At 42.3% G+C, this 72,089-nt stretch overlaps 1 protein-coding gene across 4 annotated transcripts; it reads left to right on the top strand.

Moving 5' to 3' along the window:
* The first annotated feature begins 34,925 nt into the window (after positions 1-34,925).
* Positions 34,926-52,044, top strand: PEX2 (peroxisomal biogenesis factor 2). Of its 4 annotated transcripts, none has more exons than XM_081117034.1 (4): positions 34,926-35,122; positions 36,272-36,411; positions 48,551-48,649; positions 48,863-52,044. In XM_081117034.1, the coding sequence occupies exon 4, from the start codon at positions 48,880-48,882 to the stop codon at positions 49,795-49,797; it is 918 nt and encodes a 305-aa protein (XP_080973160.1). In that variant the 5' UTR covers positions 34,926-35,122; positions 36,272-36,411; positions 48,551-48,649; positions 48,863-48,879; the 3' UTR covers positions 49,798-52,044. The 4 variants fall into 4 exon arrangements, with proteins under 4 accessions (XP_080973160.1, XP_080973161.1, XP_080973159.1 ...); XM_081117035.1 differs by lacking the exon at positions 34,926-35,122 and adding an exon at positions 38,841-39,118 and having other exon boundaries at positions 36,109-36,411; XM_081117033.1 differs by lacking the exon at positions 34,926-35,122 and having other exon boundaries at positions 36,109-36,411.
* Positions 52,045-72,089: the final 20,045 nt, after the last annotated feature.

Below are 72,089 nucleotides of genomic sequence, written 5' to 3'. Positions count from 1 at the left end.
CATGAGCAAAGCCAGTGAATACTTCAGGTGAGCTCATCCGTATCCCTAAGGTTAAGGAAAATGTTTTCGAGAAAAAAAAAGAATAGAGATTTGGAGAATTAATGTTTAATCTGATCTCTGCATATGCATTTTCAAATATAAACAGATGAAATTTTTCAGAGGCTGATATATAATATGCAAGGCACCCAAGTCTGAAGGAAAGACTTCTGCAGGACGGAGGCCGCCTTCACTTTGTGGTTTGCGGCTCGCAGTCCTCCACAGGTGGGGGACTGGCTTTCTCATCCTAAACTGCAGGTAGCCAGGTTATCCCGAAAAGTTTTTATAGCTAAGCGTTTAATGTTTTGCCTCTTAGATCTCCTACCTTATTTTATTTAAGTGCATCCAGATTACATGTAAAAACTGCCCAGCTTCTAAAACTTATAAGAAACACCTAGTGAAAGGAATGACAGAGAGTTTGGGATGGTTTACCAAAACTTCTGCCCAAAGAAACTGAATCTCATGATTTTAAAATTATGCCAGACAATTCCCAGAAATGAGTAACTAACAGGAAACACAACGAATGTCCTCTTATCTACATAAGGGCTCTCCTGTGGAAGGGGCAGTGGGGAAAAGTGGGGTTGCCTCTGAAATAAGTCTGATTCATTGGTAGAAATCTCAAAGGGTAGATTTTTCACCCAAGACAAGAAAAATGGTTTAATAATTTTAAATATCTAATTATTTATCTGCCGGAAGTCAGTCATGTTCTTTTTCAATTGAGGTATCACTAGAAAATATGATAGCTCCTGGTCAGCTCTGCTTTAGGAGCGGCTTTCTCATCAACAGCGAGGCGGAGGAGACCCCTCTGTGTCCCTTAAAAGCCTGCATCCTGTGGTCTAAGAAAACACCCGCATAAAAGTTGTCGTCTGTCTGGTTTTTCCTTTCCTTCCTTCTTTGAACTGGGGACAGTGAGGAAGGCAGGTGTCTTGGAAAACCCAGAAGCGACTGATCCAGGTATATTTGAAATAGTTCAAAACTGAAGAGCAAACAGCATTGGACGGGGTGTCGGGGAAACTGAAATGTTCATGTAATGCTGATGGGATGGTAAATGATTTTAAACATTCCACAGGATCTTGGGATTGTACCTGAGCATTTCTTGGGCCCAACAATCATTCCCAGGAATTCTCATCTGAACAGATACCACACAAGGTTATCTCAAAGCTATGCGCTGGACCATGTTCATGTTAGTCTAATTTGTGACGGGTATAAACTTTAAACAACTTAATGTTAACTGATAATTAAGTAAATTATACTATATTAAATAAATTGTGATATATAGTAAAGCAGGCAGCCATTAAAATTAATGACGTAAAACTATTTTTATTTACACAGAAAGATGAGAATGTCCATGTGAAACCAGAGCTTTCTGTAATCAAATATATATACCTCAATATGCACACGCCCAGAGACACACATCTGAACTCACAGGGAAATGTGGGTGCTGCGTTTTATGGTTTTCCTGACATGTCTCCATATCGGTAATTGTGTTAAAAGGGCATGTATATTTTGAATAAATAATTATTGAATTAATTTTATGAATTATTGTAAAATTTCATGGCATGGGAAGAAGATTTAGGAAAAGAGTAAAGGAAAGGCTTTTATTGATGTAGTAAAAAATCAGCACACAAGACCAACATACAAAAATCAACCCCGTTCATAATAGCAGACTCACAGGCAGATCAGATAGAGTCCCTGCCCACAGGGAGCTTCAGTGCAGGTGGCTGACATTTTTTAAATGTTGCACAAAATGTTGCAATGCGTTTCTTTTACAAGCAATTCTGTATACTTAAACAAGTGGCCTGTGGGATAGTTTTCTAGACTTAATGTCTTACAGGGTGCGCAAGTTGCAAAATTGCCATCAATACAGCTCACTGCCCTGTGAAACTACTTTACCAGCAACACTCCTGCTCACAGTCCGAGGACGCTCATATTTTTAACAATAGAAAGCTGAGCATATAACCCCATTTAAATCTAATGATTCTTAAATAGTTCAAATTTTGGAATAAAATTTACATCAAAGGGAATGATGTATCTTCTTAATTAAAAGAGAAAAATTTCTTAAAAACCTGAACTACAACTATTGTTCAAATAAGATAGTCCAAGAAATAAAGGTCTTTCTTGTTGAAAGCTAGAAATAATTGTATCTGCTTCTGAATTTTCCAGTGATCATTCCACATGTATAAAATGAGAAGGGTTGAGTCATATTTCTTTTCAAAACTGAATCAAGTTAAAAAAGTAAATCAGATCTTTAAAAGAAAACCGCCCACCAAAAAGGAAATTGCCTTCCCTCACTCGAAAATATAGCAGTATGTTACCTCATTAAAATGCCAATATGTAAGGTATATGTGCTTGGTAAGAAGAAATAAAAGCTCTTCTCAACCCTGAGGTTTGCAGGCTTTGTAAAGTGACGTAGTCTAAGAGTAGAGGAATATTTAGTGCCCTGAAAGGTAAAAGGAAGGCCATCAAAAATAAAACCTCCCTGTTAAGCATGAATCAAATTCCCAATTTAACATACACATTCACAATCAAGCAAGCTTCAGAATGTGCAAGAAAAAAAATCAAAGTCTACTACAGAAAAATCTGTAAACACTTACTGAAACATCGAGTATACGACACATAATATTACTTAAGTCCCCAAAGATTTGGTTTAATATATTTTCCTATATTAGTGCTTGTAAATATAGGGGAAAGCAATGCGTTTTTATATTGCCTTTGGAATTATGCCCAATTACTACACAGCGATTTTTTGGTGTTCTACAAACTATCCTTTAAAAAAGTACCTTGCAATTATTGTTCTTGCAAGATCTTTTTGAAATATGAAAAGAGTTGAAAGAATTTTGTGAAGATCTTCCACAAAATTACCTGATATTATAACAAACCAACAAGCAAACTTCTCTCCCACCACCCATTCCAATTGCTGTCTCCATAAGCATAAGAGGGCGCTAACACAGGGCACAAAAAATAACCTGATGATCCTGCCATTTTCTTACCAAAAAACTGGTGTGAATTGTTCAAAAAGTCCCTGTTGCCACTGCCCATTAAAGTGTTAGTCCCTCTGTGCTTGATGCTAAAAATCCTCTCGTATGTTGCTCCATTTCCTGACCACTTCTGAATATTCTCCTATGTTTCCTTTTAAAATCAAGATTTTTTTTCTCTTCCAGAAAAAGCAGTGAAATTGGTGTAAAGTCTTAAACTTTAATGTTCCTCTCCTTCCATGAACTTCTGTACGAGGTATAAATCTTTATAATGGGTTGGTTTCCTCATCACACAATATGGTCCATACTGGAACTACCTATCTCTCCAAACAGATTGTGAAGACAAATCGATACACTTTACACAAATGAATGATCTTTGAAAACAAAAATATAACTATATATAGAACCATATAGATAGAGAGATAACATTACATATATGTGGTTTATTTGACTAGTACACACATATAGTTCAACAGCCCAGTTGGACTGTGGAACATTTCTTCCAGCTTGTAAAACAAATTGGTCCTTGGGTGAAGCCAAATGACCCAGTGTTTCCCTATATGAGCTCATTACTTACACATCAGAGAATCCGGACACATTGTTCCTTTCACCAATGTCTTTTATAGGCAAACACACATACATGCACACCTATATTCACCAGATACTCCTGGAAAATCGATAAAATTCATGGAGACACTGAAGTTCACCTATCCCTCAAAATGCAGCAAAAAGGGCACTTAAAGGGCATCTGCTTCCACCTATGATGGAATAATTGACACTGGACTAGGCATCTCGTCCATATCTAAAATTTCACATGCAAAAAGTGATATGGTATATCTAAAGGTAAAGGCTAAGTATATGGAATTTATTTAAGAATTTTAACAGGTCCCCGGCCGGGCGTGGCTCAGCGGCTGAGCGTCGACCTAGGATCCAGGCGATCGGGGTTCGATTCCTGGTCAGGGCACATGCCCGGGTTGTGGGCTCGATCAATGACTCTCTCATCATTGATGTTTCTATCTCTCTCTCTCTCCCTCTCCTTTCCTCTCTCTGAAATCAATAAAGATATATTTTTTAAAAAAAAGAATTTTAACAGGAGATATTTGCAAACAACAGCTCTGACAAGGGGTTGATATCCAAAATATATAAAGAACTCATACGACTCAACACCAACAAACAAACAAGCCAATTAAAAAATGGGCAGAGGACCTGAACAGACACTTCTCTAAGAAGACATACAAATGGCCAACAGATATATGAAAATAACTTCACTAGCTATTAGGAAAAAGCAAATTAAAACTACAATCACATACCACCTCACCCCTATTACAATGACTGTTATCAACAAGACAGGGAATAACAAGTGCTGGAGAGGTTGTGGAGAAAAAGAAACCATCATTCAGTGCCAGTGGGAATGTAGACTGGTACAGCCACTACGGAAAACATTATGGAGGGTCCTCAAAAAATTAAGAATAAAGTCACTATATGACCCAGCAATCCTTCTGGGTACCTACCTGAAAATTTTCAAAATATTTATCTACAAAGATATATGCATCCCTATGTTCATTGCAGCACTATTCAAAGTGACCAAGACATGGAACAACCAAAGTGTCCCTCTGTAGAGGGCTGGAGAAAGAAGATGTACATGCACACAATGGACACTGCTCAGCCGTAACAAAAGAGGAAATACTGCCAGTTACAGCAGCACGGATGGACCTGGAGAAAATTACGCCCAAATAAGTCAGTGAGAAAAAGCTATGGACCATATGATTTCACTCACATGTGGGATATAAAACTGAAACTCAGACACAGACAAGAGCGTGATGCTCACCAGAGGGGAGGTAGTAAAGTATAATTGGGGGTTCAAATATACGGTGACGAAAGATGCTTTGACTTTGGGGGAGGGCACACAATGCAATATACAGATCATGCATCATAGACATGTACACTTGAAACCTATATAATCTTATTAACTAATATCCCAATAAATTTAACATAAATAAATTTTTAAAAAAGGAAAATTGTTTGCCACTTTCAAGTAGACAAAGACACTCAAAGCACTAATTATAAAAGGAAAAATTGATACATTGGATTTTTTAAAGATTTAAATCTTTGCTCTTCAAAAATCTTCATTAGTAAAATTTAAAAGCATGACATAGTTTGGGAGAAAATATTCAGAATATATATATCTGACAAAAGACTTATATCCCAAATGTAGGTTATTCCCACAACTCAGAGATAAGACAAACCACCTAGTTTAAAAGAAAAAATTGGGCAAAGGATTTTAACAGTCACCTTATCAAAGATGATGTATGAATGGCCAATAAGCACATGAAAAGATGCTAAATATTTTAACTATAGAGAAAATGCCTATTAAGACCCAAATGAGGTATCAACACATATCCACTAACCTGACAAAAATGAAGATACTAACAATGCAAAGCATTGGTAAGAACAAAGAACAGCCAGAACTCTCGTATATTGCTGTTGGAAATATAAAACGGCACAACTGTTTGGAAAACTGTGTGCTTATTATATGACCCAGAAATTCCACAGAAAATAAACGAATAGAAATATCAACAAATATTTGTACACAAATGTTGTTGGTACTGATTCATAAGAGCCAAAAATTAATGCAACGCAAACGTCCATAAAGAGATGAACGGATGAACAAACTGCGGCGTTCGTGCCGTGGATTACCCCCCAGTCCTTGAAGATGCTGAGACGAGCACCAGCGCCGGTGCATCTGGAAAATAGTATGCTGAACAAAAAAGCAAGACCCAAAAGAGCGCATGCTTCATCATTCCGTTTCTATCGAGTTCCAGGGCAGGAAAACTCATCTATGGTCACAGGGATCGGTGGCCGCCTGGAGTGGAAGCAGGAGCAAGGAATTAACGGCAAAGGTACAGGGAACGTTCTGGAGAGAGAGAAATGTTCAGAGCCCCGGCCGTGATGTTTCTTACCCTGGTGTGTACTTACTATGTATACGTTTGTAAAAAACACTTCAAGCTCTCTGTTTAAATCAGGTGGGTTTTTGGTATTTAAATTATACCTTAATAAAGTTGATTTTAAAAGTCAGCCAAAGAAAGTGGGTGGGGAAAAGCATGGAAGTAGCTCTTTGTAAATTCATAGATTCCAGACTTATTTATTGGTAAACAACTCTGTGAGCTGATTCTTTTCTTGCCCCTGATGACACCTGAAACAAGTCCTTTTGGCTTTTGGTCTTAAATAATGAATAGTCCTCTCATTGTATTCATATTAACAGTTTCCTTTTGGTATTGACAATGTCCAGTCCGGCCCCAGCCCAGTGGCTCAGGGGGTTGGAGCATCATTCCGTACACCAGAAGGTTGCAGGTTCGATTCCCGGTCAGGGCACAGACCTAGGTTTCAGATTCAGTCCCCGGTCTCGGCACGTATGGGAGGCAACTGATCTAGGTTTCTCTCTCACATCTATGTTTCTCTCTCTCTCCCTTCCTCTTTTTCTATCTAAAATCAATAAAAAGATATCCTCAGGTGCGGATTAAAAACATAACATCCAATCCAGTGTAAGAATCAGAATTCTGAACTGCCGACAATTCTGAATTGACTTCTCTCATCTGCCTTCATGCTACCACAGACTGGAAAGCTTGCAGAGGAGAGGTCTTCACTGAGCCAGCTGCTTTACGGAGCCCACTCCCAAATCACAGTATCCAGTCCCTCCAAGACAGGGCCTAAGGAGACAGAAACAAGGGAAGTGACCTCCTACCCTCAGGCTTATGTGGTTGGTTGGAACTGTCATCATGTATCATCAATGTACTTTGAGATTCACATATTTAACACTGACTCATTCTTTGGGAATGTTTAGTGGGATTCTCAGAGATTACCCCCATTAGATTCTCTAGTTGCAGTTTCCATGATGCAGAAAATGACTCTCGGTCTTCCAGCAACTTCAACTTCAACTCTCAGTCCCTGGGGCTTCTGGTGGTCTGTTCTCCACCTGCTGACTTCACCCCCACTGGTGGCCTTTGTAGACAAAAACCTTTTCAAGGGCTGCTCTGAATATCTCTCTCTCATGGGTCTACTGGGTGTGTGTGTTACGTGCTGTTGAGTCAGCTCAGACTCCGATGAATGAGTGACATTCACAATGTCCTGTCCTCAGCAGCCCTGCTCAGCTCCTGTAGACTTATGCCTATGGCTTCCTTATGGAGTCAATCCAGCTCATATTTGGTCTTCCTCTTTTCCTGCTGCCTTTTGTTTTTTCCAGCATTATTGTCTTTTCCAAAGAACCCTGCCTTCTCATGATGTGCCTGAAGCAAAACAGCTTCAATTTTGTAATTTTTGCCTCCAAGATTGTTCAGGCTTAATTTGCTCTATGACTCACTTGTAGAGCTCTCCTCCAACACTGTATTAAAATAAATCAATTGTTTTCCTATCAGACATATTTACTGTCCAACTTCCATATCAGTGCATAGTAATTGGGAAGACAAGGTCATGGATGGTCTTAGCCTTGGTCTCTAATGACACATCTTTGCTCTTGGTGATTTTTTCTATTTCTCCCATTGCTGCACTTTCCAGTCTCAGCCTTGTCTTGATTTCTTGGCTACAGTCTGCATTTGAACTGATGAATGAACCAAGGGAAACAAAATCTTTAACAATTTCCATGTCTTCATTGTCTATGTTAAAGTTGTGAATTTTTCCCTTAGTCAGATTTTGTCTCCTTGATGTCCTTAATGTTCAAAATGCAGTCCTGCTTTGGTACTTTCTTCTTTCACTTTCATCAAAAGTTGATTCAAATTACTGCTACTTTCTGCCTGTAAGATGGGAACATCAGCGTCTCTTAAGTTATCGATAGTTCTTCCAATTTCCACTCCTTCCTCTGAGTAGAGTAATCTGTGTGTAGAATATATCATATAGGAACTTGGGTCTACTTGACTCAGGGAAAAAACTTATACAACTTTCTCCAACTATGAAGGTGCAGTTTGCTCGTAAGGCTTTTTTTATTGCCTTTGTCTTTGCTGCAAAATAAGTGTTCTGCCTATAGTCTCTTGCCTTGAGAATTCTCCTGTAAGGAACCAGACACTAGTTCTCTATACTTCAGGCATGCGAGTAAACACTGAAGCTCTACTCACTGGCTACAGGATATGATACACGGCATTTCATCAACGTTATAAGGAAGTGATGTTATTCAAGGACCTGCTGTACTATGTGGTCAAACTGCAAAAGCCACCACAGAGGAGGCAGGCTGTGGAGGTGAGATGCAATCAGATGGTCCTGAGCTTGGCTGTAGGCATTCCCACTGAGAAGTGAGAGTAGATTTTTAATGTTAGCAGACAGCAATGTGGTGCCATAGACTCTAGAAGAAGTGAATGTCCAGGAAAGAGAGTGTGTTTAATGGTTCTAAAGACATAAGGAAATGAAGAAATAGCCTACTGATGATCCTTCTAAGCAAAATCATTACATAGAGAAAAGTGCTTCCAAATTACTTCAAGTTTGTTCCATTAATTACCTTAATGTTTATATCATGATGCAATTTTTGCTATTCACAAAACTTTGTGAACCTCATCCAAGTCCTGGTCAAACAATCAAAAATGCTGAATTGGTAAAGTGGAAATTAATGATAATTTCCTCAAGTAGAAGCATAGCATAACTTCAGTGGAGTTTTAATTGAATAACAATTTCAATATTTAAACAATTACTAAAACCCACAGAAATGCATCTGTTAACATGATACTTTTCAATTTTTTGGAAAATTTAATATACATCTTAATAAATAGGTGTCAAAATATATCAACTATGGGATTAAATCTGCTATCAAGTACCGTCAACATGAAATTGAATGACGTTTCCTAATTGTTTTTATAATTCCATAAACTGTCAAATATTGCAGAATAGAGGGGAAAAAAGTATTGCTTTTCCCCCTTTCTCTGCCCAGGGACAGTATAATAATATTAAGGAGTTGGACAGTGTAGACAGATGATCTGATTAATTCACAGTTTTGATATGTATGAATGGCCACAGAAAATCCTTGCCATTATATTATTTCTTACAGTTTTCATGATATGCTTTTTTTTTCTGGATTCAATATAAATTCATTTGAGTTACTTGACCTCTTTACTTCAGAGTATTTGTGTATACAAAGACGGTTCTTTGCACGTTGCTCTTACCTAAGAATAAGCACTTTATAATGTTTAGAAGAATGTGGCCTGAAGTAGTAATAAAACCCAAGACTTAAGAGAAAGCTATTTAAAATTAGGTGAACTCTTTTCAACCACCATGAAGTAATATCACCATAAAAATAATTCTAAATATAATAAAATAATGACCACCCACTGACCACTTTGATAGACAAGTTATTTAAGCAATTAATTATTATAAAACAAATTCAGACAATGCTATCTGAGTGTTATATGTGAGGGAGGGAATTAACCATGGAGAGAATTTATTTTAAACATACAAAAAAACTAAACTTTCATGTATATAGGAAAATGTGTATTTATTGAGAATGAGTGAACACTAATATTGAAGACTATGTTCACATCTTAAAAACACTTACTGGAATCAGTGATAAAAATGTATTTTACCTAGTATGATGGTTTTTATTTTATGTGTCACCTTGACTGAGTCATGAGTTGCCCAGATATTAGGTTAAACGTTATGGTGAGTGTGTTTGTGAGGGTGATCCTGGATGAGATTAACATTTTAATCAGCAGACGTAAGCAGATTGCTCTCCCCAACAAGGGTGGACCCCATCCAACCCAGCAAAGGCCTGAACAGAACAGAAGGCTGATCAAGAGAGAAGTTGCTTTCCTGCCTAAAAGTCTCCCGCCTTTAGACTCGGACCTGGACTGGAACTTATAGTGTTCATTACTCCTCCTGGTTCTCAGGGCCCTTGGACTCTATATAGATAGATGATATAGAGAAATGATATATAGATTTAGATATAGATGATATAGATATAGATATAGATATATAGATTATATAGATATATAGATGATATAGATAAAGATAGATATAGATGCAGATATAGATATAGATATAGATTATATAGATATATAGATATATAGATGATATAGATATAGATATATAAATATAGATATATAGATAGAGATAGAAACAGATATAGATATGCCTCTCCCATTGGTTCTGTTTCTCTGGACAACCCAAACTAGCAAACCTAGTAATACAATATTTCCTTCATGTTTTTTCAATAATTCTTTAAAAGAAATTTTAGGGGGAAAAATCTCTTTGATTAGCACATAATTGAAGAAAAAATATTGCAGATGTTGTCTCAATTCCTGAAGTCATTTCATTAAGATGGAAACTAAGTGCAACTGAGAATGACATTGTGCTACTATAGCATAGCTTGGAGTCAGAATTCTGCTGACCTGAATTCCAGTCCATTATTAACTTCCCGAGCTTTGATTACTGCTTCTGTAAATTAATGAGTTTGGACCAAGTGGATGTTTTTCAAGCTTCTCCTAGCAACACAACTCGTTCTTCCAATGAAAATTCATGTGAGAAGGCAATATATTTTACATACCCATAAACAAATAAAACAGAGAGAGTGTCCATCCAATAATCAAGCACCCTAGGAGGCAAATTGAAAGGCACTGAACCAGCTGATGCCACCTCGTCTTACCTTTGGGGAATCCTTACACTGGTAATGTTTTATTAATCATAATAGCAACATTTATGGACATCTGGGCTGCACACTTTATATACGTTATTTCATTTATTCATCCAACACTCGATGGAAGATGAGGTCAAGTTCATTAATTTGCTCAGTGGTCATACACTTAGTAAAAGATAGAGCCAGAATTCAAACCCAAGACAGCTGGACTTCAAACTCCATGCTGATTTTCATCTGTGTTCCCATTTCTTACATATCTGTTAGGCACTGTGCTTAATGACTACTCATAATTATCATATAGGTTGAGTATTACTACCCTCCTTTTGCAGATGTGGAAACTAAGACTTGGATAGGTTAGAAAACCTATTCATGGTCACACTTTCTAAAGTTGTTCATGTCTCCCTTTTCTTTGAAACCAGTAAGCTATTCCCAGGCAATTTTTAATTGTTCAAGCTCACCTACATTCTATCATTGTTGGTAATAAACATTTGCTATCCCCAGAGGTTGGATGTGCATTGTGAAAATTCGGTCATGCATGTGTGTGAGCATGTGTGTGGGTGCATGCATGTGACTGTGTCTCATTACTTTGTAACAGTATTTACACACTGCTCAAGAGTTAATTACTCCGAGTCTGTAAATAAATTAATTCCACTAAGAATACAAAACAATCACCTAATAAATGGAAACGTTTAATATGAATTATCATGTTTTATAATTAGTAGATATTTAACCTCTGCTCCACATTTTCTATAAATATTGCAAGAATAATCCCCATCTTCAATATTCTAAACATTGAATATTAGCATTCTAAACCCACATGCAGTGAATAGCCTGAATAAATATATTTGAACATCTAAGAGTAAACAAGCATGTCAGACTATCAGAGAAATTACTTTTAGAATTTATAAATCAAAGAACACTTTGTTTCAGATTTTTCCTAACTTAGAAGCCTCTTCAGTTTCGCGGGAATAGAACATAAAGGCAAAGTGATTTTTAAAAGATATTGAGCCTCATGTATTAAAAAGAACGTGCTGGATTTCATCCAGAAGCAAACTGGTAATTGTGTTAAAATGTGCATGCTGAAATCTCTCCCTGAGCTGCCTCTTGAAGTTGACCAGGTCGTGCTCGCGTCTGCCAAAATTCCAAAATTGGCACTTGTTCTTAAGTCAGTGTATAGGGATCGGCCAGCTGGAAAATTGCCTGAGGAGTTCCAATAATTTGAAAATCATCAACATAAATTTCTCCCTAAAAAGAATACTTCTTCTGGGGAAACTGAACCACTCTTCTAGAAGGCTGTTGACACATAGATGCTTTAGCGGCAGCACATCCAGGAACCGGCCTGAATTTATGCTTACAGGTCCCAAACTGAGACCCGCTTGGAAAGGCTGGAAATGAGCAGGGCCCCGTTTCCTAGCATACAAAGAGTTTTAGTGGAAAAGAAGCGACAACGATGTTTGATATGGGGTTTAATTTTGGGGTAAGGGTACTCTGTGCAAGAACCTTTCACCAATGGTTCTTAAAATAGCTTTTGATAGAAAATCACAGCAATTTCTGATATAATCGAGAGTAGGACTGAGAAATTCACTGACTCTGCTTGACAAAGTTGCTATTAACTCTGACAAAGACTTTACCAAAAGTGACTTCATGTCACCTGACCAAATTACACTGTATAGGATATCAACCACTAAACCAGTACATGTTTACAAGGCCTACTGAAGGTAGCTAAGATCCTTACCACTCAACTAGTGGAACATCCCATCTCTAAAATCAACTTATATAAGCCATTCATGGAACAAAATTTGGGGGCACCCTTCGATCAGCTTAGTTCCACCTTTAAGAGAATTCTTTTGTTTTTAATTGATTTTAGAGAGAAAAAATAAGAATGGAGGAGGAACACTAATTTGTTGTTCCACTTATTTCTGCATTCATTGATTGATTCTACTTTTTTATTAAATTTATTGGGGTGACACTGGTTAACAAAATTATACAGGTTTCAGGTGCATAATTCTACAACCCATCATTTGTACACTGTATTGTTTGTTTACTACCCAAGTCAAGTCTCTGTCCATCACCATTAATTGATTCTTGCATGTGCCCTAACCAGGGATCAAGCACACAACCTTGACAAGCCCGCACAATGCTCTAACCAACTGAGCACCCGGCCCTGGCCCTATCAGAGAATTCTTAACACAAAGACAGGCATTTTTTTATTATTTTCTCTGTGATCTTTCAACCCCAAGAATTCATATTCCTGAAGAGGCTGATAATCATCAAAATTTTCTAAAACACTTTCATGGAAGACACAGCCAGCCAAAGTGATGACATAGTTGAGGAGACAAAAATCTTCTGATAATTCCCATTCGCATTCACTCACACACTACATTTTAAAGGATACTAGGAAATGGTTTTTACTTAATGCTTCGATAGATATGCATTTGATGAACACAAAGTGCCTTTTTTTTTTAATGAAGGAAACAGTGAGGAATGTCAACAACACACTCGTTTAATAAATTACCTCACCAGTGCGTTAAGAGTTTCTACAAACCCAGAAAAATAATAAAATAGTGCTTTCTGATAGCACCGTATTGTCACACAAATCGGAACAATTATTCTTACAGTAGTTCTCAGTGACTAGGAAGGAATTGTTAGTCCAGATTTATAGATGAGGAAACAGGAATAGTTGGTTAAATGTTCGTGTGGAGGGGTGAGTGACCAAGAACGATGACCATGGCAGTGTTGGAAAGGAAGACAGCAGGGCGGGTGCTGAAGCCATCAGAGAGCTGGGGACAGTGGCAGGAAGGAGAAGCCACACATTGACATCTGCGGCTCATTTTGAGTACTATATTTATACTGAAAGTCTACTCCTTTTGAAAATGTCTAGTTCTTTTAAAAAGCTGACAGATTTAGCTGTCATTCTGCCTGATGTCCAAACATACAACTTGATTTAGATCATGAAAATCCTTTGTATGCGAATTTAGAGTTACATCAGCCATTTGAAAACATTTTGCTTTCAACTTCATGGTGTAAAACTCATCTAAAGATGAACCAAAAAGTCAGTAAAGACGTTCACTCAGTGAGCATCTGTTGAGAGTTCTTTGCATAACGTGCCCCTCTCATCACACTGGGGTCATCCCAAGTGTCGCTTTCTCCAGGACGCTGTGCCTGCCTAGCTAGCAGAATCGGCCCCTGCCCTTCCAGTCCCTGGCTCATCCGCCTGTGTAATGTCACTCACAGCGATCTGAAATTCTCTTATCTGCTTGCTTATATGTTTATTTTCTGTGCCCTGCTGCCATCCACCCCACCCAGAGCTCTGTGAAAGCAGGGAAGGTGTCTTTTTCATCAATGCCACCATCCCCAGGGCCTCGAACAGTATCTGGGTGCTGTGGGCGCTCAATTTATATTTGAGGAAAGAATGAAGATCTCCCAACTTTTCCATAATACTTTATACAAAATGGTAATTTTGCATATGTCATTGCAATGGATTCTCAGAAAAAAATTCTATGAAGTGACCGCACTTAGAATATATGCTTAGGAAACATTCTTCTCTACCCCCAAGCTAATGGTTTAGACAACATAAAATCAGTGTTCACAGACTGTAACAATTGTTGAAAGACACCCACCCGTGTTCTCAAGATGTCTGCAGTACCAGACACTCGCCAGATTGAGCTCCATCTGCTGTATTCATTCGACGTTCCAGATGTAGGAGCCAGCACCCACCCCGCGTAGCTCTCAGTGAAGTTTTGTTTTCTTAACAGTATGAAGCACTGAGAACCGTTAGAAATCCACCCGTTGAGCTCCTCCAGCTAGCCCAGCTGGGCATGATACTAAGGATTAAAAAAAAAATTCATTTCTCTTTGCAAGATAGTATTATTCCACCTACAAGGAGAAAATCTATAGTTGAAAAAGCATTGATTTTTTTTAAGCTCTTAGTTATTATAGTGTTATTTTTTTCTTTAAAACTGATATGGTGCTATACATTATTATTTTAGAATCCGCTTTATTTTTGTTTTTGACTATGTTACCAGACTACTTTCTTTTATCAAAATATGTTTCTTTCTCTTCCAGTGCACAGCTAGATTTTATTTTCTAGTTTCATAAACAGGTGAAACTGTGTCTTTGAGATCTGGCCTGGGGTGATGCATGTTTATGGGCAAGCATATTAAGAAGCAACTCTAACAGGTAAAAGTCAGGAGCCTGGATCGCTGAATGACCACAAAGAGGCACATACAACAAGCCCCTCCCAGCCAACTGTGATGTAAATAACATATAAATTTCTATTATATTAAGCCAGTGAAATCTTAGGGACATAGTTACTCAGCTAATGTTATTTTCCATCATATTATTCATGGTAGAAATTTGAAAAACACAAAAATATATGGCCTATTCCCATATATTTATTATTCTAGGTGAACTTCAGAATTATTCTGTTGGGATTTTAATTGGAATTACAATGAATATGTAAGTTAATTAGAATAATTTATCATAGTTATAATACTGTATGTTGGCATCCAGAATAAGGTATATGTATCCATTTATTCAAATCTCATTTTTAATTTAGGAACTGTATATTTCTTGCTACATTTATTCTGATGTATTTGGTTTATTATTAGTTTTTTATTATTTGCAATTATATTTGGAATAGTTTTCCCAAATTATTTTCTTGCTGATAGTCTTATCAAAACCATTTTACATATTTTGTGACCAGTCATATATTGGATTCTTCTATTCTTTCTAAAAGTACTTTTTTCTATTTACTCTCTTGGATTTTTTGAAATACATAATCATATCATCTTTAAATAATGGTAAAATTGCCTCTTTTTTCCAATGTTTATAATTATAATTTCACTCCTTTGTCTAATTTAATTATACATAACATTTTCAGAAAAAAATTTCAATAATAATGGGACAACCTGTCATACCTGCCTTGTCCCTCACTTCAGTGGGGATGCTTGAACTCTTTCATTATTAAGAATAATGCTAGCAACTGGTTTGAGAAATGCACATATTTTTATTGGAAAAAGCATCATTCTCTTCCTACTTTATAAAGAATGTCTCCTTTTTGACCTGTAGTCAGTTGAACCAGGAGACTTCCTGTTGTTAAACATTCTTGCATTCCTGAAATAAACCCACTTGGCTGTGGCATATTATTCTTTGAATGTAGTGCTGGCTTTTACTTTCTGGATTTTATTTACTGTTTTGCATTAATATTCATAAGTGAGATGATTTATCATTTTCTTTTTTGTGGTATCTTTGTCAGACTTGTGTGTGTGTGTTTTAAAAAGAATTGGAATGCTTTATTTTCTATGCCTGAAACAATTAAATTGAATTGGAATTACCTGTTCTTTGAAGGTTTAAAAACATTTATCCATGAAATTCTTTGGCATTTTTACAGGCGAGGCCCTCATTTAACATAATAAATTCCTTCCATGATCATTGTTTTATTTAGTATATCTGTATCTTTTGAGTCAATTTTGCTTATTTTCAGTTTCTTAGGAGATTTAGAAAGTTATTGAATTTTTAAGTTGGCTGTGTATTGCATAATATTGGTCTGAAAAGTAGAAATTCCAAAATTTTTTCAAGCAGATTTTAAAGGGGTATTCCCAAAAGTATGTTTTATGGATGTTAAACGGATAACATAAAAATAGAACCTATGATTAATATCATTGGGAAATGCTTTAAAAAAAAATACTAAAGATTTATTTTCTGTAAGGCTTCCAGGAGTCCTTAATGCTTGTATGTGCATCTTGACTCTGTAGAGGGGCCAGTGTATATAACCTTTTCCATACTTAACTGTATAACCCCTCTTTTCTTTCAAGAAGCATCTCATGGGACTTGTGTACACACTTCGGCAAAGAAGTCTAAATAAATCTAAAAACAAGGTTATTATTACAGAAATATTCTCAAATTTGATAAGATCAGTTCATTCTGGAAGACAACCCCTTTCAAGAAAACTCATAACAAAACAATAAAAATATATAAAATCGAAAGACTCAGAGAGTTCTATCTGACTCAAACATTTTTCTCAGAGTGCATCACTCTGAGAAACTCCAAGGACCTTAAATAGTATGTAAAAGATGAAACTGCAATGATCTGAATATTTAGAAACATTCAAACAAACTTTAGCTAAAGTAACTAGGGACTTTGCACAATTTTTTCTTAAATTAGCTCAAATACTGCCTAGTTAAGCAGGGGGTATTTTAAATATTATAGATATTGACCACAAAATCTAATTGTTTCTCTCTATAATATGACACTGTTTCCAACTTACAGATGAAAAACATTTATATTCAATCTAAGCAAAGCCTTTGTGTGACCCTTTGGAGACTTGATCTTTAGAAACTAACCTATAATGGCATCTGGAAAAGTTTCAAAAAACTGAAGAAAAAAAGTACTGTGTGATGACACCTTGTAAATTATAGGTAGACATTCAAACAGAGCATGCTCAGAAGCTGATATTTCCTTTTCTGCGATATATCAAGGAAAACAGACAATGGGCCCCAAATTAAGAGCTATGCTCAAGCAGCCGAGACAACAGAATGGATGGGGAAAGCCTTCCTGCACTTGAAATTTTCAGTATAATTAGAAAATTATTGCCTCAGGCTTAGTTAGAAACAAACAAAGAAACTTGAACTTCATTGCTTATAATTGAGGACATTCTGAAGGAGAAAAGGAACCTTAAGTACAGCTCTTCTTCAAGGTAATCTTCCTCATGTGTAATGGCTCCTTCTATCATTTTATTGAAAGAAGTATCTAAATTAAAACAGTGAGTCTATTGGACATCCAGAGAAGCATCGGGTGTGGCAGTGAGGGGCTGGAGCTGGCTTGTACAGCCCTCAAGAGCCAGCTGTGGGCTCCTCCTCCTAACTCTGTGTTCAGTAAGCTTACTTCAGTAGCTTGAAATTGGCTGAGCTGAGAGCATTTACACCATGGAAATTGGCAAACATTCAAATCAGAACTGGTTTTCCCCAAGAAAGGTGTTTATTAAACATTTACCAGCACACAACTGCTAATTATCTGAAACATCAACAATATTGATATAAATAACCATGAATTATTCTATTTGTAAATGTGAATTATATAATAAACCATGAATTCACTCACTCTGAGTTCCCAAAAATTACATGTGCACACAATTCATTTTATTACTTTAACATACTGCAAGTTCTACTACAATTGATATGCATCTTAATTACAATAGATTTCACCATAGACCTGTTTCATTACTTTGAAACATGTCACAATATTTCACATAATTAGCTAGCTGTCTTCGGTGCAAAAACCAAATTTTGCAAACTTTAGGACTTCTGTGAGTGATTTGGGATGTGCTTTCCTAGTTATTCTTTTTCTATATGATCATGAATTTGTATATCTCAATGTTTTTCCCTAAATTTTTCACAGATTTTAGACTTCAGTATTTAGCAAAATTCTATTTATGTATTTGATCTAAATGTTTGACTAGATATTTGCAGGAGAGAAGCCATAGGTAATGTTTGTGTCAAGAAAATTATATGAAGTTTGCCTCTGGCTGGAGTGACTCAGAGGTTGAGCGATGACCTATGATTTAGGAGATTGTGGTTCGACTCCTGGTTGGGGCACATTCCCAGGTTTCAGGCTTGATCCCCAGTGGGGGTTGTGCAGGAGGCAGCCGATCAATGACTCTCTCTCATCATTGATGTTTCTGTCTTTCTCTCTCCCTTTCCTTTCCTCTCTCTGAAATCAATAAAGAGATTTTTTTTTAAAAAGAAAATTACATGAAGTTTATAAAATTAAATGTTAAATTTATTCAAAATATTCACATTTCTGTGCACTGATCTTAATCATAAATTTCAGAAAGTGGAAACTTTTCTCTCTTGGCTCTGGAATATTCTTTTCTTTATGTGAAAATGTTCTTTCATATAAAATGGTAATCGTATTTACAGTATGTGGAAAATTTGATAATCTGGAGCACCTATAAGCACCAAAAGTGCCAGTGGAAATATTGTTATTTTCTGATATATTATCTGTTGAAATTATTTATTTACCCATTTATTTCTACACATACACACACACACAACTTATTTTTTCAATCACATAATCTAAAGTTAATAATGTAAAACCCTAGATAGAGGAAAATAAAGAATTTGAATACACCAACGATGAGGTCTAAGACAGCTAATAACTTTTATTCTCACGTTCGATCCTATACTTCTGAGCAGCCAGAGAAAGAGGCAGGAGGAGGGGATGACGTTTGCATATGCTTTACTTTTGGAAAAATGAAAACTTCAATTTCACCCAATAAATTTTTATTAATTGCCTACTACACGTATGTACTACACCAATGCTGAGCACATGAAGCAGCCACGGAAGGGAAGGCAGATATAAAAACCAAATAAGGGAATTGAGCGTGGTGTGTGCCTGCTGTCATGGACATGGAAGGCCGCGGGGCGCCCGAGGAGTGGGTAACACTTAATCTAGGGGGTGATCGTGAGAGTTTTTATAGAGACTTTCCCAGAAAGACTTTAAAATTCTATGTATCTTTGTATGACAGGGATTTCAAGGAGAAAGAGGCATAAGCAACGGAACAAAAGCCCGTAAGAGCAGGGCACATTCAGGGAATATCCAGTACTTTCCACTCTAGTGGGGTGTAGAGCTCGGGGCGATGGAGAGAGAGTGAAGGTCACAGCCCACGGAGAGTCACAGATGACAGGAGAGCAGAATCGGTTTATTGAGTGTCTGCTCGGAGAGCAAATGCACCTAAACCACAGAGAGCAGAGAAAGGGGGCCAACAGGTAGGAAGAAGAGATTTCTGGATGTGAGCTCTCAATGAGTGAGTTAGGGAACTAAGAGGCAGCGGTGAAAATGAGTTATTATAACATAGCTTCTTACAGGTAGGGGCATTCAAAAGGCTTCCAGACTTAAAGGGTTTCTATGGGGTGGGAAGACCATGATAAAAGAGAAATGACGATAACTGGAAGTGAGGCGCTCAAGGAATGGACAGTCTAAGGCCTGGTGGGAACCCCCAGTTCCTGGTAGGAACAGGGTAAAGGCCCTAACTGACCTATGCGTCTTTTGATTTTTAAAATACTGCAGATTTTTTTACTACTAAAATTCTTTAACTTTTCCTCAGAAACTTTGGAGTGAAATTGGTGCTAGAGGGCAATGTGCCTCATTTCTCTTTTGACTGGTTGCTTGTGGCTGATTGCCACATACTTGGGGGGGGGTTAGAGTGTGAGTGGGGGAGAGTGTGTGTGTGTGAGAATGTGTGTGAGAGTTTGCTACTTGCCAGGCATGTGTTTAGATCCTGTTATTATGACATGTTTTCCAGTGAGGAAACTGGGACTGAGCAAGGGTTAATTAGTCAGAAGCAGAGCTGGGACTAAAACCCATACTATCTGACAAAGCCTCCACTTTTATATTAAACCAGGCCAATGACTTAATCGTTTAAATAAGAGTAACAGCTACCTCATGGAGGTAGAATGGAAATTAACAGCAAAGACAGCCCTTCTCTAAGTAGCCGAGTGGTGCTAATTCAGGGTCAGACATCTGTTTACGATGTGTGTACGCACTTATGTTTATCTGTAGGTATTTATTTGCTAACTCGTTCTAGAAAGAACGTCATGAGTATGTAGTGCATTGAGCTACAATGACTACGTCTGATAGTGCACAGGCACAAAAATAATTACACGCAAACAGACAAACTTTCAAAAACCTTTTAGTACTTGTTTACTTAAAGGACTTATCGCACCTTCTACGTAGGTAGCAATGGTCTAAGCAAGCTACCGTTGCTTCATTAATCAATAATATTCATTGTAATGTAATAAGCATTAGCTTTACTAAAGAATCAAGTGAATATGGACAGTAAGGGCCCCTGAACATTTTTTATGAGAATTTTTTCTGCCGTTTCCCTGGAGTTGTACAGTTGACAATAGGGCTGAAGAGAGACTGTAAAAGTTGGGTTTGCTAGTATCAGTGGATATGTTTGGATCGTGGGGGGGGATTTATGGACAGGAGAGTATACTATGCTGATAAAAATTATTCAGTGTTTGCAATAAGTCTAATATAGCAAACAATAGCCTCACTAATATCTCCAACATTTTACACCATTATAAAAGTGTAAAATCAGGTTATAACTATATCTATTTTCTTTTAATTTTATGAGAGTTTTACATTTTTTTGAGAGAGGGACACAGAGGGAAAACTAACACCATCGATATCCTTACATCTAGGCTGCCTGCAATCTATGCACTTCTCAATGGCATGCCAATAATTTTTCAAGTTAGCGTGAATTATTTTCTGTTTCTTAACATTCATAGAGATATGACTAACGTTTCAGGCTTAAATCAAAAGCTAGTTTTTTATTCCAGCTCATTGGGCAACCTTGGGCAAATCACATCTTCTCTCTGAATCTGAGCCTCCCTCCCTCCCTGTAAAATGATAGAAATGAACCTGACCCCTAGGCCATTGTCTGTTCTAATGTTCCATGAATCTGTGACCTAAGATATGATTAAATTAAAATGATGATTTCATACCATATCCTAGTTTTGCTCAAATATCACCCCTTCTCTAAGCATTTCCCTGATTCTAACCTTGTATTAATTCCTCAACAGAGAAGAGAGTTCAGAAGGAAGCCATAACCAGTGGTATTTTGCAGGGTTTCATTCTTGATTTGGCACTGTTTTCATGGGAATGTGAACTACAGATAAGTTACCTAAATAAAAGTTATTTGTTCCCTATGGAAATAACCCAGGTATGTGTCTTTATGTTTATTACTAAATAGTTTAGGCTAGAATTTATTATCTAGGCTTAAAACCATATTAAAGTCTACACCAATTAGATTTGATTCAGAAAAGTTTATTAAACACTTATCCCAATGAAAAAATAATTTACATATCATCAAAATTGGGTCTCCTTGGGTCTCATGCTTAGCACTTGGCTCTGCACATTAAACACTCCATAAATGTTTGTTAAATTAAACTAAATTAAAGGAGCTGCTTTTACTGCTGCTCACATGCCCTTCTATGATTAATGAATCATCTCTAAGTGAGAAATTAATGAGTGTGCTTTGCTCGTCGGGAAGTAAAAATGTGCTCTGTTTTGGAGAGGGGCAAAATTTCACAGCAGGGGAAGAAGAAAGGCAAGCCCAGGACTTAACAAGAAAGAAGCTTGCAATAGAGCTACTGACCTGTGGATAAACCCGGAGTCACTGCCGCAGTCCCTGCCTGTGAGTTGACACAGCCCGAGCTTTGCAGGAATCAAGGCTTCCCGGATCCTTCCCCTCCCAAATGGAAGGAACGGGGAATGGAGAGTCTGCCCAGCACAGCTCCACAGCAGAGACAACCCCAAAATTCAGGTTCCTCACCGCTGCCTGGCTCTCATCCCTCTGCCCACAGTTTTCTTCTTTCCCAAAATCAAAACACCAGCACTGACAGGGAAGGTTGGACTGTCCAAGTAGGCCATCCTGAATGAAAAGGGGGTAGATCCCCAAGCAGGGAAGGGGACCATTCTGAATCCACGTGTGGCGTTAGGGACCTGCTGCAGAGAGAGAGAGCCAAGCAGTCGGGCGATGGGTGGCAGGCGGGCCCCAGCCTGGGCGGCACTGCTGCGGGTGGGACACAATGCTGCTCGGGAAGCCGCTGCGGCCAGTAAGCAGCCCGGTAAGTAAGCAGGAAAGGAGGCCTTTGCATCCAGGAGTCTGGGACTAGGTAAAATTGGGTAAGGTTCAGGGAAAAGAAGAAATGGAGAAATTAAGTGGGAGAAAGGGAAAGGTCACCGTTTTGATCAAAGGCCTGACCACACCACTTATGGCAACTGGGGCACAAGCCAGGGGCGAGTCCTTCCACAGGGATGGCATGGTGCTGGGTCAGCGCCTTATGTGCCAAAGCGGGTCCATATTTCTCAACTATGAACACAGCTGGTCTTGGGCCTGGACCAGTGGGAAAATGACTGAGATAATGTGCGGGAGAGGAACACTTCACTAGCCATTTCCTTTCTTGTTTTCTTCAATTATGTTATTGGGGGCCATGCGAGGGGGGAAAACACACAACTAAACAGCCACTATTCCTTCTGCAATACATAGCCAGTCCCATCGACTCCTGACCCCTTGGATGTCAGAGAGCATTTCTATTATTTGTTTTGCTATTACCAAAAGCACTGTGCTCTTATGAAATATCATGTGCTGGGAGTAGGTAATAAACACAGAATTAGTGGCCTTGGGAAATAATGAGGACAGTTAATGAAAGGAAGAAATAAGCAAGAGAACCTGGATTTCCAAATCCTGGCAAAGCAGCCCTGGGCCTCTGGGAACACTGGCGTAGCTCCTCTCGTCGGAGGAAGCCGCTGCTCCTTCTCACGGGCCCCAGGGCTGCTGCTGGTGTGCTCACTGGAGACGAGGGGCTGGTTTTCACTCAGAATAACTTGAACCCACACACAAAAGTAAAAGAGCTGGCCAGAGATGTATGTCAGTGTTTCCTTTATCACTTTCTATTCCAAAATCACCGTTTCACTAATATCCTCCTACCCCTTCTTCCCTGGGGGATCCGATCCAATGCAGGCTCGGTCATTTCCCTTAGAACACTGTCCTTACCTGGAACCTGTGACCAACAAACATGATGGCTGCATATTTTGGTCAAGGGATGTATGGGGGTGGAATATAATTTTTAGATTTGACATTAGTTAACACGGGTATTACAATATAATGACATTTAAGTATAATTCTAAAAAAAAAAAACAACAGAGAGAATAATGATTTACTGAAACAAATGCTTCCACCCTCGTCAATTAATTATAGCCTCGCAACTTTCTCCTTTGGTACAAAGTTATGTTCATCCACAGCGACCTTCACATAGTCACGGAATTAGTATTTGAAAGATTAAAAATCCATGTGAACTAGTTTCCTTTAATTATACTGGGATTGACTTACTCTATAGAGTGAGATACAGTCATCATAATAATTTTAAAGGTTACAATCTTCATTCTTGGTTGATTAGGATATGACACTGTCATGAGAACTTGGTTTGGTTAAAATTATGATGATGTTAATTTTATGACTGTAAAAATGATGCAGATATTTTAAATCCACAATTTAAAAAAAAAAGACTACAGGCTTGATATGGGATGAAAGAAAACTTGTTAAATTTTACATCAAAATAACTGCTAAAAAGAAACTATGAACACATTTAATATAGGACACTGTAACAATTAGTGTTCAGTCCTGCCAACAGGTTGCTCTTTCCATTTAGGATTTTAGCTTTTACAACGTAATCATCAGGCTAGTCATAGCTAATCAAGGCAGAGAATAAAGTCAAAATGTTTTACCAGCCTTATAAACATTTGTGCTGCTTGATTTTCCCCTAGTTGAAAGCAATAAGACAGCCCATTAGGTGGCTGGGTAGAGAGTATCCTGGAATTGCACCATATGCCGTTTCAAAGAAACATCTGACTTAGCTAAGAACACGCTTTTGATTTATTAGTTGACTTCTGTGCAGACATATGTGATTTCTTGATTCTTTTATTCGTGTCACACTTTTGATGCAATCAACCCTCATGTTCTCTTCTCCTTTCTTCAATTCCTGGGAGAAAATACAATCAATCACAAGGAAAGGCAGTAGGGGAACGGCCCTTTCTCTAACACAATTTTCCTCTTTTGTCCTGCTATTTTAAAATATATATTTTTGAAAGAGAAGATAAATGAGGTGACTTATTGGTGATCTTCCTCGGTGCACATTTCCAAATTGGGGCTGCCTGGATTTGTCAATGTTGATATTGGAAATTAATAGAAAATGACAAAACTCCTCTTACTTTTATACTAATTTGTTCCTTAAACAATAGTTATAGTTTGTCATATCTTCCAGTAACTAGAATTCTAAAATAAAAGTGGGCTCTGAAAGACCAGACAGGCGATTGGTATATGCTGCAATGAAAACGGTAAGCCCTATACTAGAGGTAAAGAAAAAAAATGCTTTTTATTATGAGTTAATACTTATTGAATACATACTACATGCTGGGGAATACTACACATTTTCCCTGGATTGTCACAGGTAATGTTCCCAACAATACATAATTCAAATAGTGGCCTTAGCCTCGTTGGGCAGTTAAAATAATTGAGTCTCTGGACTTAAGTCACTGCCCAAGGTCACACAGCTAGTAAGTTACAGAGCCATGGCCACCCTATTGTCCTCTCTCATCAACCAGCCTTTCCCGGTGGCTTTGGGGATGGTCTGTCCTGAGTACTCTCGCAGGACACAATCTCAAGGTGGGTTTCCTGGCCTGACAGTGTATCCACTCCCGCATGCCCACGCATCTCAAGCACTTTCTCCCTCCCCTACGGGCTGCCAGGCCGACGGAGGCATCTCACTTGCTGAGAGGTGGCCACTGTTCTTGGTCATCTAGGTGCCACCACAGAAAGTAGCACGTGCGCCCTCCACCCAGGGTCTTTGGCAGGGTGGTGACCCTCCTTTCCTAAGAAAGCACCCCCGAGTTAGTAAATTCTTGCTTGTTCAGACGTACATTCTGGGCCCTTGATCCTGCACCTGTAAAAAGCCAGTCCCTAGCTATTGGCCTGGCAGCCAGGAGAGGCTGCATCTGAACAGGGCCCCAGCTGCTTCCGCAGCGCCTTCCAGCACAGCCGAAGGGCTGGCCCTTCTAGGGAGGGGAAGGGTGGCCACCTCTGCACATCTAGAGGGTCCGGGGAGGTGTAGAGTCCACATCCTCAGGGACATCCGGGGAGCCCCGCCCCACTTCTCCTGATCCCGTTCTCCCTCCTAGGGCTCCGCCCTTCGTGTAACAGACCTGCCGCGGCGGCAACTCTCACAGTCAGTTCTCTCTGTCATGTGACGTTACCTGCCCTCTGAATGTACCAAAACCGGCCACGCTCTCTGGCTCCTCGCTTAGCCAGCAGCCACTTGTTAGTGGCAGGCAGTCATTCATTATCCTTCTGTGGGGCTTCCTTTCAACACCCCAGCAGCCAGTCAGCCGCACTGCCCTTTAGGTGTGGCTGTCCTGTGTTGATCCCTGTGACCACACTAACCCTCCCAGGCCAACCCCTTGTATCTTTAGTACAATGTTTGAGATATTTGGGGTTGCCTGGAAACATGGTTTCTGTCCAGTCCACCTTCCATCTCATCTAATGGCCCAAAGGGGGCCTGCTTCACGGGCATGTGACCTGTGCCGGCTTTGCATTCAAAGGCCTCTGCTGCCCTGGCCAGTGTTGCTTGGTGGTTAGAGCGGCAGCCTGCATCCAGAAGGGGTTTGGTTCCCCGTCAAGGGCACGTACCTGGGTCGCAGGTTTGATCCCCGGCCCTGGTTGGGGCGTGGACAGGAGGCAGCCAATCGATGCGTCTCTCTCACATTGATGTTTCTCTCCCCCTCTCTCTCCCCCACTCTCCCTCCCTTCCACTCTCTCTAAAAATCAAGGGGAAAAATATCCTTGGGTGAGGATTACCCAAACAATAAAACAAAAGGGCCCTGCTATGGTCATCATAAAATTCGCAACAACTTTTGAAATAACTTTTGAACTTGTGAGTGAAGTTTTATAAGTGGAATCCAGTGGGACAACGATCAGAGGAGACACAAGCAAAATGCATGTCACCCGCTCTGTTCCCTACCCGCAGTTCACACTCAGCCCCTGTGACACCCATGAGTGCAGGGGACCCACAAAGGGTGGCAGTTCAGAGAGCCTCAAGGACATAGTCAGGGTGTCGCTTCTACAACTGAGTAAACAAGGACACCAGTAGTCCCAAGAGGCCGTGCTTTCTGTTTGAACCCAAATTGCTTCAAACGCAAGAAGGACACTGGTGCTCTAAGAAACATGGTCAAACAAGGAACCTCATCATATCCTTTCTCACTCATAGTTTCCCCATATTAGTGCGCTGCTTTATGCTGAAAATGATGACTCAGAAGTAACGAAAAAATAGGACAACCCACCTTTCCTTTCCTTTCAGTCCTTCCTTACTCATTAGCAAGCCAGGGGTAGAGGTGTTGGTAAAAGACATGTGTGTCAGGGAGTGGAATAAACACAGCTGAGCTTGCTGTGTGCGGTGTTTCCACTGCTCCTGGAAGAAAAAAAATTGTATATACACATATATAATCACACACACAGACACACACAGATATATTCAGGTACAAACTACAAAAAAAGTATCATGCAATTTTGGTGATTACACATACAAGTTAAATGCTCTCATATTTGCATTTAAAATAGACATTGCACAAAGCAAAGATGAATGGCAAAATTTATGCTAATGATTTAAACTTTTAATGTCTCCTTATTTAGAACAACATTAAATGGCAAATTAAAATCACCAAGATGAGAGAGACTATGGAGAAAAGGTAGCTTTATATTTTCCTACATTTTGAAGAGGCCCCACATGTTCATTTTGGACTGAGCTCTGCCAATTGTGTGGCCAACTCAGGCGGCAAGCTTGTTATGTGACTTCTTCCCATCTCACTTGTTTATTGTTGAGTGATTAAGTGAAAAACAGGTTTGGGTTCCAGGCCTCCAAGCGAGTTGAGCCGAGGTGTAGGAGGAAGCAAATTATGGGAACTAAGAACCCAGAGAGCAAATTCTAACCTGTCACCTTTGTGATCTGGGGCCGTTTCCTTAATTTCTCTGAGCCTCATTTTCTTCATCTGTAAAATGGGATGTAATCGTAACAATGGCTATCACATGGAGTTGTAAATGTTAAGTGAGCTAATATATGTAAAACACTGAGAATAGTGCCTGGCTTATAGTTGTTACTACCTAAATATTAGCCGTTACTATTTGTTTACAGAAGAGAGGGAAACGGCTTAACCTTAATCAGAAATATGAGCCACCTTACTTTGTTATAAATTAGCACTATTTTTTAAAATTATATATGACACCACTTAGAAATATTAACTTTCAATAAACACTATTTAGACATACATGGTTATGGTTTAAGATTTTGATGGGTGAGCAGGACTCCATCATGATCACCCCTCCCCGCCATGAGCATTTTCTGGTCATCCGAAGCCTCTGGTTAACAGGCCGAAAACTCTCTCAGGTAATCAGTCCATAGAGAGCCAGCCTTCATGATTGCTGCACGGTGTCTGAGCTACAATTACTTGGGAATAAAGGGACATTTATAAAATTTTATTTCCTAAATCATATGTGTTGATTTGATAATTCACTCACCACTTAGAAAACAGTAACTCAGAACCAAGCCAGCTAAAGCAGCCTGGCCTCAGTGTATCCTAGGGACTCACTGATGTCCGGACGTTCAGCACACACGGATCATACATCCTACTGATGTAACACAGCTTGGAGGTTCAATACCACCGAGAACAGAGCCTGAACTTAGAACTGGGAATTAACGCTTGTAACTAGGAAGACCTAAATTCTCATTTCTCTAAACAGCTAGGAAATGCTTCCTTGTACCAAATCCCTTTGGAAGCTCGTGATTATAAGAAGGAAATCAATGCCCAGCCTCAATAATTAAAAATACTCCTGCCAAGTTTATCTTTAAAGAGAGCTTTGAATGTTCGGCAAAGAAATATTTCAACCTGCTTCTAGGTGGAATAATCTTGAATTTAACCAAATACCCACAAAATTATTTTATTAGCGAACCAAAGCATATGCTTTCCCTTTTAGGTTAATTCCATTCTCCTGCAAAATGTCCTGGGCATTTCAGTTCCTTCACTGCTGTTCCTGTTTCTTTCATTGGGCTCTGCTCCTCTCCTAGCACACCAGCTACTAAAGGGCGAGCACTTTCTCAGAAGGGTTCAAATCCTTCCAAAGTGACAACATAGTGTCATGGATGTGGTAAAAATCTCTTTGCATCTATTGTCATCGGATTAGTAGGCTTTTCTAACAAGCATAATTTTTAAATGATAGCATTTGAAAGGAGTAATTATATAAATTGTAGTTCTAATACTGTCTTTCTGTAATAATGGCTGAAAGGAACACTTTGAAGTTATAAAATCTCAGAGTTGAATATAATAAAACAAAGCACTTAGAGATGGTATAACAATAGCAAATCTAACCTTTCTCAGGGCTGCTCTTCTGCCCAGAAGTTCTAGAATCAAAGTGGATTAAACCTGTGCCCTCTAAGTCTGGACAATATCCAAGCCCAGCTCAGCAGCATTCCCCCTGGACATTTCTCCGCCTTGGTGTCTGGGTCTAATCCAAACTACCTGTAGGCATGTGGCAACCTACTCTTAGAATTGCGTAGCTTGAGAACCAGAGCAGTTCTCCACGTTTATCTACCCATCCACTTCATTTTACACGAGGTGCTGGGGTCCTCAGGAGTCTATCATTCACCCAAAGGGCACGCAGCTCATTGCATATGGCGGACACAAGCGATCAGGTCTCCTTGACGCTGAGCCCAGCTCCTGTAACTGCACAGCACCACCTTTATCCAACTGCCAGGGGGTTTCTACGGCCCAGAGATCATCAGGAGCAATGTGTAGCTGTTCGAGCCTTCTCAAATGAGTCACAGGAGGGACAACGCACTGGTTCAGGAACCCAAGAAGAAGAGGGACCTCTGGATGCTTTCCAGACTCTTTAGCAATCATGTGAAGGCCTCATGTACTTACAGAAGCCTTTACCCGACTGCCCACCCTCCGCGGGATTCAAGAACGTTGCTGCAGACCAGCCAGCACCTCTGGTGCACTGAGCGACAGCTCCCGCCTGGATCACCTTCTCATGGTCCACAGGCTTCCTCCCGAAGAGAGTTCCTCCAGGAGTCACGGCAGCCTGCAGGGCTGGGGCCCGTGGGCTGGGCCTGAAGCAAGGCATTGCATGCTGAGCTTGCTAAGGTGTTTAACGGAGTTGGGTTCAATTGTTGCCATGCATTTTTTCTCTTTTCTGAACTGACTTCCTGTTATGTCAGTAACATATACAACAAATACTTAAATACATGCAGAAAAGGGAGCTATTTTTTACAGAAATGACTTCAAGCTTTTCCTCCACAGCTGTTAAGGAATCTGTCTGCCTGAGAGGTGCAGGGAGGATCCTGTCCTAAATCATGAGATCGAAACAAGAAGAGGAGTCAGATTGGGGCTGGACTAAGAATTTAGGGTTTAGCTTCTCTCACAGATACAACTATATTATTACAGAAAACCTTCTGATGTAGAAGAGAGGGCTTCATAAAATACATGGAGACAGCACAGAGGCCCACGTTTAAGCAGAACTGGGTTAAAACCGGTTGCACAAAATTGGCCTTCAATCCACTAAAACAAACAGGTATCTTAGAGGAACGTCCAACAGATGAGAGATTAAGAGACTGGGGCTCATGAGAGTTAAGGGACCTTCCAAAGGTCACACCACCATCGGAGATGAATCAAAGTCAGGCCTCTGTATATATTTCGTATTTGCAACCGCCTGCTTGATACGGTTGTGAAACAGAGGTTCGGTTCCTAAGTTTAAGCATCGAAAGGTAAACTGCTTAACTCTGTGGACTGGAGATTCTGAGACACATCCAGGACCCGGAGGGACCACAGGAAAAGCAGTTTCGTCCTATTCTTTGTCGTCATTCGGTGAGCTCTCCGTCCCCCCACGGCCGCTGCTTCTGGCCAGGCACGAGCTGTGGGAAGGAAACCCGATCTGGCTTAAGAGAAAAAGTTCCTCTCCAAATAATGATAAGTTGTCTAAATGGGAAGCTCAAGCCATAAACAAATTAGGACGGTGCAGACGTCTCACAAAAATTGAATTTTCATCTAGTGAATTTGAATGACAGTTTGAGAAAAAGAGAGGACCACGTTTCAAGCCCTGCTTCATAGGACTTCCTTCTGTAGGGCTGTTTTGAAGGTCCGCTCCCAGGTAACTGAATACACAATCATAATGATTCTCTTCTTTATTTCTATCTGCTCTGTTTTTAGTGAACTACTGACTGTGCTTTGAATGTAACCACAACTAGTATTGTTTTTAGAAGGAGATAAAAGGCCTGCAAATTTTGACATCCATGTAGTTTTACTGAAACTAGGTATAAACTGAACACATTCTGAATGTGATAGGAAACTGAACCTCACAAAAATGTCCTCTGCACCTTCCTCTTTCTTTTGCACTTCACTGGAACCGAATTTCCGATGTCCACACAATCCACACGATCAGACCCCGTGTTTCAAGCTCACCAGAATATTATCTCTATACCACTTCCGCTGTCGAGTTTAAACTAAGATGTGGTTGATTTAAATGACTAGTCAAAAAAATCAATTTTTTAATTTAAAAAAATATTCCTAATCTTTTATATAACTATAACCAGGCTCCAAGCTACTTTTCTAGTCTTGTCTTCCACCAGCCCTCCCCCTGCCTCCCCGTCCAGCACGGGGAGGAGGCGTTTTCTCTCCTTTGTCCCGCGCTTTCCCACCCTGGTGCTCAGCCGGCACACTCCTTCCTCTAACAGCCACACGGCTAAATCCTGCCCAGCCTCAGGAGTCAGGTAGACGCCTTCCTGGCACCTAGCATTTCCTCTGCCCCTGAGCAGGACCCACCTCATCTGCCTGTGAACTCTTGGGACCCTTCCCTTTCTTCCTGCCGCACCCACCACCTTTTACCCAGTAACGTGGATCTTTAGGGGACAATTTATCAGAGTGGTTAAGGGTGAAAACTCTGCAATCATACAAAGGGGTTCAAATCCCGCCACAGTGCAGACTAACTGGGGATCTTGTCCTTTAATCTCTCTTCGTGCCAACTTCATTATTTATAAAATGAGATAATTACATATCTCATAGAGGTGTTGTAATAATCTAGTATTGTATAAATAAAATTATCTGAAAGGTGCCTGACCCCTAGTAAGCGCGCAAGAAATGCAACCTACTACCAATGTCCTAACTGTATTATTATCATTATTTGTAGTGGAAAGAGCCTTCACTAATAACTGGGAGACCTACAAAGTTGCCTTACTATTTCAACGGTTATTTCCTCATTTGTACTGAAATAGTATTCATCTCAGTACTAGTTAGCAATTGTTCCATAACAAATTACACCAAACTTAGTGGTTTTAAAAAAAATATTTATTATCTCTTATGGTCTATGGGTCAGGAATGTGGGCGCGGCTCAGGCCCTCACCCGGGCTGCAGTCGGGGCATCCACTGGGCAGCCTTCGTCCCCAGGCTCCCGAGAGGAGGGTCGCTAAGTTCACGGCCTGGTCGCTGGCGGGACAGGCCTCCTCACAAGCTCACGAGCCGCCGGGCGGGCCTCGGTCCCTTCCTGGCTGTGGGACGTGGGGGCCTTCAGTTCCTTGCCATGCTGGCCTCTCTAGAGGGCAGGGTACCGCCGTCAGCTCGCTTCATCAGAACAAGCTGTACAAGAGAGGCGGACAGTGTGAGCAAGAGGATGTCGCAGTCTTCTGTGGCCTGGTCTCAGGAATGGTGCCCTGTCACCCCCGTCCCACGCCCGTCACTGGGACTCAGCAGGTCCGGCTCACACCCGCAGGGAGACTCCACGAGGGCATGAACACTACATGTGGGGATCGCCGAGTCCCCGTCAGGCCGCCTGCCACCAGGACTACTGTGTCTGAAATTCACTGTGGGGTGCTTAGCCCATAGCCGCCATTTAACTAACGTGAGTGCACTCTTTTCTCCTCACTAGAACTGAAGTCCTCGAACACAAGGCCGCTGACCCGCGAGCCCTGCGGCACTCCGCTAAGCAGGCGTGGCCCTCACCAGCCACGGGAGGAAGAAGTGATGAACGACACTGACACAATCATTCACAACTTGGTTAACATTGCCTCCGTTTTCAGAAACTTCATCCTATGCACCTTTTATCAGGGATTCATTTATAGAGCAAGGGTGTGGTAGGCAGAGAGATGGTCCCCCAAAGGTTCCCGTACCTGAACCCCTAGATCTTTGAATAAATTACATGGCAAGTGGGAATTTTGCAGTTAACTTAAGGATCCTAAGTTAAAGACTTAAGGAAAGACTGACCTAGATTATGCAGGTGGACCTGAGCCATCACAGGCACCCTTAAACGTTGAGACCCTACCCTGCCTATAGTCAGGGAAAGAGATATAACTGCAAATTGGTTAGAGAGACACAACATTGCTGGTTTTGAAGATGGAGGGAGGGGGCCACAAGCCAAGGAATGTGGATGCCTCCTAGAAGATGGGAAAAACAAGAAAGTAGAGTCTACTTGGAGCCTCCAGAAAGAAATGCGACTCTTTTGACATTGTGATCTTAGCCTAGAGAGATTAGTGTTGGACTTTTGATCTTTGGAACTTAATAAATTTCTGTTACTTTAAGCCATAAGTTTGTGGTCATTTGTTACATTTTAGCAAATAAAAAAATAATACAAAGAGAAAATATGTTAAGTTACTGATGAGAGGAATCATAGACAAATACCCTCTAAATGTTTATTGAATATATTTGTAACAGTGGGGAATTATAACTCACTGCACCATTCTTTTAATAGTGTTTCTGTAAATGCTGACTCTGACTGACATGTAGCTTATAAATAAACAGCACGTTTGTATAAGAACCCCAGGAACTAACTTCAGAAGATGCAGACTCCGACATTCAGTCATCCCAGTTCCAGGAGGTTTGCTGACCTTCAACCATAGAACCAGAACGACACAGAACCCAGATGAGAGTAAGATAAAATGTCATTGTTGTCTTGAACAGCAAACTTTGTGGTCATTTGTTACAGCAATAAGACCTGTTTAACTTTTTCCTAAAAGACTCAAATATATTGATTTAAGAAGTATGTAATATACTACAATAAATTTAACTTTTTAAAGTCAGCAATTTTAAACGGTGTCAGGGGCATAAATCAATGTCTCCTTTACATATCTATTATTAAGTTCCTGAGAACCTAAAAGTCGCTGAAGGGCTAAAAGGGCCTTAGAAGTAAGCTGCTATTATAATGTTTTCACCTCTTTTATATTTAAAGGTAAAGATATATTTTAATTTACATTTTTTATTCTTTAGGTTCTTATAATTAATGCATGAATTAAATATACTTTGATTTTTTTACTAATATTTTTTAAGCCCACAGCCAAATCCTAATGACTCTTTCTTGACATGCCAGCAGGAATATATAAATTCTAGGTTGAAAACAATTAACGTGTTGAATTTACAGAGGTACAGCACTTAATCAAAGGCAAAATACACTATGCCTTGGTCATTACCTACTTTTTCACTGTCTCCTAATTGATACTCATTAGCTCTGAGAAAGGGCCATCCACGTCTGTGTAATTCACCTTTATATCAACACTGTCTGGTAATACGCCTGGCTCCTAGCAGCTTTTGTTAAACAAATGAATGAAAAAATAAATATAAAGCAAGTACAAAAAGTGGGAGTGTCCCTGAAAACTCAGCTTACTAGGTCACTGGAAACCTAAAAAGGTAAACTACATCTAGAGAGTAACTGATAAAAACCAGAGCTTATTTTAAACATTTTCAACAAAAATCTTAATGTTCTACATGTTTCATGATTTGTCTTTAATTTTTATTTATTTACTTTATAGAGAGGAAAAGAGAGGGAGAGAGATGTGTTGTTCCACCTATTTGTGCATTCATCGGTTGATTCCTGCAGGTGCCCTGACCGGGACTGAACCTGAAACCTTGGTGTATCCGGAGGACACTACCCAGCTGAGCCACCCAGCCAGGGCTGTTTCATTATATTCTTAATCAGATTCATTTAACATAATTCCAATTGGGGGACAGCTTGGTATCCTTATCAACAACTATTGTCATGTTCATTTGACAGACATAAGGCTCCGTGAGCTAGAACTGGCTTTCTGAAAATGCCCTCTTTTGGAGGCCTTTCCCCCCCTTCAGAAAGATGAAGCACCTGCAGGCCACCTGGGACGGGACACGCCGCCTTCCTCCCTGGCTGCTCGGTGAGGCTCGGTCCTACCCTAGGAGGTGAGATGAGTCACGTGCTGGGAAGGACGGACAGACCATGCGTAAGACAGTGTCCCCTAAGACTAGGAGCTGGCAGGTTCCCATCCTGGCCCTGCGGTCGTGCGGCGCATTACCCAGGGCTGGTGGTGCTGGCGTGCACACACCCACCGCCGGCCGTCGTATAAAAGTGAGGCACAGTTCCGTGTGCACAGTGCCTGACGATGATAGTAAGCAACTCGGGGACTGGCTTACAGATCTACTATGCTGCACTTTGTCATTAGTTTAGAATGGACACTTCCTGCGTATTAGGAAATCTGTGTGCTGTAAAAGCAGCCGCCTTACGCTCGCAAAGGCCCCATTCCACCTCCTTACCGAGTCTCCCAATTGCTTTTTTTTTTTTTTTAATTTTTAAAAATTTACTTATTGACTTTAAAGAGAGGGGAGGGAAGAGCAGCACGGACCTGCCGCACCGCGCCAGCCGCCTCGGTCTCCCGCGGCTCAGGTAGTCTCGCGAGGTTTCGGGCCGGCCCGCCGCGGGGCTGCGCCGGGAGCCGGCCTGCAGCAGGCTGCCCACCGGGGTTGCCCGCGCGCCGCCCGGCTCGGCGCGGACCCGCTGACCGCGCCCCTCAGCCGCGCCCCGAGGCTCCGCCGGGTATCCAGCAGCGGAGGGCGCGCGATCCTCCCTCCGGAACAGCCCTTCCCGAAGGACACGGAGCGTGAGCCACCGGTGTGATTTTAAATTTTCCGAAGGCGTTCTCATTTCAGCGTGGAGTCAATACAAAATAAAAAAGTTCACGCTCTTTTCCCTCCTGCTCTAGCTTAGAAACCCCGTGCCCCCTTCACACTCAGACGGGCCCTCACCTGGACCCCGGCTCCGGAGGCTACGCGCCGGGAGCCCGCGGACCGCCCGGCGGCCGCCCCGCCCCGTCCCCGGCTCCCCGCGCGGGGAGGACTCGCGCCGATTCCCGACACCCTCCCCCTCGCCCAGGCCTGTGTTCCCCGCGAGCTCCTTCACGCGTGGAAGGCGACAACCTTCCAGGCACGCGTGGTGCCAAACTGTACGCCTTTTGTGTAAAACCGAAGTTGAACAGTATCGCAGCTCATTAATGAACGTTCGTTCATCTTGACCATGCTTCATATTGAGTAATGACTCTGCTCCACAACTCAGGGAAACAAAACGACACCGGGCGTCCAGGACGCGCTCTCTACCCTTCCCTCGGGCCCGGGCTGGAAATCCGGCCTCAGTTTCCCAGGGGTGGGCGGCCCGCGGCCCCGCTTCCCAAGCGCTCAGGGGAGCTTCAGACCCACCCGGCAGCCAGTCCCGGGGCTCCGACGGCGCGAGCTGGGCCGGCCGCCCCGCGGGCCTCGGCCTGGGCCTGGCCACCCGCCGTCCCGAGCCCACGCGCTGAGCCAGCCCCACCCGAGGGCCCGTCCCCACGGCGCTGACCCGCAGTGGGCCCTCCTCCCAGCGCGGGCGAGCGAGGAGCCGGGGGTGCAGAGGCGCCCCGCCACCACCCCGCGGCGCCTGTCCCGCGGCCACCGCGGCCGCAGTCCGGGAAAGCCCCGCCGGGGAGAAACCCCGCTCCGCCGCGGCCCGTGACCCCAGGGGCCGCTTCACGCGCGCCCCGACCCCGGCGGCTCTCCTGCCAATCAAACACGGTTTTCCTCCGAACCGCCAGCCGGCCAATCACCGCGCGCGGTGAATTCTTTGGCCCTTCGGCTCTTCGGCCCTTCGGCTCGTCGGCCCTTCGGCTCGTCCGCCCTCGGCCCTTCGGCTCGTCGGCTTTCGCGGATGCTGGGCCTTCCCCGGCCTTCCGCCTCGCGCCGAAGCGTAGTTCCCGATGGTTTAAGTTCCCTTTTTTTTTTTTTCCCCCAGACACTTCCGGGTCCTGCGTCGCCCCGGAAGCCCGCGACTTCCGGAAGCCCGGGCAGCCCAGGTTCTGCTAGGAAAAGCCAAGCCTCCTAGAGAATGTTTCAGAGAAACTTCCGTGGAGCGGGGCGTGTCGCGGACTCCAGGTCAGTGTCCGCCGAGGAGCCGCGGGGCCGCCCGAGCTCGGCCGCGCAGCCGGGAGCGCGTCAGTTTCCCCGCCTCGTCCTTGTCGCCCGTCGCTTCAGCCCCCTGGTCCCTGGCTTCCAGGTGGAGGCAGATCGGATTGTGACTTGGGGAAAGGCAAGGAAGCAGACGTAAAGTCCGAGAGTTAGGGTTAGGGCCGCACCATGAGAAGGGAAAGAGCCCGGCCGCCCGAGCTCGGCGCGTCCCGCCGAGGGAGAGACTCGGACTCTGCCCCGCGGCGCTGGGGGCTCCCTGCGGGGAAACGCTCAGCCTCCGCGGCGGCCACGCCTCTCTCACTAGCGGCGGCTCATGTGAACTGTCGTATTTGGTACAAAAATATGTATATGTACGAGTGTGCTGGGGTTTCCAACATTTTTGTAAAAGCAGCTTTAACGCTCCCGTGGAAGAGGAGTTCCTGAGCATTTTCCTATACAATTGCTTGCGCTGAGTTTGTTCTATTTAGTACTGATTTCTGATGAGAAATATGAGAATCAGCATTTTCCTTCTGGGGCCCGAAGCTGAAAGTTACTGTTTGTTCGTTTCCTTGGGTTTCATTTTCCAAAGCTGCGTCGTGCGAGTGAAAGGGCTCCCCTCGGGCCGAGGCCTGGGGACGTCGGTGTGACGTCAGCTGGCGCCCCCGGGCCTGAGAGCCGCTGGCGGGGAGGCCGCGGCTCCGTCCGCGCCTGCGTGCGGGCCGATCGCCTGCCCCCCACGTGGCCCCTTTAGTTGAACCTGCGCGGAATGAGCGCGGGGCGGCCGGCTTCGCGTCGGCCCCCGGGGCGGCCTCGCGCGTCTCGCCCGTGCTCTCAGTGCCTTGTGTCCGGAAGGGTTAGAGGCGGGTGCGCTGGAGACAGAAGTAGGTTTGAAAGAAGAGATGGAATTCTTTACAAAGTCAAAAAGAGAATCCCTTATGAATTTTTTTTCTTTAAAAAAAAGGGGGGGGAAGGGGTGGGGAATAACAGGACACAGTAGAGAGAATGAGTTCTACCTGACTGGTTTTCTTTGGACCAGCTCTACCTCTTGGCCTTATTCTTATTTTTAGAAATTAGGGGTAGCGCTCCACCCGCGGTTTTAAAACAGTTCCATAGGACTTGAGAAGTTTCTTGGAGCTTTGTAGGAGAGAGACAAAGTAAGCAGACCCTCAGCAGCTATTTTATATATTTTGCTTGAAAAACAGGGTTTCTGTTAAGAAAATTAAATTCTTATCTGAGACTAGATGATCGGTGTTTCCTTCTAGCATTTAAATTCCGTTTCTTAGGATAATTATTCATTTGTTGTCAGTGTGCATTTATGTATTAGTTTTTTAAAATAAAATATATATGTTCACAGATATTTCATTACTAAAAGCCGTAAACATGTCTGTCTTCAGTCTCACTTGTCTAATAGATACAGATTTCAAATTTAATTACTTCTTTATGATCAGAATAGTAATTCTTTATTTTTCTTTCTTCCCCCTACCCTTTTCTTTTAGCCACAACATTTTTACTTATATTCAAAGCTTGTAATCATCTTTGCAATAGGAAGGCAGGTATTTTCCATTTGACGGGCTTGGTGGCTGAACGTTACAGATGTCAGCAGTCTTGCCCAGAATCACATTGCTAGTAAAGTTCTTAGTACTAGCTGCACATTTTCCTCGCAGCATCACATGATTTCAAAGTTTCTTTCCCTCTTGTACTCCACCGTGCACAGGTTCCTATAGCACAAGGGAAATGTATGCCATATGCACAATCTTTGTTTCTGCACAAAAGTTCTGCTCTGAATCACTCCTTCCTTTTTCTTTTCCCCCCGCTTTTGATTATCTGGGTCGGGCAACCTAGAAGCAAATTGGATGTTTCCTGTATCTCTTTCCTGTGAAATGTCAGCAGTCTCTAAACATCCCATGCTCCTCTTCAGTTCCTTCAGAATGTGGAAGAAACCTCAGGAGAGAGCCCTGACTGCTCCTCTTGCCCTGGGTCTGTAATGTTGGTGCTGCAAATACCAGAGCTGTGATTTCTGTACCTGCAAGTGGAGGGTCGAGAGGAGGGTCTGGGCACCCTCCATGGGCTGTTGATCACTTCTTCCCACCCTTTCCCACCTACACAACCACACGCCCTTTTCTGTGGTTTGTTTTTTTTTTCTATTTAATATGTTTTCTTTTTATCAAAGCACCCCCTCCTTACCTGCCTGTCAATAAAGGTGAGATAAAATTTCATCCATGAGTCTTTTCTTTCTTTTTACTGTTAAAACGTAAAAACCAAGAGCTCTAGAGTAATTCCGTTTTGATTGTGCATAACCATTCCCTTCCAGTGTTAGATGAGTTGGCCTGGCCTCTGCTTTGGACATAGTATGTGTTCACGGTCTTTAAGTGAGTGTTCACGCCTCATTTTTTCACCCACATATTTCCTTTGTGCAGATTGGAGTCAGTCTCTCCAAACGGTTCTCTGACCGCATGCAGAAGCAGGGAGGGGGGATGTGGATGACGCGCATCCCAGGCAACTTGGGTAAACCGACCACGTTCCTGTTGTTTCTTTCCCCATCCGCAGTCCTGCGAGTGACTGGCAATCTGGTCCCAAAGAGAAAAAACTCTGCTTTGAGCTCCACGTGTCCATACTACTGATTTCCTTTTGTGTGTTCCACAATTTCTCTGGTGTTTACTAGAAATTTACCAATTGCCAGTTTGGCCTTAAACAGGTAAGTTCATCATCTCAAGGCTTAATTTTGGTCTTCTTAAAGTGGATGTGATAGTATTTCCTGTGTTCTGAGAATTTAGTGCGATAAAATAGGGAAGGAAAACCTACAGCGCCTCCCACATAAATAACATGTATCATATGGTATGTGCTCCTGTTGCATTGCCAACGCCTCTGTTCCCGTGCCTATGGATAGGTGCACATCCCAGCACCATAAACTGTGCAATGAAATGTGTGTTCCAGAAATTTCATGTCATTTAGAATTCCCTTCTTAAGCAATTAGAGCCTAGAGCCTTTTTCTAAATGTATAGGCTACTTAAAGATCTGGTAGCTTCATGTTTCATGTAGCTCCTTTGCTCATCCCTGGTTTGGCATTTGTGCTATAGTCCATGCCTGTACTCTTAATCTCGTAGTCCTTAGCCTCTTGAAGCAGTCCCATCTGCATGTCCTAAAGTGTCCATGGTCACTTTTTATTTGTTGTTAATTTTTTTTAGGCCCATCACCACTTGTCAGTATAGCACATTGGTTCAGAGCATGGCTCTTATTTCTAGCTGTGTGATTTCACACTGGTCAGTTAATCTCTCTGTGCCTCAGTTTCCTTGTTTTAAAACAAATAATAAGAGAAGCTCTTTCATCATATTGTAAGGATTAAATCACTTACTATTTAATTTTGCAAAGGGCACTTAGCTGTGGCTGTCACTATAGCCCCCAGTCACTGGTAAGTGGTGAGTTACCGCAGCTGTAAACTCACCAGCTGGTGGGGTGGTGGTCCCCGATGGTTTTGCTGTTGTTTCCATGAGGATTGTTTCTTTGTCTTGAGCCTTCTGTTCTGACTTCTCCACTTGCTCTCCCTTTTTCCAGACTCGCGTTCAACATTACCATTTCTGCAGCTGGAAATGGCTGTTCTTTTATTCTTTTTCTTCCTCTTTCAAGGTTTCCTAAAACAGTTCCTATAAGGATTCTAGATAGGTAAAATTGTTATAGCTGCTTTCTATTTTAACTGCTGAAAAGTGCCGTATGGTACAATGACTTGTCCAGGGTCACACATCCTGTTGGTCAACATGAGCTGGAATATAGAACTGATCAGAACCCCCCATATTCACTCAAACATCTCTTCTCTGTTTTCACAATGTACTTTCTGTCTTCAAGACTCAGAAGTATCAACTTTCCAAGAGAAAAGATTATGAGTCCAGGTCCTTCTCCTAAAAACATCTGTGTAAAGCTGGCTCGAGGTATTGGGAATTCTGCTTTAAGATTCAAAATATAGTTTGTGTTAGTTATAGATACTTGAATAAATATACCATAAATGAAATAGGTAAGGTGCTCAACTGTAATACTAATTGTCTTAAAGATTGTAGTATTTAAGTTGAGTTTCTTCTTCTCTCCAAATAAATGTGTGTGTGTGTGTGTGTGTGTGTGTGTGTGTATGTGTGTATATCCCCTCTGCTAGGGCAAGTTACTTACTGTTCATCTTTTTGAGAGATTTATATTTTGCAGTTTTTCTTCAAATATATTCTAGAAACGTTGCATACCCACTACCACCCCTGAAAAGAAAAAAAATTATTTGGATTTTGATGATGATTGCATTTAAGAGTAATCTAGAGTTTTAGTGTCCATAACAGAATTTTTAAAATTCTGCATATCTTGTCTTTACCCAAAGGAGTACAGTGGGATATGTATAAACTATTGAAACTTGGTTTATACTTGATGAAAGAGCAACAAAAGGGTAGTGACAAGTCACTTAGCAAGTCTGTGGCCGAAGTGGGATTTGAACTTTCTGTTGTTGAATTCTCTTCCTGTTCACAGTGTCAGAGGTCACAGAGTTCTAATGGCCTCAGCCATAGCTTTTTCTCTCTTGCTCATGTTTGAAATGTGTTCTGGGAATCGGTGTCCTGTTAAATCCCTCTTTGATGCACGTCCCATTTATTAGTATTGATTTCAATACAATGGACAGTAAATCTATCTGACCACACAAAGGAAACACTAGGGTGGAAGTTCAAAGCTTTAAGTCTCCGGTTTAAGAACTTTATTCACATAACCTCATAATGCGAAATGTTAATTTAATTTATTTTTAAAACTTAAAAGGAAAAAATGAATATGTGCTCTCCTCCATTTTTATTACTGGAACCCTTAGGATAGTGTGGCAAAAACATCATACTGAACATGAGTTCATTTTTGTGAATCTGGGAAAGGATAGCATGGGGGGGGGGGGCAGTGGATGGGTTTGATACCTGAGAGATTACTTGGGAGTCACATGTTTCTGCTGACAGAGTTTACAGGACTGTAAATTTCAGTGTAGAAATTTTGTAGGCAGAATGCATTGACAAATATGCCTAACGGTAATACATCTAGTACTGAGTCTCGGAACAGGTCAATATTACTGTGTATATTGATAGCAGCAACGTAGGAGATGTTACTTGGTATTATAGCTAAAAATCCATGTCATCCCCTTAATCATAATTACATTAATATTGACAGGCCCTTGACAATACCCACATTATTATTGATAGATTTCTGTCAATAACATGTTTTTAAATAAAATATATTCATTCATAATTTGTGCTCGACTCAATAAAAGCTCTGAAATACATCCTGCAACATTTTTCCGTCTTTAGTGAGATAGGATCATTTGTGTTGGGTTTAGAATGCGATACAGATGACAGAGTTTTATGTGGGGGAATGAGAAGCGTAAAAGAAAAGCATGAGTCTTTTTAAGGGATAAGGTTATGTATCGCTGCTCTTAGTAAACGAATTTCAGGGTTTTTTTTCTGTGAAAGAAAATCAGTGTGACATGTCTAGTGATAAAATGTCAGCAGGAGACCTTCTTAATAGTTTTTAGTGCTAGATTATTTTGTCTTAAACATATTTATGTGACAAGTTAATCACGCTAACCGTAGTAGTTGCTGTACTTTTTATCTCGTCTTGATTTCGCCTTAAGCATCATTTTCACATATCCTATTCTTTGCTAAACACTAATATTATATAGTGCCAATTATACTTTTCTCTATTTTTATGTCTCTGCTTGGTCATAAATGTTTTTCCCTGCGTTAGCCTTTTAGAATCTTAAATTAGTGTAGTTTGGAGAGTGGGGAGAGAGGGGGTAATAGGATTGTGCATTAACAGGATGAGATACCATAGCAAAATAGGAAAAAGCATTGCCTGTTTTTTGACATTCTGGAAAAATGAATTTGAATGAAATGTGATGGTGTTTGTTTCCATTCAAAACTTTCCCAACTTTGACTATAAAAATTAGCTTGTATGTTTTTTCTTAACTATTCAAGTTTGAGCCTACTTTTGTGGGATGCAGTAGTAACCTACAAGAACCAATAATCTGAGTATTGATAACGCTTACTTAAATTCTTGAATGTAAAGTAGACCTAGATGGGCCAGTAGTGGCATGGATGGGCATTAATGTAACAGGGTCAGGAAAGGATGGTTTACCAAAAGAGTTGAAGATTTTTGACTCAAAAACGTGAGGACACCATAATCTTCATTTTGATTTTTATGGTTCTCAACGAAGCAAGTTAAATTACTTTGACTTTTTCGGAAAGTTATTAGCACCTGAGTTAGGGCCCTTGCGTTGTTTCAGGGGCCCTGCAACTGGTCTTCCTTTCTTCAGTCTGACTGAATTCTGCCATCAGATGAATCCTCTAAAATGTTTGTCTTGTTATGTCTCTTCCCTTCAATGGCTATCCATGCCTCCAAAATCGGCGAACTCTCCTTAAAACAGGGCCTTTTTGTGGTTGGCCCACTCTTCAACGGGGCCCTCCCGCCAAGCCCTCTGCTCTGGGCACAGCAGATGACTTGTCTCTTGGTGCCACCACAGCGATGGGGTTTGAGTAACCAAAGACATATAGCTCAGGTAGGAGCCTGTCCCCTTGTCTCTCACACCGGGGTCAGCTTCACACCTTGCATGTTTCTGGGGTTTGCACAACTATTCCCTTACCTGAAATACCATTTTTCTCTTTCTTCCTGGGGAGTGTTGTGTTTTCACGTTTCGAGATCCATTCTTTGCTCAGACATCAGTGGCTAATCCTGATTGCAGTAGTGTCCTGTTTCTTTAAAAATGTTTGAATAAAAAGAAGTTAACTGAGAGTTGAGTGTTTGGATGAAATCTCTGGTGCCTTGGAGAATGTCTGGCATTTCATAGGCACGCAATAGCTACTGGTTAAATTGAGTAGCCATTTGTCAGAGAATTAGAATTCACTAAAACACAAACTGCTTAAATTATACTGAGAAGAACTTTATGTAATTTAAAGACATTTATGGCATTTTTCTGTGTCCCACACCTTACGGGCAAATATTTTGCAACTGTGGAGGGAAGAGGTTCCATAGTCAGGTTGATTGAACTTGTAGTTATTTCGATTTCTTCCATTTCTCCTGCTCCTGGGCTCTACCTTCTGTGCAGCCAGTGTTCTAGAATAGCTGCGCCTGCCAGGAAGGGGAGAGGAGAGCAGCGGAACTGAAAAGTGGGCTGGTGATGGACCAGGGCTGGTGCTTGCAGCGGACTGTCTGCACCACACCGTGTGCAGCAAAGCCCCCTGGAGCCAGGTGTACATTCCTGGGGTTTCTTTCCTTCCTGAGAGCAGACACAGCCATGCTGATCGGCATTAAGCGACCAGGAGGACCCATCCCCATTCTCTCAGAGTCCCCCTCCATCATCTCCTTCCAGACCAGTTGCTATTTAAGAGTGGGATGAGTTCCACTGACCCGCGTCTCTGCCGCTTCCCGCCTGGCCCTGCACACGGACACGTACTGCTGTCTTCACGCTCACTGACTGACCGCCACTGTTGTGTTTCAGTGGTGTGGTCCGCGCTTCCTGGCTGATTGGAGCGCTCATGGGTTACAATAAAGATTTCAGTCTTTTGAAATGAGATTTGCCAAAACGAACTCAGAGTCTTTTTCTTATGCCCATCCCCAGGCAAAGCAGAAATTATATGATAATACCGCTTTCCGTGTACAGACCACTTTCATAACATTACCTGGTTTAATCTCAACAGTTTGGGGAGGTAGCTGTTATTTACAATCTTTCGAAGAATCTGAGGCTAATGACTTTTCTTCAGATCACATGGCAAGTAAATGACAGAGCTGGAACTCGAGTCCAGGTCTGATTGGTTTTAAATCTGCCTTTTTTACTTTGTCTCAGTGGCCTAAATAGGCACGTAGAACATAGGACAGGAGTTCCGCTTTCAACAGCTAATGTGTTTGTTCTGTGTTTACAACTAAAAGACATCACAAAAATGACTACAATGTTGGAAAATAAAACCTGAAACAAAAAGTAGAGAGACAGCTTATTCATCTGGAAGGGGGAAGGCTGGAGAGCAGTTTAATAATAGTTGGCTGGTCCAGTGAAGAGGCGGATGGAGCTAGGAGACCAGGCCCAGCTGTTCTTAATCTGCACTGAGGCCAGGCCTGGGGGGAAAAGGGGAAAAAATTGTTTAACAGGAGGGATAAGAAAGAATTTTTTTATAATAAAGACTTAAATATTGGGTTGGTTGGAGAGAGTGAGAAGTCTCCTTTTCTGGCAATTATCTTAAGTATGATTCCACCAGAAAGAAGGGGTTTGAAATAATGACCCCTGAGAAACCACTCCCTCTGATCAGTTTCTAAACAGGAGTAAGGAACCCTAGGAAAAGACAGCTTGCCCCCCTCCAGTTCATATAGGCGCTCTCGCAGTGTTCCGTCGGCACATGGAGGAGCCACCAGACCACTCATTCCGCTGCATATTCATTCAACACACACTTATTGAGCAGCTACTATGAGCCTGTCTTTGTGTTAAATTCTGTAAGATAATAAGATATTCACCAGCCACAATCTGAAACTGATTGTAATGCTATTATTTAAAGATACATAAATTGGCACAGTTGGCCTCTAATGCTAGCCACTTATTTTGTCTGATACTCATCTGGAAAAAAACAACACCATCCTTCCCATTCAACATGGGGGTGGGGGTGAAGGGAAGGAACTGGTAGTGTTGGATTTAATGCTGATATGTAGTACAGTCAGAGCTTTTCAAGAACACTTTGACCATCAGAGAGCTTCCCTTATCTTGCTGACCACAGAATGTGAAATCTGTATTGTAGACACTGTGTTACAATAGACGAGTTACATATACCATACCCCACATATCACAAATGTTGGCAGAATTTTGCATGACAAAAACTGAGCTAGGTATCAAAGTCACTGTGTAGGTGGCAGGAGCTTTTGGAAATAAATGTAATATAAGGCTCTTCCCTTAACTAGTTTATAGTCAACTTAGAAGGTGTGTCCACATGATTGAAATCACAGTACAAGTGGTTGCGGGCTCACTGGGTGTCACAGAAAGTGGCTGTGGCAGTTAAAATGGTAACAGTGGGCACTGGGGATAGTTATGAATTTTGTGGAGAATTTTGAAATAGAGTTGGAATGTGAAGGGAGGTGGTTGAGGGCATTGGGAGCAGTTGGTAGGGAAGGTAAGTGTTAGGTGCATGAGAAATGACAGAGGCAGGACTGAAGGGTAGTCTACGTTCATGGCTCCACTGGGAATTAGGGTTACATGACCGCAGGGGTGGAGGCAGAATTGTGCCAGGATGGGTCTGAGAAGTTTGTACTTTATCCCAGGTGTAGTATGAGGTAAGAAAGAGGTGATGTGGTGAGTGTGGGGAAATAATTTTGTAGATTTTGGTTTGCTCATGAAGGTTTTCATATAGTGTTTTTGTTTTTTCCTTAGTTACATAAATGATATAAGTTAGAGAAAACTTTTAAATAGCAGAGAAAAGTGAGAAAATAATTTTATTCATTGATAGTTTTTTGTGTGAACTTTGAAATTATTTTTCTATCAAGATAGTTGTAAAAATCTGTGTATTGGCTTTGAGAACCTGTGGTGCCATCTCCCTCTGTTGTTGCCTAGTTGTCCATTCACTTGCTGCCTCCCTGCAGCCCTTGGTTGGGGGTCCTTCAGTGAGCCAGGACTGAGTCTTCCTGTCTGCACCCCAAGTACCTTGCAGGGAGGGCAAGGATCCATTGACATTCATAGAGTGTATGGAAGCCCTGTATGGTCTCTAATCTCACAAGGACCACTTAATAGAAGGAAGGGAGCACCTGAGTCAGGAACCAGGAATGAACCAGGAGTGAGTGGGTGACTGGCACACAGCATTGAGCTGTATGGGTGATAGATATGCCAAAGGATTTATGAATTGCATTTTTAAATGGACTAGCCCAGCCTGGCCGGGTGTGGCTCAGCGGTTGAGTGTTGACCTAGGATCCAGGCGATCGGGGTTCGATGCCTGGTCAGGGCACATGCCTGGGTTGTGGGCTTGATCAGTGACTCTCAGCATTGATGTTTCTATCTCTCTCCCTCTCCTTTTCTCTCTCTGAAATCAATAAAGATATATTTAAAAAAATAAAATAAAATAAAATAATAAAATAATAAAATAAAATAAAATAAAATAATAATAAAATAATAAAATAAAATGGACTAGCCCATAATTCTCAGCATCACCAGGGAACTTGTTAGAAATGCAGATAATTGAGGCACCCTAATCTTAAGTCCTCCTGGTGATTCTGATAAATGCTCAAGTTTGAGAACCACTAGACTAGAACAGGAGCCCACAGGACTGTGATGTTGAAGAGCATGGCAAAGAAAGATTGAAAGCCTGACGATGTGTGGTATTAGTGAACGTAACCAATGAAGTGCCATAGTAGCTGATATAGGAAAACTATGAAAAGATTATGTTGTTACAAAGAAAGTTAAATGTGTTATGAATGGACAAGATCCATGTGTCTTGTGTAGATCACTGCCTTCCTGATTTGAGCATTTAATTAAGAATTAAAATAGTTTAGTCCAGAGGGACCCCATGCTCAGCATCCCAGCCCAGATTTTTCCTCCCAATCCACATGACTGCCTACTGACCTTTCCCACTCAGCTGTCTCGTAGGAGCCTCTCATCTCCAAAACTATGTGTATCTATTTTCTTTCCCTTTATCTCTGCATGTGTCTCCCATTTCAGGGAACTGGTCTGATCTACTCAGTTACTAATGTTAATGATTCTTCGCTTATTTCTCATGAAATCATATCAATTCTACCACTTCCAAGCTTTCAGATGTACCTATCTCTTCATGCCCACTGATACCTTTCCAGTTTAGACCACCATTCGTTTCTCACCAGATCATTTTAACAAGCATCTTCACTGATCTCTGTGCCTCCAGTCCAGTCTTTCAGCACCAAATGCATTGTGAGTGTGGCCATAACAAGCTGTGTAAATTGAAATTTTGATTAATTCTTTTCTTATAACTATTCAGTGGCTCCCCATGACCATCTTGATAAAATACAGCCTCCTCAACTCTGCTTTTAGGGCCTTGAAGATGAGTCCCGTGCTTTCCTCCCAGCCTTATCTTTTGTCCTTGGACCTCTTATCCTTGTCACTTGCTCTTCCCTCTGCCTGGACTAGTGTCCTTGCCTTCTTTTTCCAGCCTGACACCACTTAACCCTTCAGGGGCTGCGTAGGTTTTGCCTTGCCATGAAGCCTTTTCTGCTCCTAAGCATAATGCCCTGAATTTCCCCTCACACATCACTTATCATACCTTGTAATTGTATGCCATTTTTTAGCACAGTCTTATCCCCCACATCACCCTGCTACATTAGAGTCTCCATGGGTTGAGACTGTCTGTCTGCCATTCTTTCACTAGTTCCCACACATTAACTGCTAAGTAGCAGGTGCACAACAAACACATGTTGAAATAAGTAATAAACAACAGTCTGCATATGGGCATTTGAAATAGTTTTAGTGGATGGGAATTTGTATTTTCTACCTTTCACCCACCCCAGACTTTTTTCTGTCCACTGATCCATTTATCTGGTATTTGTAGAATGCATTCTGTGTTCCAGGCACTGTACTAGTTGCTCAGATTCAACAGTGACAAGAGTCAAATAATCTTTGCAACAGGGCCTATCTTCTAGTGGAGGAAACCAACCATCGAAAAGCAGTGTTTGTACAGTACAAAAAGGTCTAGAGAGAGGAGGCAGCTAACCCAAACTGGGAGAGTCGGGAAGAAGTAATGTCTAACTCAGTACTTAAGAATTTAGGCTGAGTTTTTCAGTTCAAGAATTGTGAATATGCTGATCCTGGTGAAGGGAACAGGTAGTAAAATGTCCCCTAGTGAGCAAGAGAAGGGAGCACTTTATACTAGAGGTCAAAGCATTGGGAAGGCAAGAGCTGAGGGCATACGGGGGGAGGCTTGTGTTTGAAGGAGCGCAGTGTGGGCAGTGCACTGGAGTCAAGGTAGATACACCCACTGGATGGAATCCAGGGTCTCGAGAGCAGTGTCGTTTAGGAAGGCTCTGGAGATAGAGTAAGGAAGGGATTTGAAAGATGTTTTGGACAAAGAACAGGCCTTGGGGGCTAATTAGATTCGTAGAGGGAGCAAAGGGGTCCTAACCCCTTTTTTCTCTCCTGTAGCACCTGACCAGGATGAGGCAAGGATTTCACAGAGCTTGCAGCCAATCCCCACTGCTGTAGGCCTAGAAGTCTCCACGGAGCTCCAGGAAAGGGGAACAGGTGAGGTCACCCAGAGTGGCAAGAAGCATTCCTGTCGTATGTCAGGGCTGAGAGTAAGACAGGACTGCTCAGTGTGCTGTTTGGACACCATATGAAGGCCCGCCCTCTGTGTCCTGTGTCTTTTGTGTATCACAGTTTTCAGAGTTGTCAGTTGCTGAGATGGTACGAGGTCCCCTCTGTCTGACTGTGCTTCCTAATCATTCTCTCTCCTAGAGCCCTTTGGAGAAGTCATGGCTTCCAGAGAAGAGAAGGCGAAGAGCACACACAGGGTGCTCAGAATAAGTCAGTTGGATGCCCTTGAACTGAACAAGGCCCTGGAGCAGCTGGTTTGGTCCCAGGTCACCCAGTGCTTCCACGGGTTTCAGCCCGGGCTGCTAGTCCGCTTTGAACCTGAGCTGAAAGCCCTCCTGTGGCTTTTCTTGTGGCGCTTCACCGTATACTCCAAAAACGCCACTGTGGGCCAGTCGGTTTTAAATATCCAGTACAAGAACGATTTCTCCACAACCCTGAGATACCAGCCCCCGAGCAAGAACCAGAAGCTCTGGTACGCGGTGTGCACGATCGGCGGGAAGTGGCTGGAAGAGCGCTGCTACGATCTGTTCCGAAACCATCACTTGGCCTCCTTTGGGAAAGCCAAGCAGTGTGTGAACTTTGTGGTGGGACTTGTGCAGTTGGGGGGGCTGATTAACTTCCTGATTTTCCTCCGGAAGGGCAAGTTTGCAACTCTGACGGAACGTCTGCTAGGCCTGCGCTCCGTGTTCTGCAGGCCCCAGCAGGCACGCCAGGTGGGCTTCGAGTACATGAACAGGGAGCTTCTCTGGCATGGCTTTGCTGAGTTCCTCATTTTCCTCCTACCACTCGTCAACGTCCACAAGTTGAAGGCCAAGTTATCTTCGTGGTGCATCCCCCTTACCGGTGCTCCTAACGGGGACAGCACCTTGGCCAGCAGCGGCAAGCTGTGCTCCCTGTGCGGGGAGTGGCCCACCATGCCCCACACCATAGGCTGTGAGCACGTCTTCTGCTACTACTGTGCCAAGAGCAGTTTCCTGTTCGACATGTTCTTCACCTGCCCTAAGTGTGGCACAGAGGTGCACAGTGTGCAGCCGCTGAAATCAGGAATCGAGGTGTCCGAAGTGAACGCTCTTTAGAAACTGGAGTTGTTTTCTCCACAGAGATCCGTATTATGTTGAAATCCTTAATATTAGTCACCCCGAGTGTGCCACTTAGGTGTCTTTTATGAGAACATGTGCTTCTTAGCCACTGTTCTGTTCCTTGCTGGGCATGACTAAAATCTAATCACTGGAATCCACAGGTTTCTAAATATATTCTGTGAATGGTAATGTATTATTTTCTTTAATGATGGCATTCAGTGTCTAATGTCAGAAGTAATGGACAGTTTTTGTCAGATAACTATTAGCAGTGCTCTCTCACTCTGCTACTTCCTAGAACAAGGTTAGACTCTAAAAATAAAAGGTTTTGGAGACTCTGGGAGGAGTGCATTTTATTTTCAGAGATGGTGTTATTGCATCATAATCTGACAGTGATCAGATCCTGTTGTTTTAAATCTTCTGATCTGATGGCCCAGTCGTAATTCTAAGCTTTTCTCTGAAGCCAGTTTTAAGAAGTTCAGTTGGCCCCCTTCTCTGACCCAACTGGAATAAGAACTTCTTGCCTGATGGCTCAGCAAAGCCAGGAGCTCACTGTCATTGGTCTGCCTGGAATTGTGTTAACACTCCTGGACCAGGATGGAAAAATTTCCCGATTACTCCAGTGTGGGTGACATCCCCTCCCATAAACCACATGACCATGAAGGGGGCGTGTCAGATCATAGGAAACGAGGTGCTGGTAAAAGAATGGTGGGTGATGGGCAGGTAGACACCATAGGTCCCTCCTGGAGTCACTATTTCCCTTCTTAGTACCCAAAGTTTAGTGCAATCTTAATATTTTATCAGTGACCTAGTTTGATAAGGACATTAATAAGTAACTGGATGGTGGTCTTAGATTGCAGATTTGAAAGGATGAAATAAAGTCAACAAGATTTTGTTACACCAACAATTTTGTTGCACTGTTATTTTGGTAGTAGAGCGCATCCTGAGGTGGTGCCCATATTGTCATAATTCTAACATGAAAACACTATACTTGACATGTATGCTAAGAGTTGTTGATATTATGTGGGGTGATTGATTTTTTCCACACAGATCCTAATGGTACTTAGTACAATATATACTTTTTAATTTTTAATTTTTATTTGAACTCTGCCACTCTACTAGGCGATTACCCCCATGAGGTCAGGGACTGACTTTTGCTTGTCACTGGAGAGCCAGAGCCTACCTGGGTACCTGTGAGCCAACACAGACACCGTCAGCCAATGCCTAACCCTGACATCACAGATCAGGCTCTGTGGGAGCAGGTGTAAAGGGGCTTGAAGTGCAAGGCAGCCATTAGGGATCCTCGCCCGTGGAAGGAAAAGGCGAGGCAGCAGGAAGAGGTAGGAGGGAAAGAACAGCCTTGGCCAGCCCCGAGGAGCGCTCTCCCTGGTGGTCCCAGGTGGCTTGTCCTGGATTGGGCCCAAGTCGCCAGGCTTTTTCACCTGCCCCTCTCAGGCCCTGGAAAGGGGTGTGACCTCAAGCTGGGTGGCTCTGCTGCTGAGGCCACCCCTATAGGTGCTGACAGCCATAGCATTTGCTGACTCCTCCCTGCAGCTGGGCCACTAGTGCATCCCTGGAGGAGGAGGGAGGCAGGAGGCTGTCCTCACATGTATCACATCTCATCCTGTCCATCATTTTTCTTTACAGCTTCCTTTTTTTGTTTTTCTTTCTTGTAAGGATACTTGGCAAACAGCACACTAGTGTTAAGTAGTGTTCAACTTGGCATCGATGAGTTATGACTAGTACATCCGTGTGCTACCTCCGAGAATTTCACCTTGCCCCAGAGACCCAGGCCTGCGGGCCAAGCTGCTGTGACGGTCCCAGAGCCCTCAGCCCCTCCTCCCTGTGCACTGCCAGGACACTTGCTTCTGTCCTCACTCCCCAGCGGCCTTGGGGCTCACAGTTCAGGATGACTGGGTCGTATTTAGCTCAATGATCTGTTTCCACGTTAGCCTCAAGAGCCTGAGCATCAGCTATGAGCGTTCCCCTTGGGAAAATAAGAACTTTTACACTAACTTTTCTCTTCCCTGCAGCTTGTTCTCAAATCAGGTTTGCTACTTGTGTTTTTAGTGTATCCAAGTGGCTTCAGTGATCATATCTAAAATACTGCTAACACGGGCCAGCTCCCCCACCTTTAATACTTGGTGACTGTGGGTTTCGGACAAGTTTATTTAACTTCTCTAAGATACATTTTGATCAGCCTATGAAATGGGCATTTCGTAGTTCTACCTGTTAGGATCATAGTGGGAATTAAGTAACTTTCAACATTTCAAAAATTAGTGTTCATTCTTCCAAAAAATGTTATTGAGCCCCTATAGGCATCTTCTGTCCTCAGATGCATTCATAAATAAAACAAAACCCCCACTCTCATGGAGTTTACATTCTTGAACATAAGCCCACGTGTAAGATCATTTCAAGCGGCAGTACTCTGAAGACATACTGAAGAAAATAGAACAGAGGGGCTGGGGATCCGTGCCCTTGGGAGGTCCGAGGAGCCACAATTTGAAAAGAGATCTGAATGCAACAAGGAAAAAGCCAAGCAGGGAAGGGTGGGCACCTGCCAGGTTCCCACCCTCCGAGATGAGTCCACTGCCTGTTGGAGGAACAGCAGGAAATCAGAGTGAACAAAAGGGGGTGGGAGGAGGTAGGAAATAAGGGAGTGAGGTGAGAGCCCACCGCTAGGACGCGCAGACCAGGCTGAGATGATACCTGGATTTATACTGAGGAGCCACTGGAAGATTTAAACAGGAGTGACCTAACTTTTTTATTTTTAAAGAATACTATGGCTAATGTGTGAAGAGAGATGAGTAAGGGCAAGAATACCAGGTCAAAGGCTACAGCAAATAGTCTGTTTGAGCCAAGATTGTTGTTGCTGTCAGGATTGTGGTACATGAACAGTGTCACCCTCTGACATGGTCAGAAGCCTGGAAGTCAACAAAACCTTGAGAAACCAAAATAGATTTGCAAAGATTCCACACCAAAGCGCTACTCATGAGATCATTCCTCAAGTTCCCACTTAGATGACGCTTCACTTAGAATCCTAATGAACTTTCACCAACAGGTTAACAATAACAGATAAGGGAGGAAACTAGTGAAAACAGGTATGTTTACAATAACAAGAAATATTAGAAAACTTGATAGCAACTAAAAAGAGAGAGAACTTTAAAAAACCTATAATCTGGTAACATTTAGGGACACACAGACTCTGAGGACTAACTGAATAGTAATTGTTACTTAAAAATGACCTTGGATGACCTTATATTCGGTATCATTTGGGTGAGTTGTGCTGTATTTGAGGAAGCCTTCAGAATGTGTTGGCAAAACTTGGTCCATTTGGGACATTTGCTTTTAAGAAAAAGCTGTTTTTCCTAACAGCACTCGATGAGTGATGTGTTGCTGTATGAAGAAAAGGGTGTTTTTTTGCAGCAACAGAACAATTCCAAACATACTTTTATCCAAACCGATGACCACCTTGTCTGTAGAACTGATGCTCAAGCTCATGTGTAGGGTATGTTTATATCCACCACGAGTAAGTTGGCAAGTGTTTTGCTTGTATGCCTTTTTTTCCTTCAAAGAATACATAAATCATGAAACAAGACAACATAGCTCAGGTTTCCAGGTCATCTGTTATTTTTTTTCCAAATTTTCAAGAAAAAGCTTATTATTTCAAAATGTCATTTAAAAAAAAAAAAGTAAGCCCCATTTTGTACAGTGGCCTTCCTGGGATCCTGCCTTGAGTTGTATTCTGGCAATTAAAACAAGTCAAACAAGGCCGAACCAAGTCCCTCCCGAGGCAGGAAACTCAAAGTACAATACCCAATAGGTAGATCACACTCATTAACAGGGTACCTTTCTCATCAACAGATTCAATTCATTCCTTTGCTGAAATCCCAGAACCAATAAGACATAAATCTATTAGTTAAGCTGATCTTAAAATTAGATGGGTGTGGACATGTCTATATCTATTGACCTTAAGAATTTACATCAAGGAAATGATAAGAATTTGGATATAGATGTGCTGAAATGATTTTCAGTATGGTACCATTCATAATAAAGAAATGGTAATAATAATAATAGCAACAAAGATGTGACAACAAAAGTGCTCAACCATAGGGGAATAAAGAAAATAGTATTGCTATTTAATTGATTCAAATATGTAATACCATGGAAAAGAATGTTTATAGGCCCGGCCGGGCGTGGCTCAGCGGTTGAGCGTTGACCTAGGATCCAGGCGATCGGGGTTCGATTCCCGGTCAGGGCACATGCCCAGGTTGCGGGCTGCAGCCGATCAATGACTCTCATCATTGATGTTTCTATCTTTCTCTCTCCCCCTCCTTTCCTCTCTCTGAAATCAATAAAGATATATTTTTTAAAAAAATGTTTATAAAAATATATGTGAATAATTTTAATAACATGAGAAAGTACAATATAACATTAAAATGAAAGCAGTAGGATATTAAATGCTATATGATCTCAGTTGTGAGATAAACGGGCACATATATATCTTATAATAAATGGATAATTCAACTTGGATTGGATTTTTTCTTTATATTTTTCTATACTTCCCAAATTTTCTACAATAAGCATGCCATGCTTTTTAATTATATCAAAACAAGTAACTTATTTCTTTAAAATCTGATGGCCAATTTTGTTTCAGCTAAATTCAAAGAGAAAATATCTGCATGGCTGGGAAACAGTTTTTTAAATATGTGAATTTAGAACATAGGAGACCCTCTAAACCGTGGAGTTCCAATTTGTGCCTTACAATAAATAGAGCCTGCCTTTATGGCCACCCACAGCTGTTGGAAGAGTCTGAATTATTTTATACATTTTAAGTTACCTATTAAGCCTGACTCCATATAGTATATACTTTTTTAACCACTTAGAAGTACTCAGGCAACGGAAAGGTAAAACGTCCCCACCCCCTCTTCCAAGAGTATTTGTAAGGTATTTATAAATAAATGTACAGTATTTGTAAATGGGTTTAGTTACTTTAAAACATCTAGAACTAGTACACCAGAGCAAAACAATAGACGTGAATACTTTATATTATCAATTCTCCTAAGCCTGTAAGATGACAGTATTTCCTCAACGAAGAACCAAGACACCGAGCCTGACCCGGGATTTTGTATGCCTTCCAGATGTGGACACAAAAATGCTGACATTTCTGAGGTATTTTTATGGTTCGGTTGCCAATAAGACATAATGCAAACTTGAACTTCAGCTGAGACTTTATCTAAATAGTCATAAATCTGAATTAGTGGAGCCAGAGGCTTTACTGTTCTGAGAGGTGTCCACGATGGGTCCCTGCTAAACACATCTTGCTGAACATTCAGAAATGTTTAGCATCCTCTCCTGGAAGCCTCTCTTCTTTTGAATCCACATCAATCTATAAGATGCCTTTTCGGTCAACAAAAATCATAAAATACTACAGTATGGCTAATTGCTTTAAAAAGGCTTAGCTCCAGGCCAAATGCAAAAGGCAGATAGATTCTTTGAGAACATTGCATGTGTTATTTTATTTATTTTTTTAATTTATGTTTTTATTGGTTTCACAGAGAGGAAGGGAGAGGGAGAGAGACAGACAGAAACATCAGTAATGAGAGAATCATTGATCGGCTGCCTCCTGCACGCCCCCTACTGGGGATCGAGCCCACAACCCAAGCATGGGCCCTGACAGGGAATCGAACTCTGACCTCCTGGTTCATAGGTCAAATCTCAACCACTGAGCCATGCCCACTGAGTGCATGTGTTATTTTTTAATGCCCCTTCTCAAACCTACTAGAATGTGCTTCAGTTTCAACCAGATGACTATCTTTCTCAAATCGCAAAAGAGACAGAGGCTCTCTCTCTCTTTTTTATATTTATTTATTTATTTATTTATTTGATTTATTTATGTGTCCCTACAGCCAAAAACAGTGACTGCCACAAATCAGATGCTCAGTAAATGTTCGAAGAAAACAAAAGGGTGTGGGGCTTGATCAGGAAGGCCTCTCAAATAAGAGAGCAGAGCGGCGGATGGGATTGCGGGAACAGCCCCCTCGCATTTCTGGAACAGTGTAGTGTGGCCAGCAGCCCAGCCGTGGTGCATCTTAGGAGTGCCGTTTTAAATTTAAAATGTTCTGTGGTGCTCTTGCTTTGAGGGAAAACACAGTTGGAATTCAGGAGCACAATAAGAGAATTAATAACTTTTCTTTGAAAATACGTGCAATTTTGGAGCTGTCAATTTCAGCTATGTCTCTTTAAATACTTTTTCTTCTAGAATCCAACAGGGTAGATGAGATTTTTTTTTTTAATTCCATTATAGAAGTAATAGCCCTGTTTTGGTGTTTTGTAAGCAGATAATATTCTGCTAGTGACTGTCTTTGCAGTAATGCGTGGCTCTGAATTTTGAATTCTATTATTTTACATCTACAGCAGCTTAAAGTGTATTTTTTATAAACAGCGAACTTCACCTCATAAAAATTCATTACATAAGGGTATAAACAAGTGCTTTTCTTTCTAGTCATTGGCGGTAAGTGATTCATCAGTTTTCCACAGAAAACCAATTTCATTGCAGATGTTCTATAATTTCCAATCTCCCTGAATTGTGGAACCATAGTACATAGTCCCAATGCAAGGAAAGGAAGGATTTTTTTTTTCCTTTTTAAGGTCTGTGCTTAGTCCCCTTAATAGGATTGAATATCATTTGCTGTCTCATCAGTTTTATTTTTAAAAATTAAATAATCAGTCTCTTCTTCTTTCCTGCATATGTTGCTTCCACACATGGATGGAGAGCTGGCAGAAAACTCAAAACCCCAGCTACTCGATGTCTGAAAACAGTCACACCCCTTTCCCCCAAGTCAAACTAGAAATATTAAGAGAAACCAAATTTTTCCCAAGTCGAAATCCTTTCTTTTTACTGTTTGCTTTCACTCTTTTCATACCCACGTGATGGAGGGGTGTAGGGAGCTGTGGAAAACAGAAGATGCCCACTCTTCTGGGAGTGATCCCTGGGCAAATTACCCCCACCAACGCTTGAGCTGAGTCTCGTCCAGTGTTTCAAAGGTGACTGATGGAAAAGAGGCGTTCCACTATAAGACCCGGCGCTAAGAGGGAAGCAGTGCCCGCAGAAGCAGTGACGGTCTAAGGCCACCCGAGGTCAATGAAAATTTCTCAAGAAATGCAGACAGGGAAATGGCTAAACCTTTCCTAAAAGCCTTAGGAAGTTCAAATACAGTCTTTTTCAAAACACCTCACTCTTTGGATCAAGAGGTTGAATCAAAAGCACGATAACTGAATTTACTAAGAAAGTTATGAGGCATCACAAGGGCGAAGCGACAGATTTTCAAGATAACACCGCGAACCTGAAGCTGGTCCTATTCACCCCTCGGCCGGCCACGCTCTGGGTACCCACAGATTTCCTCTAACGAGTTCCACGAGGAGGGCCCTGGGCGAGTCTCAGCAGGACCACTCTTACGCAGAGGCCCAGGGTGTTTCAAGAAGTATTAATATCTGCCCCGCTGCTGCGGTGCCTGGGATGCCATCCTCAGTGGAGAGTGGTGTGTCCCCGAGGGCGCAGCATTATCTCTGCTCTGCCACAGGGCATGGAATGCGAGGTCACCTCTAGTGGGTTTCCCGCTGGCACCAGCAGAGGCTGGAAGCGGCCAAGGAAAGGGGAGAGTTTGGCCCCAGAGAAACACCCATGAGCTATGGAACCGCCAATTCAAACCTACTCCATCCCCCCATCGTCTGCACTCCCCGATTTCTGCACATTGCCTCGGGCTCACTTTCCTTCCAGTACACTTTAAACCGGCTTCTCCTGTGTGCCAACTGTCACTTAAAGTCACAGCAATGAGCAAACACAGCCTCCGGTCCACGTCCATTCATGTCAGGCAGGCGATCACCCAACGCTCTCTTCAGTAGGTGGGTCCCTAGGAGCCCGAAGGCCAGTGAGGGAAGGAGGCGTTGCCAGTACATGGACAGAGGCCTGGAGAGCACCGAGAAGCTGAACAAGCCCTGCCTGGCATGGCGACATTTGGTAGGAAATCTTCAGGTGACACGAAAGGACGCTACAGTGAGAAGGAAAACAAATACCCTTCAGATTTCGCACATGAGCCCTCAGGGCCCAAGTTCAGACGAACAGTCTCCATGGGTGGTCATTAAGGACAGCAGAGTGTCAGACGCTGCTAGGCCAGCCCTGAGCATGAGAAACCATGAAACGGTATGTTTTCTGCCCACAAGGCGCTCACGGTTTTCCTGAAAACTAGTGATCCCTGCGGAAAGCAGGGTCCAGGCAGGACAAGGTTTGTGAACACAGGGCGGAGACAGGGCAGATCCAGGGCGCCGGTGTCTGTAGTGGAGGGGGAGCCGCGCTTTGCTGGGACAGAGGGGGGCCGGGGGGGGGGGAGGAGCCTGGGAGAAATGGGGGAGCAACACCAGGGGCAAGTAGGCTGACACAAGCCCCAGATCCTTGGCTCTACTCAGTGGCTGGGACTCTTCTGGAATATTTTATTCAATGAGAAAAATGTTATGTAAACCGCACTTCACAAAAGAGTCAACTGAGTAATCTGCTGATGGTCACATTGCAAGTGTAAGAACTGAGATCTTTCTGGCTCAAAATTCACCTTCTTTTTTACAATATCTAACAACCTCCATTTTTATTTATTTTTTCACAATTTCTCCCAAAGGTCCAGTGTTCATCCAGCTTGCCCGTATCCTCTGCATTACATTGATGTCACTAAAAATCAGGACTATGTAAGGAAAAAATGTTACTCAGATGGAATTACCAGGTAAAGTAGTAGCCATAATAGAGCAGGCACTTGTTGGGATGTCCTATTTGAGTAATTACATGTATAGTAATTGAAAAATAGGGGAGGTACAATGTATTCTGCTGATACTTGGATGCTTGAGAGGAAAAGTCTACGTCAAGAATTTCTTTTGACCCAAGAAAAGGAGATGATTCAGGAAGGGGAGGGGTTATAACTGTTTTCTCAGAACTCAACATTATGCCTGGTCCATGGTTACTCGGTAATTATTGGTTGAGTTAATAGAAGATTGAATGTCAAGGGAAATATAAAACATCAGAGATGCTCATTTTAACCTACATATCGTCAAAGTTATTTTCTGCTGGTGCTGTTTTTCATAATCCTACCAAGTATTGTTGGGAGTACAGAAAAATGGGCATCTTCTGATATGACCGTAGAAGTATAAATTGTTTTGGAGAATGGATTTTTTATATGCATCAGAAGCTTTAGAATATTACTTCTTTTTTATAAGAAAGAATAATTCTGTAATTTAATACTACTGATATGTGGAGAGATTTATTTACCAGGATGTTTTTCCATTTTTACTATGGTAAAAACTGGCAACAACCAAAAATCTTCAACAGGAAATAGGTTAAATGAACCATGCTGTAAAAGAATATTTTAAAACATGATAAGATTCATTGTACTAGAGTAAAAATTGAAAATGTTATAAGCAGAATGTACGGTGTTATGTTTTCCTGAAAACAAAATATTTATGTGTGTATACAGTAGTCCCGCCTTACCCATGGTTTTGCCTTCCTTGGTTTCAGTTACCCTAGTCAGCAGTGGTCTGAAAATATTAAATGGAAAATTACAGAAATAAAAGAATTGATAGGTTTTAAGTTGCATGCCATTCTGAGTAGCGTGATGAAACCTCACAGTGCCTGGCTCCATCCCACCAGGGACCTGGCTCATCCCTTTGTCCAGCATCTCCACCCTGGAGGCCCTCCCTGCCCATTAGTCACTGAGTAGCCATCTAGGTTATCAGATTGACTGGCCAAGTACGGCAGGCTTGTATTCAAATAACCCTTATTTTACTTAATAATGGTCCCAAACGCAAAAGTAGTGATGCTGGCAATTCAGATATTCCGAAGAGAAGCTGTAAAGTGCTTTCTTTAAGTGAAAAGGTGAGTACAGTATAGTAAGATCATTTCAAAAGAGAGATAGAGACTCCACCATTACATAACATTTATTGCTATAATTGTTATTAGTTATTGCTGTTAATCTCTCACAGTGTCTAACTTATAAATTAAACTTTATTATAGGTATGTATGTATGTAGTTATGTATGGAAAAAACAGTATATATAGGGTTCAGTACTATCTGCGGTTTCAGGCATCCACTGGGGTTTTGGAACGTTTCCTGCAAACAGGGGGTGATGACTGTATTCATATGTATCCACAGCAAAAGATTAGAGGAATTTGTGGCAAAATATTGGTAATAGCCATCTCTGGGAAATGTGGGTCATTTTTATTTACTTCTATGTGATTTTCTGTATTTTTTCAAATTTTCTACAATAAATATCTATTGCTTTTATAAAAAGAAAAAAATAACTCATAACAATGTAAAGGCAAGCAACAAAATGAGGGAAATATTTTCACATTATATGAAAGATAAACAGTTAATATCCTTAAACCCCATCCGCCCCCCCCCCCAAAAAAAAGAGTAAAAAGACATGAAAAGACAATTCTCAGAAAAGGAAATAATGGCTAATATAACTTATAAAAAAAGTACATTCCACTCAGCCAGCAATCAAAGAAATGCTAATTAGAAATACAATGTGAATATGTATGTGAATATTCATTATTGATGAGGCTCAATAATGATATATCTCAGGAAAGAATTTGCCAGTATTACTGAAGGGCCTTAAAAAACTCACAGCTTTGACCTAAGAATTCCACGTCTCAGAATCTATCCTAAGAAAGCAATTCAAAATGAGGACAACGATTTTTGTGCAAGTTTGTGGCCCTAAGATTCATGTATACACATATTAGAGGAACTTACGGAATCAGCTTTAGGGACGTGTATGTCGACTCACCTCAGGTGTTTTGACTGAGGTCAAAAGAGGAGGGAGAGGGTTTATGCTCTGGAGCCAAGACCGGGGTGATGGAGAGACTGGCATAGTGCCCCACTTGTGTCTCCTGGAGACCCAGCAGAGCAGGTGCTGCCCTCCCAGCCTGAGGGCCAGCAGGCTGGACACTTCCCTCTTGCTCCCGCAGGCTGGTCTTTCTGTCCTAGCCAGGCCTTCAACTTACCAGATGAGACTCACCTGCACTAGGGAGGGCAATCTGCTTTACTCAAAGTCCACTGATTTACATGTCAATCTCATCAAAAACACTCTCACAGAAGCGCCAGAATAATGTCTGACCAAATATCTGGTCACCCCACGGTGCCAGTCAAGTTCACACAAAATTAACCAACACAGCCTGTGATGGAGGAGCTGCCAGAAGAGAAAGGAAATGTCCTCAGGAAGATCTCTACTAGACATGGGCATGTTGCTATGGGACCTGAGGGGCAAACCCTGGCCAGAGTGGAGAGAGGGGCTTCCTTCTAGTCTTTAAGGGAAACAGAGCCATGGTTGATGCCGTCAGCGCTGAGTGAGTCAGCCCATTTTGACACCTCGAGCATTTGCAGCTCTGGGAACTGGCAAACAAGGACTCATCTTCAAGTGGTAATTTGTTACACAGCAATATGTAACTCAGACAGTAATACCTTACCATATCGAACCTGGTTTCAGCCCATACTCATGCCAAATGGCAATTAACTGTGAAAATTTGCCACATAAGGCAGGGGAAATATTGTTTTTTTTTAAGGAAATATTACTTTGATTTTTCTTCTGCATGTTGACCTAAAATACTTTTAATGAGTATAGTATCTAAATTTAATACATACTTAGTGTACCAGAAAAATGTCCATTTCTAGTCACTTAGTAAAGCTACTTGAATTGAAATATGATTTTCGTTAGTTACATCAGGCCAACAAAAATGACCGATGAGAAATAATAGGCCTTCCATGGATGGATCCTGATGAATGGATTTCCCATAAATTAAATGAGAATCTAGTTGTTTTAACTGATTAGGTCTGAGTTTCGCTGAGTTCATGGGTTTACTGCACCACTGACCTTCCAAATGTTTATTTTCCTCTATTTCTTATCATTCTGATGGCATTGCTCTCGTTAGAAATGAGTGTTGGTACATGAGATTGCTTGGCCCAGTGTTCTACCTTGCTGAGAATGTTAACTCTTAGACACTCTGATCTGTTAGAACCTGTTTCTAATCTCCAGGGAGGGTCAGGAGTTGGAAGTAGAATGTGTTCCAAGATGTTCAGCAGCCTTCTGAACCAGGAAACTCGATTTTTATCATCCCGACCTTCTGTTTATCCCTGGAAGAGACAGAAGCAATGTTACCTATGTGACTAACCTGCTGGCTCAGGTTCCTCTTTGTCCTTAGCTCTTTGCTTTTTGCATTTTCTTTTATATTCTCCCCTGCTGAACAATTTGGGGAGGGACTTGATTTTTAATCAACTTACTTCCCCCCCCAAAAAAGTTTATTTTCTTTAAATTAGTTGGCTAATAAATTTAACATTAAATGAAAATAAGATCTTTTACATTTATTCTTACTTCAGTTAAATATAGATACTCATACCTGCACACTTATTTACAGTAAGGTCATACTGAAGACCTCGTTTTGAAATAAAGTTGATGTGCTGGATGTAAAGTATCCTAAATCAAAGCCATTGAATTCAGAAACACAAACAAACACTAGTGTTATCCAGTTATGTCTATTAGAAAATCTGGGGAATGCAGACTCGTAATCCAGCCAAAGACAAATCAGGATTTCATCTACAGCAACTCCTGCTAGAACAATCCACCAACTCAAGTACAACTTTTAGGGAAAAGTCGAGCTGGGCCCTCTAGTAAAGTCACAGTCAACTGTAGCAAATGTCACACAGCTGCGTAATTCAAAGTTAAGTGTTTTGAGGGGCAGTTCTATTTTTCCCCACATCTTGGTATTTGAGGAAATATTGCTATTACAATAACCAAACCAAGTTCTGCCTCCTCTATTCCAGCTACCATCAGCTCTCCTCCGAGGTCGTAGATTTACTGGCCATAACGCTCATTGGGCAAATAATTATCAAATCACAGGCTTGAAAGAATCATCCTTATCAATTAGAGGTCCAGACCGCGTTTTATTATTTCCAGTGGCTGAATTCACTGTCTCCCAAGAAAGTCAGTCATGCATTTGAGCAGTTTTACTTACTTAAAATGTTTACCTGCCATTTCGAAATAGTTCTCTGCTGGTCTTAATTCTGCCCTGTAAACCTCTTAGAAAAAGTCTGAGCTTCCTTCCCCAAGAGAGTCCTTTATCTACTTAAAGTGATAACAAAACTCGGCTCCCTTCCCTTTTTCTTATCTATTCAAAGGCCCCCAGGCCTGTCTCTGCTCCCTGGTGCACCCAGGCTGCAAGTGGAGGCCGGGTCAGAGGGTGAAAGGGGGGCTGGAGCAGGATGGGGGTGGGAGCGGGATCAGGCCACACTCCCTGGGCCAGGACAGCCACTCATAGGAGGGGGTGTCCTATTATTTTCAACGGGGCACCACCTATTATGGCCAATGGCCAAGCTTTCCACTTGCAGGACTTAGATGATCTGGGAAAGTCACCTTCTTATTATAAATACTGTACACAATATAGGCTTGGGGATCTGTGTTCCCTACATGACATGATGTGAAATCTCCCCTCTGCGGTCCTTTCCTGAATTTTTCTATTGCTCTCACCATGCTTAAGTCACTAGCTCCTCAAAGATGGATTTTTCTTAATCTGTTTTTTCTTCTTAAAAGTTATATGTGGATTTACAATAAATTATACTTTAACACCATCTTTAGGACTCCATAATTTAGCTCTTTAATAGCTCTTGTCTAATTACTGCATCAAAGTTGAGCTCTTTGACCTGGTTTTCAAAAACCATCATAAATTCGTCTAAAACTGAAAATTTAAAGCAACAGATTTAAAGCGAAACTGGTTATCATTTTTTCCCAGCCCACCTCTTCACTCTGTTCTTGTCACTGTAGCACCACGACACAGCAACTTGGCATCATTTCTTGATTCCCGCAGCTCCCTCTCTCATCCAGCTGGTCGACCCCGAGCCTGGTGACTGCATGTGCACTGTGTCCCATCCTTTCTACCCACTGCTCTCCATTTCCCCCTCCTTGCCCCCAAATTAGTCTGTCATCTCTGACTTCCTTGCCTCCAGACCAGCCATTCAATCCATCCTGCTCAGTGAGGATTGCTATCTAATTGTAAATTAATTGGGCTTCTCCACTGCAGTAAAGCCTCTCTAATGGGTTTCCATTGTTGTGTCAAAGGAAAAATATCTACTTCACTGGCATAGCACTCAAGAGTCTTGGATTCTGTCCCCCCTTTGCTCTCCACAGGGGAGACGCCATGGACTTCCCTGGTTGTACATGTCAAATGACCCCCACATCTTTCTAACCCTCTAGATTCCTAATCCTTCCCCGATGTCAGCAACCACAGTGGCTACAATAACCTAATTATCTTTGTGTCCAGTTCATGGCGTTACCAGTGGTCTTAAAGAGTAATCACACTTCACAATCAAGGTGGGAGCTAGGAGTAGGAATTAAGTTATGGTGACTAGAATAAATGCCCCTTGGATGACGCTTGAAATGTCACCATGGTTTCTGTCTATGTTCTTCTTTAAATGTCTGGTATCACTTCACTCTCCCAAAACTGAGCCTTGTAAAGGGCACTGTGGTGTCTGAGTCCTGATTATCTGCTCCTGGCCTTGCTCCCTACGCTCCGTGAGGTTTATATGCTGTCTCACCCCGGGAACATTTCTCTTCCTGGCCTGCAAGTCCACAGAACATGGAACCTTCAGGAAAGAGATTTAACTCTGTTGGCGAAAACATTTACGATTCATTTCCCCCCCGAACTAGGTAACATCAGAGGATTTTCACCTGGGAAGAAGTTAGGTCTGAATCTGTTTTAAATTTGCTCCTAATATGTTATGAAATATGACAATGGCTTAATGAAAAAAACTCTAACAGGAGAAGTTCTTATCAGCAGAAAGCTTACTTGGCTCCTTGTCATCACACCTCCTGACAGTTTAAGTAGAGAAGGGAAAACAAAAAATCTCCCTCCGGTTTAAAATAACGTGAAACCCACAGATCGGAGGGTGTGCTGAGCCGGCTCTAAACTAGAATGTGGGGGTATCCGGGCTTCCTACGGCTTTCAGAAGTGATGGAGGGGATCTGCTCTCTCTAAGCCCAGGACCTTCTCTTGACCAACATATTAGTTAAATTAAAACAAAGAATCAAAAAACAACCGAAAGGGGGTGAGGGTGCTACACTGACAATATTCTTCTCTTTGAGAACAGTTTCAAAGTTGCAGGAACCCAGGGGGCAAAGGTCTTGCTACACCCTAACACACATCTAAGGAGTGAGCCAGCTTTCTTAGAGAGAGCTTAAGTATCCGAGCTCATCAAAAAGTCAAGACCTGACTGGTTTCCCATTTATCCCCGCGGAGTCAAGCCTCACGGAGGAACAGCAGCAGGTCAGGCCACAGCTCCTGCGTCTGTGACACAGCCAGACGGCTCCTGGAAGCGCGGATGTGAGGGGACAGGTTGGGAACCTGGGACTGAAGAAGACAGTGCGTGAAAATGGAACCCAGCAAGCAGCCTGAGCCCTGCCCCGTGGAGAAGCAAAGAAGCGCGACCATTTCAAAACGGGTGAGCCTCACTGCCTTCGCCCTTCCTGTGGAGGAGTCGCTAGTATCTATGCTGTGTTGATCGGGTTTGCCTCGTTTAAAGGACACAAGCCTCTAGAGGTGCTCCCGTGGCTGCGGGTCGACGGGAGGCCGGGGGCAGGGTGCTGGCTCCTAGGAAGGCAGTGGGACCCCCTAACGTGGCAGCCTGCCCGTGGCCCCAGTCTTCGAGGGTGCAGCTCACGCCACCTGTTGTGGTGCAGCATCCTGTCACCTTACCCAGGCTCTCCCTGGCTGGAGGGGTGTTTTCCAAACAGATCTGAGCCCCTGGGGGTCATTAAATCAGGTTACTAGGTTAGGACCAGCATTTTAGAAAACCAAAATAAAATTCCTCTCACATGGAAAGGAGTCAGGATGGGCTCGCCTATTCTTGTCATCTAAGTAGCTTTAACACAATTAAAACAAAAAATCCTTCACATACAAAGCCTACTGAGGCTGGGTAAGTGTCCTCTGCCTGACTTCAGAAAGTGCGACATGTGGTGTCCAAGGCGGGGTGCCACCCCAGCAGGGCAGAGAGAGTTCGAGGGCCACACAAGGCATATTTAAGGGTCAGCCAGGAATCCCACGGGCAGCCCTTGGTCAGGTGGCCCCGGGCAGGGAGGGGGCAGGTGCAGTGCCCTGTGCACGGAAGAGGGGGGGAAAGGGGAGGCTCAGCACAGCCCTCTGCACCCGCCCTTCCCTGAGGCCACGCGTGTGACCTCAGAAGAGTATGCAGTTTAGATATTCCAACAAATACCTTGCCTTCCCTGGGATCTTAAGCAGCAATTTTTCTTTTCTTTTGTATTTGAAAAGAAGATACTTCCTGTCACCACTGGACCAAAAGCACTAGTTTCTTTCTCTGGATGCGGATTTTCCTAGGAAGTTAATTAAGCTGGTGGGCGTCAAGCCCCCCAGTGTAGGAGCCCCCCTGGGCGGCCCGAGGTAAACGGGTGGCAGTCCTCCCCCCCCCGTGGCCTGTTTCCACTCAGCACCCCGTCCTCAGCTGCCCAGCTACTCCTCCCTCCTCCCGCTGAGCTCCATCGCAAGCCCTCCGGAGGCCACACTTAGAGGCTGTCTTTGCCCTAAAAGACTGGAAATCTGCAAAATGTCCTAGTCTGAGGAAAAATTGTTACTCTATGGCGAAGACTTTCCACTCTAGTGAGGAATTCCTGGCGGACTAGACTACGCGTCTGAGCTGTCAGAGGGAGCTGCAGGGGCTGGGTGAGAAGGGTGAGGGGTTAGGCAGAGAAAGAAAAAAGACTCAGGGACACAGGCCACGCTGTCGTGACTGCAGAAGGTAGGGAAGGGAAGGGAGGGATAAGCGGTGATGGAAGGAGGCTTCACTTGGGGTGGTGAACACACAGTACAATATACAGATGCTGTGTTGTGAAACTGTACACCTGAAACCCATATAAATTTACTAACCAATGCCACAGCAATAAATTCAATTTTTTTGAAAAGAGCTCCTGATTCGTTTTGCACAGCCTTCCCTATGGATTCTGTGTCCACTGTCCCTTAGTCTTATAATGTTGGTGTGCACACACACACACACACGCACGCACACAGGGAAGACCACGTGAGTACACGGGGAGAAGGCAGCCGTCTGCAAGCCAGAGGAGAGCTCCGGCCGGAGCCTGACCGCGCTGCATCCTGATCCCTGACTTCTAGCTCCCAGAGCTGTAAGGAAATGAGTCTGTTGTCTGAGCCGCCTAGACTATGACACTTGCTATCGCAGCGCAAGCGGACGAAGCCGGGTGCCTGCATCGGATAATCAGTAACGGCACATAGGTGTGAGTGACTCTCTCTCTGCACAGGTCCCCTTCACCTCCCCAGACTGGGGTCATTTCTCCCATTTCTCTGTCACTAGAGGCCTTTGCATACACACTGCATATATCACACTCTCTTGTCATTATTTCTGCACAGATTCTCTCATCTACTAAAATGCAAGCTCCTGGACAGGAGCAATTAGCCCAGGGATGCCTAATGGTGGGAACACATGCAATGGCTGTAAGAGGCAGGCATTATTTTCTCCATTTTGCAAATGAGAAAACTGGCTCTAATATGACCCTGACCCTGAGGCAGCGACTGTCAACCAGTGTGCCGCAAGAATTTTAAAACATGCAATGCCTGACTATTTAGTCAGGGGCACTGACCTACTTTCCCCTAGATTGTCAAATAAATAAATGACAATAGCCAACACAACAGTTGCGGCCTGGTGAGAATGAACCAAAATTATACCTATGATTTTGCCAGATCGGCAAAAAATATAATATTTTTTGGTGTGCGCAGAATTTTAGTAATTAGTTTACGTGTGCCGTGACATGAAAAAGGTGGAAAATCGCTGCCCTAGGGTCATGCTGTCAGAAACCAGTGAAACTAAGATTTGAACCCCTGTACTTAGGTCACCAAGGAACATTTTCTCTCAAGTTATAAACTCCCTCTCTTCCCTTTCCCCATCTTGCCAACCGTTTGGACCTGGTTTCGGAGCACTAGCTCAGCCTCCACCTCTGACTCATCTCTTCATCACTGATTTCTCGGCTTTTCCACCATCTCGGTCCCTTCAATCCATTCCGCTTCCTCTGTCCCAGACCCTTACCCCTCACCTGCGTTATTGGAGCTGACACCTTGATTAAAACAATGCAATACTGCAATATTGAGTGCTTCTGCATTTAATTATTTAACAATACTTTTCTTAGTGTCCTAGTTACAATGCAGCTAATGGAACAATTGAATTAGTTATAAATAAGTGTGTTCTGTTTTCTTTTTGAAAAACTGGGATCTGATTCTCTTCTTGGTCATCTGTATCGCTACAAAATAACATGCGAAGTTCTTTGTTAGATCGCTTAAATCCATTGGGTTTACGTTACCAAGTGCATAAATGTTTGCCGTCACAAGTCTTTAATTACTTTTTCCAAATCATAGTAGACAGTCACAAAGCATATGTGATAGGAATTTCTTAAACTGTTGCAAAACAAAAGCGAGCAAAACAGCTGGCTCCTCAAAAGCCTGATGATCATCATATTTTTTGATTCAGACAATGAGAAGCAAGATAAATAGATTAATAAAATTAAGAGTGATTCACATGTATTCCCTGGTGTGACTGGCTGAAAGAAGCGCTTGTAGCTGAAGGCTTAAATATGCCATTTTAAAACAAGTGCTTTATTTAAATTTGATTGTCCTCAAAGCATGTGGCCTTAAAATATTGATGAGTCACGCTGCTGAATGTGACCCACAGCCAGCCACGCTGGCTGTAAGAAGTACATTAAACCTAACACTGGTAATAACCCCTAATATTATTTTCAGGATAAGTCCTTTCCTGATCACTGGTAACATTGTTTGTCTTACTCTTTGACTTACCGTCTTTGTTTACTAAAAGATCGCCATGTTTTAGCCCAAAGATGTTCTCACTACGGGGTTCCAAATAAGTTAACAGGCTCTTAGAAGAATTGTGGGAATTAGATGGTAAAAATTGAAGCCGCCATTCCAATCAGTCTTTGCTCAATTCTAGCTTTTAGTTTTGTCCAGACTCTGAGATCAGAGGTTTCAAGGAGAAAAGAAACAAAGCCTTAGAATTGCCAAACTGGCCTATCAAATGTACGCACTGTATTTGGATATGACAGAAGAGTTTCGTGATGTAAGATAAGCTCCTAAAGGCGGTATAATATTAAATGATGACAGCCAAGATCCATTGGATTCCAGTGTAAAAAAAAAGAGTGAATGTAAAAGGACTAGCATCGTTACTGACTTCTATTTATTTTGATAAGGGTTGTTAATCCCAGGCTGGTTGCCCCTTAATTGCTTAGCGAGGTTTTGGGTGGCTTTCTGCTCAATCTGTGTTCCCAAGGAATGCAGTCTAATTGTAAATATTGGCCATCCACAAATCATGCAAATCTCACTCCGTGGAAAGTCACATGTAAGCTCCCCCACTAGAAATACATTTATTCCATGACGTTATTCGAGATTATTCACAATGCTGCCCTTGTCCAGTCTTTCACTGTATATCTGTTGGGGGTCTACCAGATGGCTGCTGTGTTTAGCCTGGAAAAACCAAATGAGAAGGCCCAAGTCCCACCCTCAACAGGCACACGGCTTGGCAAACTGATGTTCAATGTGTCGGGGATTATTGTGTTTTATTCCTTTCAACAGCTGCCTTGTAGGGCAGGTGTCACCATCCCCATTTACAGGTGGGGACAACAGCCAAAATAAACCTGAGTCTCAGGAAGATTAAGTGCTGAGTCCAGGGTCCCAGAGCGAGCGTGTCGCAGAACATATATTCACATCAAAGGTAGTTCCCTCTAGTCCCCAAACCTATGGTCCTTTTACTATTGATTTCTGCTTTCTTTTATCAGGTTAAATGTACAAGTATTCACTGAACTTATTTTGTTTGTAAGTTTTCCTCAAACCATTCTTTTTTAAAAAAATTTATTGATTGATTTTAGAGAGAAAGAGGAAGCAGAGCGAGAAACATCGATTTGTTGCTCCACTTATTTATGCATTCGTTGGTTCCTCCTTGTATGTGCCCTGACCGGGGATTGACCCCTCAACCTTGGTGTATAGGAACGACACTCTAACCAACTGAGCTACCTGGCCAGGGCCCAACCCATTCATTTCAGTGATGTGAATTATTCACATATTTTTATTTGTTAACAAATTGTAGTACACAGAAATTTCCCTATTTCCCTTGTCACATTTCAACATTTAATACTCATATTGTCTCTATTCATTAAATTCTGTAATTGGGAATGTCGTTACAATGGTTTTTCTATCAGAAAAATGAAAGGTGATGAAAATGATTGTAAGATTAGTGGAATATGTCTCAGCAAAGTATTCTACATGCAAAAAGAGAAATACTATTAAGCGATATATATATATTTGACATTACACATGTGCAAATCCCCATCATGTGTTTACTTACCCCTGAGACAGACGAACGATGGCCTGCCCACAACCTGCTTTTGTAGATAAAGTTTTATTGGAACCCAACCACACTTCTCAAGCCGTTCTTACTCATTACTCTTACATATTGACATTTTACTACCTAGTGTGCTATAGCTTTGATACATTGGATTTCTCTAGCGGAAATAACACCATGTTAAAACATTTTAGGCACTAAAACACCACACCAAAGCTTGTGTCATAGACTTGCTTTTACTTCCCCAACAGGCAGGGAAACTAGGCCTGGGGGACCACCCCAGGGTGAGCCCCATTCTTGGGGCCAGTCAGGGAGTGAAACAGCCGGGATTAGAAAACGTGGTCATGAAGCAGCACGACCTGAAGAAAAGCCAGGAAGGGCTGTTGGTCATCCTAGCATTTGGGGAGTGATTTTTAACACGCCAGGAGGAAGTGAGCCAACAGAGAGGAATGTGAATCAGGGTTCGAGGAAAAAGAAGACACAGTCACGTTCACGTAAATGGCAAGAGCTGCTTTTGCCAAAAGGAAATTCTGGGAACGATCTCACCTGCGTAGAAGCCAAATGCAGGCACGTTCCCATTTGTTTTCAGCCCATCAGGGGCAATTTTCCCAGACCCGTGTGGGCATGTGGGACCAGGATGGAAACAGGGTGGATCGAAGCTGCCCTTTGCCATGAAATCGAGAATGGAGCAGAGGCCTGGCTGTGGGGCATTTTCCTTTCCTTTTTCTTGAGCGGTTGTCAAGACCACTGTGTGAGCTGAACGCTACTCCGGGGCTGAGACTAGGCCATTGCTAGGCCCTTCCTAGATTTAACTAGTGGCAGCTAAGAGCTCAGTCATCTTGCATTTGTCCATCTCCTGTGACAGTAGAAATTGATCCCATTTTAGTGATTCCTCCGATGGATCCGGGCAGAGGCCATTGAAACCTTCCGGAAAGGATTTGCCTTTCTAGATACTGGTGAGAACATTCGTCCTTCGTGGGAAGAGGTCAGCGCATCAGCAGTAACAGGGGTTCAGAAGGCGCTGGGTGAGTCCAGCCCTCACGGGTGACTTGGGGGGTTCGAGACTTCAGCGGAGGAGGGGAGTGCAGAGGTGGAAACGGCCAGAGAACTCGACTTAGACGTGGAGCCCGGGGCTGGGGCCGGATGGCTGCAACCTCGAGACGAAACCTGAATGGATGAGTAGCTGCCGCCTACGGATGAGCAGAGAGGGGGGTTTCTTGAGAAGGGTTTGATTCCTGGTGAAGGTGCGACGAAGAGAAGCTGTTGAAATGACCACAGAGGACTTAGAATATTACATAACTTAGTCGATAAAGCGGCAGCAGGGTTTGAGAGGGTTGGCTTCAATTTTTAAGGGAGGGTGTACTGTGGATAAAATGCTATCTGCTGGCGTCGCAGGCCACAGAGAGACCGTTTGTGAAAGGAACAGCCAACTGGCCCTGCCAGCTTCATTGTCGTCTTACTTCCAGGAATTGCCACAGCCCCCCAGCCTCAGGAACCGCACCCTGACCCGTCAGCATCGACCAGAAAGAGCCTCCACCAGCAGAAGGACTGAGATTGGCGGAAGGCTCAGACGAGGGTTAGCACTTTCTAGCAATACAGTGCTTTTATTTAATGCATGAACATTATTTAGCCATAATGCTATTGCACATTTAATAAGCTACCGTATAAAGTGTAAACATAACTTTTATATGCACTGGGAAACCAGAAAAATATCATGCGACTCACTTTATTGTGACATTTGCTTTTTCTGTGGTCTGAAACCAAACCCGCAGTATCTCCGACGTATGCCGTCCAGCACAGAAAAAGTGAGCACACCAGGTGCAAACTCTCTCAACGTCTATCC

Source organism: Miniopterus schreibersii (assembly GCF_964146895.1).
Source record: "Miniopterus schreibersii genome assembly, chromosome: 17".
In the NCBI taxonomy this organism is placed as follows: domain Eukaryota; kingdom Metazoa; phylum Chordata; class Mammalia; order Chiroptera; family Miniopteridae; genus Miniopterus; species Miniopterus schreibersii.
Note: the sequence above shows the minus strand (reverse complement) of the source record. Positions and strands in the feature narration are given on the sequence as shown.

Excerpts from the sequence above, each read along its gene's own strand:
- PEX2 (XM_081117034.1), top strand. The coding sequence starts at position 48,880 with ATGGCTTCCAGAGAAGAGAAGGCGAAGAGCACACACAGGGTGCTCAGA.